Genomic DNA, 72,089 nt, shown 5'->3' with positions numbered 1-72,089 from the left:
ATCTCTATGAGGTACATCATTAGCTGAGGCCTGTTCATTCTGTAAAAGGAGCTGTACTTCTGCAGGGGTGGTTTAATTAGCCCCTATCTAAGAAGTCAATCAGTTCGTTGATAAACTGGTGTTTTATGCCTGCTATCCAAAGGCTCAACTTCTGTAGAGGCCCTTAGCCAAATTCTTTTTCTCCATTTCTTCATCTCTAGTCCAACTCCCTGATAGTTCTGGATTTTAGTAGCTTTATCAACTTAGAGTTACATTAACTACCTTTATTTCTTTGATATCTGCTACCATGGATTTTATCCCAAATTGATGGCCTCTGTCTTTGCAGCATGATTCTTAGTCTGTGCCTGCCATATCCTATGCCATCATCCAGTAGATTTTGGCATGATGTTAGGAAATGTTTGAAATTTATCCACAGACTCTTAAACATTCTCATTATGGAGATTATCTTTTAATGTACTTTGTGGTTCTGTTGTTGTGGTGCTAAGTAGGTAAACGGTATCTCTTTTTCTATATTCTCTTTGCACTCTGTGCCTATTCTGACATTGTACTTTTTTTATTCTGATTTTCTAAGTTAGCCATCTCCTCCATTAGACTGTAAAATCCTAGAGGTTAGGTGCTGTGTCGTGTATCTCTTACCTTCAGTCCATAACCTAATGCAGGCACAGAGAAGACAGTGTTTCTTGAATGAGTGAATGACAAAGCTAATGTTCTCACATCTTTAATAGACTTTCTTAATATTGTCAGATGATCAGCACTAGGATGAATCATAAACACCCACCACAAATGTCACATAAAGCTAAATTTACACCTAAGAGAAAGCTTGAATCAATGAATATGGCAATTTAAGGCAAAATATCATCAACTGAAAATGTTCCTCTTTTCTAACCTATTGCTATTAGCTGATGTTAGTTTAAAGAGAACCCTGTCAGGTAACATTGACAATGTTTGTTAGCATTTTTTAAATATTTGAAAATTATAATTAAAATTTAACCCACATCCATAAGACTATCAACATCTTAGCTATATATTGTTCCTGTGATTTTATTTTTGACACAAATGCAACCACAAAGACGAAGATAGAAATCTTTCTCAGCATCCAAAAAGGATCCTGTACCTTCTCAGTCAATAAAACCCATGTGAATCCATCCTGACAAAAATAATGGCTATTCTGACTTCTGTAACTATAAAATAATTTTGCTGTTCTTGAACTTATTCAATTAAGTCAATCAGTTTGAGCTCTTGTGTCCAGCTGTGTAGGGGTTGTTAAATGAGGAGTTGTGGATCATGGAGTACAAAGTTGCAGTTGTGTAGGATGAATAAGTCTAGAAACCAATATATGATATGAGGATTATAGTTATTAATATTGTATTGTATACTGGAAATGTGCTAACAGAGTAGATTGTAAGTACTCTTATCACACCAAAAAAAATGGTAGCGGGAGGAGGAGTATCCATGTGAGGAGATGGATATGTTAATTTGCTTGACTTTATTAATGATTTCACTATGTATATATGCATTAAAACATCATGTTACACATCACAAATACATTCGGTAGAGCTAAAAGGGAAAAAAGTTCTTAATATGATGTAATCCAATTTATCAATCACTTCAAACCTTTGCTTTATGGCTAATGCTTCTTATTTTAATAAATCTTTTCCTACCTTGTGTTTGTGAATTTTTTTTCTAGAAGCTGTGTTTATCATTTATATATATTATCCATCTGGAATTTCTTTTTATATATATGGCATGAAGTAAGGTTGAAGGTTCATGTTGTATTATATGGCTATTAATGAGCCCAGAAACATTAATTTAAAATTAAAAAAAAAAATTTCTATTGTATTGCCATGGCACATTTATTGAAGTCAAGTGGCTACATGTATGTGTGATTGTTTCTGAATTTTCTATTCTCTTTCATGAATCAAGTTGGTCAAATTTTGTGCTAGCAAAACACTTCTTAATTATTGCAATATCATAATACATCATAAAATCTGGTATGAAGTCCCTTAGTTTTTCCAGAGTGTTCTAGAATCACATTGTCAACTTCTAAGAATGATGGACTTTTTAATAGGATTGCATTATATCTATAGATCAATTAGTGATAAATCAGTGTTTAAAAGTATTAAGTCTTCCCATCCATGAATATATTATTTTCTGAATTTATTTAGATCTTTAAATAATCTTAGCAATATTTGTTAATTTTCCAATATGGAAATCCCGCACATCTTTCAAAAATTTATTTTCAGTTATTTGAGGTATTTGGTGGCATTGTGACTATGATCTCTTTATCTTAATTTTCAATTCATTATTGCTAGAATATAAAAAAATTAATTTTATATTTACTTTTTATCTGGTGAAATTGTTAATTATACTTATTAATTTTAATAATTTTTAGGGCCCTTTAAAATTTTTATGTACTTAATGATATGTGCAAATTAAAATTCGACTTCTCTATTTCAAATATATCTACCATTGGTTGATTATTGTTTGGCTAGGAAGGTAAATATGATATTGCATAGAAATGGTGATAATTTACAAGATTGTATGGGGAAAATGGGCTCAAAAAATCAGGGGGAAAGGTTTTATTATTTCACTGTGAAGTATGCTGTTTACTGGAATTTTTTTTTTTTTTTTTTTGCAAATGACTATATCATATTAATTTTTAAAATTCTTAATTTGCTGACTTGTTAACAACATGAATAGGTTTTGAATTTTATTATATGCTTTTCCACATCTTGTAATATGGTCATTTATTTTTTCTCTGTTCTGTCAATATTAACTAATTATCAAATGTGAAGCTAATCTTAGATTCCTAGAACAAACTCCACTTGAACGAAACATTTTATTTTATCATATTGTTGAATCTGATTTCTTTATATTTTGTTTAGGATTTTTACAAGTATGTTCATAAGATATCCTGTCTTTTAATTCTCTTTTGTATAATGTCCTTAATGGATTTTGAAATCAAGGTTAGCGAGCTGTTAAGAGTTTACATTTTCTCTGTATTCTGGGGGAGTTCATGTAAGATTGGTGTTATTTCCTCCTTATTGGTTTGGATCTGGAGTTCACTTTATGGGAAGCTTTATTTACTATTTATCAACCTATTTAGCCTCCTTCCTTCCTTCCTTCCTTCCTTCCTTCCTTCCTTCCATTCTTTCTTTCTCTTTCTCTCCCCACTCTCTCCCTCTCTCCCTCCCTCTCTTCCTTTCTTCCTTCCTTCCTTTTTCTTTTTTCCCTCCCTCCCTTTTTTCCCTCCCCCTCCCTCCCTCCCTCTTTCCTTCCTCTCCCCTTCCCTTCCCTCCCCCCCTCTCCCTCCCTCCCATCTCATTCCCTCCCCTCCCCTTCCCTTGCCTTCTTTTTTTGATGGAATCTTGCTCTGTCACCCAGGCTGGAGTGCAGTGGTGTGATCTCAGCTCACTGCAACCTCAGCCTGCCAGGTTTAAGTGATTCTCCTGTCAGCCTCCCAGGTAGTTGGATTAAAGGTGTGTGCCACTACACTTGGCTAATTTTTGTATTTTTGGTAGAGACAAGGTTTCACCATGTTGATGGGCTGATCTCTAACTCCTTATCTCAAGTGATCTGCCTCCCAAAGTGCCAGAATTATAGGTGTGAGCCACCATGCTTGGCCAATTTGTTTCTTTTTGTATTTACTTCAGTACATTGTGTTTTTCAAATACTTTATCCATTGAATCTGAATTTTCAAATCTATTGACATAAATTTGTTTTATTATTCTATTATGCTTAACATTTTGCTATTTGCTAGAGCTATATTAATGTCCTCTTCTTGATTTCCGATATGAGTAATTTTTGTTTTCTTTCATTTTCCTTGATCAAACTTACTAAATGTTTACTGGTTTTATTAATTGTTAAAATCAAATTTGAGTTATTCTTGTTTTGTGTATTTTGCTCTATTTCTGCTTTTATACACACGTATATGTACATATATTTGAAACTTTATAGTCCCCTCTAATGCCTGCTTTAGCTGTATCTCACAAGTTTTGATATGACCTACTCATTAACACTTAGTTTAACTTTTAAAATACCTTCGTTATTTCTTTTTTGATTAATGAATTATTAAAAAGTATTTCCTTCCTTCCTTCCTTCCCTCCCTCTCTCTTTCTTTTTTTTCTCCCTCCCTTCCTTCCTTCCCTCCCTCCTTCCTTCCTTCCTTCCTTCCTTCCTTCCTTCCTTCCTTCCTTCCTTCCTTCCAGGTCTCCTTATGTCACCCAGGCTGGAGTACAGTACAGCGTGTGATCACTTCTCACTGCAGCTTTGACCTTCTGGGCTCAGGTGATCATCCCACCTCAACCCCCTGAGTAACTGGGACTACAGATGGGCACTACTATGCCGAGGTAATTTCTTTCATTTTTCGCAGAGATGGAGCCTCACTATGTTGCTGCTTAGGCTGGTCTTCAACTCCTGGTCTCAAGCGATCCTCCCACCTTGGCATTCCAAAGTGGTGGGATTATAGATGTGAGCCACTGCACCCAGACAAGTATTTCTAATTACGTTTTTTAAAAACTTCTAGTTTTCTTTCATTGCAATCAGAAAGAATATTGTACAAATTCAGTTACCTGAAACTCGTTGAAACTTGCTTAATGGCCTTTGCTATGATCAATAATGGTAAATGTTCTGAGCATACTTGAATTAATATGTATTCTGCAATATTTACACTTAGTGTTTCATATATGTTCATTAGGTCAAGTTTGTTATGTTGTTCAAATATTCTATAAGTTTATTGATTTTTTTCTGCTTAATTTGTAGTTACTAAGAGAGATGTATCAAAATTGCCAATCATATGTGTGTGTTTCTCCTTGATTTGTTTTCAATTTGTTACAGATATCCTGAAGATGGGTTATTAGGGTCAAATATATTCAGAACTGCCATATCATATTTTAAACTCATTCTTTCATTATGATGAATTCTCTTCTATCTGTTATTTCTTGCCTTAATAGTGACTTTGTATATGTCTTTAAAAAAGACAGTTTTGCCTTTTTTAAAGTTGTACTATATTTATTTTCCATCTTTTTGCCTTCAATCTACCTTAAAGTATGTGTTTTAAAACACTATATTGTTTTTTCTACCTGCCATTCTTTGTCTTTTTTATAAATTCAGCTTTTTATTTTGAGATAATTGTAGATTCACAGTGGTGGTAGTAAATAAATACAGAGCATTCCCATGTATTCTTTGCCCAGTTTCCCCCAATGGTAACATCTTGTAGAATTACAACCAGCATATTGCTCTTATGACATCTTGATATAAAGTCACAATATGGAACATTCTCATCTTCACAAAGATCTTTATGTTGTACTTTAAAACAAATATGTATTTTTGGCTGGACACAGTAGTTCATGCCTGTAATCCCAGCACTTTGGGAGGCCGAGGCAGGTGGATCACCTGAGGTCAGGAGTTCCAGACCAGCCTGACCAACATAGAGAAACCTTGCCTCTACTAAAAATACAAAATTAGCCCAGCATGATATCACATGCCCGTAATCCCAGCTACTCAGGAGAATGAGACAAGAGAATCGCTTGAACCCAGGAGGTGGAGGTTGCGGTGGGCTGAGATGGCACCAGTGCACTCTAGCCTGGGCAACACGAGTGAAACTCTGTCTAAAAAAAAAAATGTATTTTTAGTTGACAAATTATAATTGTATAGATTTGTAGGATCTGTTGCACAGCATGGTCATTCTAGTTAATAATAATGTACAGTATATTTCAATTTATTAATATATATAAATTGTGTCTATTGATGGTAGACATGTGAGATTTTGATACCTTCATGTAATGTATAATGATCAAATTAGGATATTTAAAATATCCGTCACCTTGAATGTTTATCATTTCTTTGTGTTGGGAAGATTTTGAATATTCTATTCTAGCTATTTTGAAATTTGCAGTAGACAGTACATATACACTGTGGAATACTATGCAAGATCATTTCCTTGCAGGGACATGGATGGAGCTGAAAGCCATTATACTTAGCAAACTAACATAGGAACTGAAAACCAAATACCACATGTTCTCACTTATAAGTGGGAGCTGGATGATGGAGACACATGGAGGGGGAACAACACACAGTGGGGCCTGTTGGAGCATTGGGGGTGGGAGGAGGGAGAGCACCAGGAAGAATAGCTAATGGATGCTAGGCTTAATATCTAGGTGATGGGATGATCTCTGCAGCAAATCACCATGCCACACTTTTACCTATGTAAAAAACCTGCACATCCTGTGCAGGTACCCCAGAACTTAAAATGAAAGTTGGAAATAAAAAAAGAAATTTGCAGTATATTGTCAACTGTAGTCACCCGACTGTGCTAGCAAACACTAGAACTTACTCCTGTCTAACTGTATATTTGTACCCATTAACCAACATCACTTCATCCCCACCACCCTTCCTAGTCTCTAAGAACTATCATTCTACTCTCTACTACCATGGGATTAACTTTTTAAACTCCCACAAATGAGTGTAAACATGCAATATTTGTCTTTCTGTGCCTGGCTTATTTCACTTAATGTTATGACCTCCAGTTATGTTGCTGCAGATGACAGGATTTTATTCTTTTTTTTTTCCATTACATATATAATTTTTTGAGACAGAGTCTCACTCTGTCACCCAGGCTGGAAGGCAGTGGCACGATTTTGGCTCATGCAACCTCTGCTTCCTGGGTTCAAGCAATTTTCTGGCTGAGTAGCTGGGACTATAGGCACACACCACCACATCCAGCTAATTTTTGCATTTTTAGTAGAGACAGGGTTTTGCCTTCTTGGCCAGGCTCATTTCAAACTTCTGACCTCAAGTGATCTGCCTACCTTGGCCTCCCAAAGTGCTGGGGTTACAGGTGTGAGCCACCGTGCCCGGCTTTCATTCTTTTTTCATGGTTGAATAGTAGTATTTCATTGGGTATATATACCTCATTAAAAAGCATCCATTCATTCATTGATGGACACTTAATTTGATTCCATATCTCAGCTATCAGTGCTGCAATAAACATGAGGGTGCAGGTATTCCTTTGATATAGTGATTTTTTTTTCCTTTGAATAAGACCCAGTAGTAGGATCACTGGATCATATGGTATTTCTAGCTTTAGTTTTCTGCAAAGTCTCTATACTGTTTTCCATGATGGCTATACTACTTTACATCCCATCTACAGCATATGAGAACTCCCTTTCCTCTGCATCCTCGACAGCATTTCTTATTTTTTGTCTTTTTAATAATAGCCATTCTAACTACAGGAAGATTATATCTCACTGTGACTTTGACTTGCATTTCCCTGATGATTAGTGATGTTAAGCATTTTTTTCATATACTGTTGGTCTTTTGAATGCCCTGAAATAATTTATATCTATTGTTTTCACTATGAAGAAAAGTATGTGAGGTGACAGACATGTTAATTAGCCTGATTTAATAACTACAATGCATACATGTATCATGTTGCCCTTGTATAGACACCACATACTCTTCTTAATTCTGAGAAATCATTAATTTTTTCTCCATTTATGTAATTGTATCATTTCAAGAATGTGATGTAAAAGGAATTGTACAATATAAACCTCTTGAGAATGACATTTTTTTTTACTCTGCGTGATTCTCTGGAAATTCATTCAAATCACTGTGTGTATTCAGCAGTGTAATCCAACGGGTTGTAAATTTTTAAAATATTTTCAAAGAACCAGCTCTTTGTTTCATTAATGTTTTCTGCAATTTTCTGTTTTCAACTTCATTGGATTTCTGCTTTTATATTTATCATTCACATATTTATTCTTGCTTTGAGTTTATTTTTCTGTTCGGTTTCTAAGTTTGTGAGATAAGAGTTTAGATTTTTGATTTGTGATTTTTCCTCTTTTCTAACACAGTGTCATGTAACACTTAATGGTGGGGACAGGTGCTAAAAAATGCTTCCTTAGGATATTTTGTAGTTGTGCAAACGTCACAGAGTATACTTGCACAAGCCTAGATGATATCTCCTACACACCTAGGCTATGTGGCATAACTTATCGTTCCTAGGCTGCAAACCTATATGGCATGTTGCTGTACTGAATATTGTGGGCATTTGTGACACAATGACAAGTATTTGTCCATCTAAACATATTTAAAGATAGAAAAGGCAATGTAAAAATATTATATAAAATATTACAAAATGGCATAACTGAGTAGAACACTTACTAGGAATGAAGCTTGCAGGACTGGGACTTGTTTATGTGAATCAGTGAGTGTGTGATGAAGGAATGCGAAGTCCTAGGACATGCTCTACACTACTATAGACTTTATAAATACTGTATACTTAGGCTGTAATCATTTATTAAACATATTTTTCTTTCTTCAATAAAAACCTTAGCAGACTGTATTTTTTTTAACTATAAATGTTTTAACTTATTTAACTTTTTGACTATTGTAATAGCACTTAGCTTAAAACACAAATACATTGTACAACTGTAGACAAGTGTTTTCTCTTTTATATCTTATTCTTTAAGCTTTTTTCTATTTTCGACTTAAAAAAAATTTTTTTATAAAAACTAAGATATAAATGCATATATTAGCCTAGGCCTACAAAGGGTCAGAATCATCAATATCACTGTGTTCCGCCTCCATATCTTGTCCCACTGAAAGATCTTCAGAAGCAATAACACCCATGGAGCTGCCATCTCCTATGATAGCAATGCCTTATTTCTGGCAGAGCTGCCAGAGGCAGTTTTACAGTTAACTTACTTTTTTATGTATATAAGTAGACGAAGTACACTCTAAAATAATGAAAAAATACACAATGGAATATTATACAGCCATAAAAAGAATGAAATCCTGTCATCTGCAACACCCTGAGAACTAGAGGACATTATATTAAGAAAATAAGCCATGCTCAGGAAGATAAATTTTGCATATTCTCATTCATATGTGGGAGCTAAAATTGAAAGCAGCTGAACACACAAAGATAGAGAGTAGAATGATTGTGACTGGTGGGTGAGAAGGGTAGCAGAGATTGGGGCGGCAGGGAGTGGAGATGGTTAATGGGTGCAAAAATATAGTTAGAATTAACAGGATTTACTGTTTGGTAGTATAACAGGATAACTACAGCCAATAATAATTTATTTATTATATAATTTTAAATAATGAAAATAGTGGAATTGGAATGTTCCTAACACAAAGAAATAATAGATGCTTGAGGTGGTGAATACCTCAATTACCCTGATGTGACTATATCATGCATTGTATGCCTTTGTCAAAACATCATGTGTACTCTATAAATATATATACCTATTATGTAGCCATACTAAATAAAATAATAAAATTAATTTCAAAAAATAGGCAAAAGACTTGAATACACGTATCTCCAAAGAAGAAATACAAATGATCCACAAGTAAATTAAGAAAATGGTCTGCGTCATTAATCATTAGGTAAACGCAAATCAAAACCACAGTAAGGATGGTTAATCCACATTTAAGTTGTTATTATTGTGATATTAAGATAAAAGGTAAGCATGAAAGACTATTGGAACCCTTGCACAATGTCATGGGGAATATAAAATGGTGCAAAAAGTATAAAAAATAGCATAGAGGTTCCTCAAAACATTAAAAATAGACTACCATATGATTTGGCAATCCCGCTTCTGGACAAATATCCAAAAGAATTGAAATAAGAATCCAGAAGCAATATTTGCACTCCCATGATCCCTTTATTATATATTAGCCAAGATGTGAAAACAACTTGATGAAGAAATGGGTGAATAAAATATGGCATAAACAGAAAGAATTAGAGATGCAAATAAATCAACCACAAAGCTAGCAGAAAACAAGAAATAACCAAAATCAGAACTGAACAGAATCAAATTAAGATACACAAATCCATTGAAAAGATCAACGAATTCATAGTTGTTTTTTCTTGAAAAACAAAAAATAAGAAGATATGCTGCTAGTTAGACTAATAAAAAAGAAAAGAGATATGATTTTAAAAACCCAGTTAGAAATGACAAAGGGAATGTTACCACTGACCCCACAGAAATAGAAACGACTATGAACATCTATATGCACACAATCTAGAAAACCTAGAAGAGATGGATAAATTCCTGGACACATAAAACCTCCCAAGGCTGAACCAGAAAGAAACTGATTCCCTGAACAGACCAATAATGGGCTCTGAAATTAAATCAATAATAAATAACCTATCAATCAAAACAAGCCTAGGATCAGATGGAATCACAGCTGAATTCTACCAGGTGTACAAAGAAGGGATGGTACCATTCCTATTTAAACTATTCCAAAATATTGAGGAGGAGGGACTTTTCTCCAACTCACTCTATGAGGCCAGAATCATGTTGATACCAAAAACTGGGAAAGGCACAACCAAAATAGAAATTTTTAGGACAATAGTCTTGATGAAAATTGATGAAAAAATTTTCAACAAAATACTTGTAAATTGAATTCAGCAGTACATCAAAAAGCTAATTAGTAGGCTTCATTCACGAGATGCAAGGTTGGTTCAACATATGCAAATCTATAAATATGATTCATCACATAAACAGAGCTAAAGACAAAAAACACATGACTATCTCAATAGACAAAGAAAACACTTTCAATAAAATTCAACATCCCTTCAAGTTTAACACCCTCAATCAACTAGATATTGGAGAAACATACTTCAAAATAATAAGAGTCATCTATGACAAAAAAAAACCTCGCAGCCAACATCATACTGAATGGGAAAAAGCTGGAAACATTCCCCCTGAAAAGCAGCACAAAACAGCTGTAAGAGGATGTTCTCTCTTACAACTCCTATTCAGTATGGTTTTGGAAATCCTGACCATAGCAATCATACAATAGAAAGAAATAAAAGACATCCAAATAGGAAGAGAGGAAGTCAAATAATCCCTGCTTGCAGATAATATGATTTTATATATAGAAAACCCCATAGTTTTGTCCCCAGAGCTCTTTTAGTTGATAAACAACTTCAGCAAAGTTTCAGGATACAAAATCAATGTGCAAAAATCACTACCATTCTTATACACTAACAGCAGCAAAGTCAAAAGCCAAATCAAGAATGCAATTATATTTCACAATTGCCACAAAAAATAAAATACCCAGGAATATGGCTAACTAGGGAGATGAAAGTTCTCTACAAGGAGAACTACAAAACACTACTCAAACAAATCAAAGATGACACAAACAAATGGAAAAACATCCCAAGCTCATGAATAGGAAGGCTCAATATTGATAAAATGGTCATACCACCCAAAGCGATTTATAGACTCAATTCTATTCCTATCACACTACCATTGACACTCTTCACATAACTAGAAAAAAACTATTTAAAAATTCATATGGAACCAAAAAAGGGCCCAAACAGCCACAGCAATCCTAAGCAAAAATAACAAAGTTGGAGGCATCACATCACCTGAAGCCTGCTTGACCATGGTGAATTAACCTTTTTACATGCTGCTGAATTCAGTTTACAAGTATTTTGTTAAAAACTTTTGCATCAGTGTTAAATGGCAAACTATACTTTAGGGTTGCAATAACCAAAACATCATGGTACTGTTACAAAACAGACATACAGACCAAGAGAACAGAATAGAGAATCCAGAAATAAGGTCATGCATCTATGGCTATCTGATCTTCCACAAAGGTGACAAAAGCAAGCAATGGGGAAAGGACTCACTATTCATTAAAAGGTGCTGGGGTAACTGGCTAACCATATGCAAAAGATTGAAATTGAACCCCTTCTTTACACCACACTAAAAAATTTATCTTAGATTAAAAACTTAAATTACATTTAAGTAACTCCAAAAATGGATACTTTTGGAAATTACTTAAATGTAATTTCCAAAGTATCCATCTGCCTAAGGTCCAATATCCAGTATTTATAAGATACTTAAATTTATAAGAGAAAAACAAACAATGTGATTAAAAGTTGGGCAAAGGAAATGAACAGATACTTTTCAAAAGAAGACCAACATGCAGCCAACAAACATGAAAAAAAGCTCAATATCACTGATCACTAGAGAAATTCAAATCAACTCCACAATAAGATATTATCTCATACCAGTCAGAATGGCTATTAATAAAAAGTCAAAATATAACAGATGCAGGAACATGGATGAAGTTGTAGGCCGTTAGCCTTAGCAAACTAACAGAGGAAAAGAAAACCAAATACCACATGTTGTCACTGAGAAGTGGGAGCTAAATAAAGAGGACTCAGGAACACCAAGAAGAGAACAACAAACACTGAGGACTCCTTGAGGGTGTAGGCTGAGAGGTGGGAGAGGAGCAGAAAAAATAAGTATTTGATATGAGGCTTAGTACCTGGTTGATGAAATAATCTGTACAAAAAACCCCAGTGACATGAATTTACCTATATAACAAACCTGCGTTTATACCCCTGATTCTGAAACAAAATTATAAAAAGAAAATATGATATATACATATAATAGAATATTATTCAGTTTTATGTAAAAGTAAATTTTTCTATATATAGCAACATAGGTGAGCCTTGAGGACATTATGCTAAGTGAAATAAGCCAGTCATAGAAGGACAATTACTGCATGAATCCACTTATATGCGGTATCTAAAGCAGTCATACTCAGAAGCAGAGAACAGAATGTTGGCTCCCTCAGGGCTGGGAGCAGGGGTAACTGGGGAGTTGCTATTCAGTACATGTAAAGTTTCAGTTATTCAAGATGAATAAATTTGAGCGATCTACCTGTGCAAGATTGTGCCTATAGTTAACTATACTGCATAATACACTGAAAAATTTTAAAGGGTAAATCTCAGGGTGCTCTTATCACTATTTAAATAAAGCAACAGAAAAGACATTTAAAAGTTTTAGAGTGTGTTTAGTTTCGGAAATTGATGATAATGTGTCTCAGTGTAGATTTATTTTCATTTTTCTTCTTTCTATTCACTTGGTTTTTGAATCTGTGTGTAAGTCTTTTGCCAAATTTGGAATGTTATCAGCCATTATTTGTTTGAATTGTTTATTTCTTCTCTCTTTCTCTTTTCCTTCTGAGATGCTGACAACACAAAGGTTGTAGTCCCTCTGGTGCCTAAAGCTATGCTCAACTCTTTTCATTGTTTTTCCCATTCGTTATTCAGATTGTTTAATTTCCATTGCTTCTCTTCCAGTTTGCTGCTTTTTTTCTTCTGTCCTCTCCATTCTGTTCTCAAGTCTATCTATTCAGTTTTGTGTTTTAGTTATTTCATTTTTTCAGCTCTTAAATTTCCATTTAGTTCTTTGTATATTCCCTTTCTTTGCTGTGCCTTCCTGTTGATTTGTTTAGACTTTGTATTTTTAAATTTGGTTCAAGAGTAATCATAATTGTTCATTAAAATATTTTAATGGCCGCCTTAAAATTGTATTCAGATAATTCTAACATTTCTGTCACCTAAGTGTATCCATCAGTTGCTTGTCTGTTTCTCATTGAGATTGAGATCTTTCAGGTTCTCAGTATAATGAGAGATTCTTAGTTGAAGCCTGGCCTCTTATTTAAGCCTTCTGTTTCAGTTACTTTTTCCCAAACAAGGGAAAGAATGGGGATGGGGTGTGGGCTGCCTCATTACTGACAGAAGAGGAAAGAATTCAATGGTTCCCTTTCAGTCTCTTTGACATAGACAGGAGTGTTTTCTTCTATACTTCTGGTTGAGGTGGGAGTTCTGGCTCTTCACTAGGCCAACACTGATACCTCCCTGACTGGAAGGAGTTTGATATCGTTTGGATGTTTATCCCCTCCAAATTGCATGTTGAAATGTGACCTCCAATGTTGGAGATGGGCCTAGTATGAGGTATTTGGGTCATGAGGGTGGATCCCTCATGAACTACTTGGTGCTGTCTTTTTGGTAATGAGGGCATTTTCTCTCTGTTAGTTCACACAGGAGCTGGTTGTTTAAGAGTCTGGTGCGTGCTACATCTCTCTCTTACTTGTCTTCATCCCATGTGACATGATGGCTCCACATCGCTTTCTGCCATGATTGCAAGCTTCATGAGACCTCACCGGAAGCAGATGCCAGCACCATGCTTCCTGTAAAATCTGCAAAGCCATGAGCTAATTAAACCTTTTTTATTTATGAATTATCCAGATTCAGGTATTTATTTATAGCAACACAAGAATGGACTAACCTGGAATTTCTTTTATTTCTCCTTGCATAGCCTTCAATGACACCCAAGTGAGAGTGGCCCTTGCTACCAATGAGCAGTGATGAATGTTCTACCTCCTCATTGACCTTTTCTAGTCCAGGATCCCCACGTAATATCTACTATAGGGAGAGAAGTGCCTCTTTACTGCCTGGTGGGAATGAAAATCCTGGCTCCCTACGTTGTCTTCTCTGGCTAGGGATTCTTGGCACACTGTGTTAGAGCATGAGCAAGATGCAAGTTTGGTCCCTCCACTTGGTATTAGCTAATATGAATGGGATGGGGCTACATTTTTCTTTCTGTGATATTTGGCTTTAGTAACACAGTTATTAAGTAAAAGTTTTGTGTTTTGCTAGCCTGCATCTTTTCTAGTCCTTTGGCCAGAGAGACCTGGATTTCATTAGGACTTTTGTGTGTGCACCTGTTGGCATTTCTAGGTTGCCAACTTTTTCAAATCCATGTCTGTAATATATGAGGTAACAAGAAAACCAGGGAATTCACCACTATGTCGTGGCTTATACTTCAAGGCCCCTAGCTGATCTCCCATATTCTTTCTACCTTTCAAAGTTATTTTATATTTGCTTAATACATAATGCCTAAAGTTCCTAAATGTACTACCACCATGGATATGGAGAAGTATGTCTACTGCATCTTTCCAGTCAGTCTTTGTCTTTTAATTGGAGAATTTAGTATTTAATATTTTATATTCTTTGCTATTTCTGCATAGTGCTAAGAAATCACCTTTCAAACCATTAATTTAATGCTAGCATCAAAAAAAAACCAGTTTTTTATTCATATTCATCTATCTGAAGTTTGGCTGGGGCTGGGTATTTTTGGTGAATTCAGCAGGAAGTGGCCAAAGGTGGAAGACTGTTCACACAGGTGGTCTATATGTGCATCATCCCCCTTGGATCAGCAGGCTATCTGAAGTATTTTCTTCTCATAGTGATGGCAGAAGACTCAGAGGGCAAGCATGACTATCAAAGTATATTTCAAGTCTGTTCTGTGTCTTGTCTGCTGTCATCTCATTAGCCTAAGCATGTTGCATGACAGAGCCCAAACACAAAAGATCTAAAGCTCACACTATGCTCCACAAGATCAAAGTATGTCACACAAATAAACTAAGATATCCAAATTCTAATTAAGTAATGATACCTAGCTAGAAGTTCATGATTACACTTTCTTTATTCATTCTTGATGCTTTATTTCACTGTTTTGCCAGTTTTTGAAAATTATTGGCCAGTATTTCTTCAAATATTGCTTCAGAATCTTTTCACCTCTCCACACTTTCTGGACTGCAATTAGAAGTGCATTAAGACTGTTATGCTCTTTTATGTATTTGCATCCTTTTGATTATAGCAATCTTACATGATTTCCAGTGAAATAATGTTTTTTCTACTATTACATTCTACTGAATTCTTAGGTTTAAATTACAATTTTTTCAGTGGTAAAATTTATAATTGACTTTTTTAGGACTTGCAAGCATTTTCCTTCCTTCCTTCCTTCCTCCCTCCCTCCCTCCCTCCCTCCCTCCCTCCCTCCCTTCCTTCCTTCCTTCCTTCCTTCCCTCCCTCCCTCCCTCCCTCCCTTCCTTCCTTCCTTCCTTCCTTCCTTCCTTCTTTCTTTCCCTCCCTCCCTCCCTTTCCTTCCCTCCCTTTCTTCCTCCCTCCCTTCCTGCCTCCCTCCATTTCCTTCCCTCCGTTTCTTTCCCTCCCTCCCTCCCACCCTCCTTCTTTCCTTCCTTTGCTTTCACTTTTGCCTTCACTCTTTTTCTTCGCAGAATTTTGCTCTGTCACCCAGGCTGGAACGCAGCAGTGTGATTACAGCTCACTGCAGCCTGGACCTCCTGAGATCAAGCAAACCTCCAATCTCAGCCTCCAGAGTAGCTGGAACCACAGGCACATACCACCACACCTGGCCAATTTTTTAAATTTTTTGTAGAGATGAGGTCTCCCCATGTTACCCAGGCTGATATCAATCTCCTGGGCTCAAGTGATCCACCAGCCTTGGCCTCCAAAAGTGCTGGGATTACAGATGTGAGACACAGCACTCAGCATTTTCCTCTATTTTCTGGAACATATTAATTGTAATTATCTTAAAGTACCTGTCTCTTTGCAATGTGAATCATCTGTGTATCTGTTTCTATTATCTACTGCACATGCTGTCTCGCTGTTTCTGTTTCTTTGTCCTTTTTGGTATGCTTGTTGTAAGCTTGTACTTTTATTGGGGTCCTAGACAAAGTACAAATATTTAGGGGCTGTAAATGATGTTATCTTTATCATAATTGTATAAATACGTATTTTGGATAGAATACACAACTTTTATCTGGGTGAGATTTGGCTTTAGAGTTTGTTAGAACTGCTGTATGTTCTGGGGTCTCAAACAAAACTGTGAAAGGGGCTGTTCCACTTCAAAGGGCCTTGAATTTCAACTTCTTTTATGTCTCTCTAGCACTGTATAGTGGCTGAAGTCACTGTGAAGCTCAACTCTTTAATATTCCAGCAACTGCTAATTTCTGCTAATTTTCTTGAAGTTTTATCCTACAATATGCAAATCTTGAATTGCAAACAACTCAAGGGCAAATTACATGCATATTTTATACTCAGTTACACGTTTCCTTTATTTTAAATATTTGCCCTTAAAGTCCTAGCTGCTTTGTCCACCCTAAACTGAAGCTTCTGTCTCCTTGGCTCAATGTGCTTGCTTCTTCTTATTAGGAAGAAGCAAGAGTTTTCTTCCATGCAAGAGTTGACAGATTCAGGAATAAAACCTTGGGAATATGGAGCTTAACTCATTTTGTGAATTGTAGCCCCTTGAGTCCTCTAGACATAGTTTATTTTCAAGGCCTTTTAAACAGTTATTTTATGTTATTGCCTAAGTTTTACATTTGTTTTCAACAGGGGGATTGGTCTGATTCAAGCTATTAAATATTTGCTATAACCAGAAGTCCAAAATATCAAAACGTTCTTTTGCTTTCATGTGACCCCTTTAAATACATCACTAGATTTCAGTCATTGCCAAAAAGAGTATGACATTTTTATGCTAGAGATTTATTTTTATTGACAGGACGATGGAAATTCTTGTCCATCCTTGTCACCTATGGCCCTTAACTTGATTTCGAAACAGCTAATTGGAGGAAAGAAAATAATGAGGAAAAAAGATTGCAATTATAATGTTCTGTGAACGCTGTAGCTTTTTTGTCATTAAAGATACATATTCTGTGCTGCTAAAATATCACCCATTTTCAACCATCAGCGAATAATTTCAAGATGATTCAGATGGAGACTTCACTGTTAAAGAAATGTATTGTTTTCCCTTACATTGTAAACTGCAAAGAGTAAAAAGAAATTAGTAACACTATAAGACAATTTAGAAGGATCTACCCACATTTGTTCAGCAACAATTGGTAAACTGTTGGAGACATAACTTCTCATGCTCACTCTGGACCTACTAGATTATAAACTTTGGGGATGGAGCCCAGTCCTCTGTGCTTTACAAGCCCTCCAAGTGATTCTGATGCATGCAAAAGATTAAGAACAACTTTGCTCATGTTGGTAGTCCAGAGACTATACTTCAAGAAACACTGCCCTAGAAAAACATTACCTGGCATGCAATAGGTATTAATAGAAATTAAATCGATTAGTTAAATAAATAGGATTGATAAGCAAAATTTATGCATACTGCTATTTAGACTCACTTGCAAGTTGGAAGCAAAGCTTCTAACTCTAAATAGCATTGGGATCACAGATGTTGGTTGGACGGGTTACATTTATTGAGTCTTATATAAGAACTTCACACTTATAAATGTTCTATATTCCTCAGTGTTAGGCAACTCCAAAAATGGTACTAAAGGGGAGTTACCCTTGCATTTCGTTGCCCTATAGCAGTGGGATTTAATGTGTGGTTTCCAAACTAGCAGCTCCAACATCACCTATGCACTGGTTAGAAATGTAAATTATTTGTCCTCAGCTAAACTCATGGAATCAGAAAGTTTAAGAACTTTCCAGAGGATTATGATGCACACAAAAGTTTAAGAGGCACTGCTCTGGGATATGTATTTTTTAAAATTGGCAGCGAATCACATATGAAATCTAATTAAAGTTGATATCCTAACTAGGCATCAAGGTACAAGAGATGAAAACCTCTAAAGTAACTTTCCAGATTAATACATGGAAATGTTCAAAGGAAATTCTTTAGCTCCACAAATTTTGAAACCTTTAGCTAAACTATACATATATAGACACATACCCTTCTCTGAATATTTATGTCAATAGCTATTTGTATTGGTGTGTTTGTGTCTGTATGAGTGTGTGTTTTTGCATGGGTATATATACACACATACATACATATATACATATCAAAGAAAGGGTTTTTTAAGAAAAATCCAGCAACTCTGGAAGAAGGGTGCTCTAATTCCTTCACACCAATCCTTGCTAAGTAGGCATTACTGAAACAACACAAGAAACTGAATATATGACTTCTGTGACTAAACATCACAGACTAACTCCCACTAATGAAATGGTTCTGGGAGGGCTATTTTGTGGTTATCTTGCAATAAGACTGCACCCCCAATATTGGTTAATACAAAGCATATATAGGATTTTCTCTTGGACCAGAGTTGGATATAGGGAAGAGTGATATTAAGCCTGTGGTCATTGTGGCTCCAGCCAAATAGGCCAACAAGAGGCTTCAGGAATAAGAGTTTCAACTCCTAGCCACAAAAACTAAGGTGCATCCCTGGATATCTAGGGGCGGCTGAAGTTAGGGTAAGCAACTGCCCACAATATGATGCTAAGGGTATAGGATCTACAGAAAGAAGGGTCAGCAAAGAAACTTCAGAGAGTCTCTGAGAGCATCCAAAGAAAACAATTTAGATCTAAATAGCTGCCAAGTGTACAGAACAGGAAACTAGCTTACGGAACTATCTTTTGAAATAAAAGGTTCCATTTTTCTTTTCTGCTCCACCCTCACCCTGTTCCAGCTATGTAGGAGTCAGAAACTATCTAGCAAGGTGGGGTGGTGAAGGAGTGAAAGCACTAGGTAATGAAATAAAAATTAAATCAACGCTGCTCCTCTATCCACAGCATCCTTCAGGAGATGCGGGCTTCTGCAGGCTGGGAGATGAGAGCATTTTAATGCTAAATTGAATTCAAAGTCTGCACTAAGGTTTGAACTGGACATTGTAATTTCTGAATTGGGACCAGTTAGTTTCTTAAAGTACCTCCAGGCTATTTTATTACCAAAAGAAAGGAATAAAAATATCATGGACTTGAAGTTTTCTTCCAGGGGCAGAAAAACTATCAGAACTGAAGAATGGCGAGAGACAAAAATAAAGTTGTGTTTTGATTATGTCAGGAGTCGTGCTTGTTCAACACACTGGTTACACACATATTGAGCCTTAAACAACTTGAGTCGAGTCCAGAATTTCTAAAAACATCAGAGCTGAACCAGTTCTGTGCATGTGAAGCCTGTCCTAATGGCAAGTCCACATGCAGACACGTGCCCAGATGCTTTAAGAAATGTTGACTGTGAATTTCACGTTTAAAACCATTTATAAAAATATGGGACAATTTTGTAGAGGCGAAGTGGTGGAATAAACACGGAGATTCCACTTTTGTTTCTGGTCCTTTCTTAAAAAACTAGGTCTGTCACTCACTGGCACTGATCTGGAGGAAAGCCAACATCCCTTAGGTCTTATTTTCTCCTTTGTGTAATGAAGGACCGGGCTAGGTAATTTTTAAATGTTGGCAGTTGTGATTTCATGACATCAGTATAAAAACAAATTAACATCTGAAATGTGCATTTTGTTCAAGCTCTGGCAACTTACTTGAAGTGTGATTTTTAGCAAGTTTCCTTATTTCTCTCTGTTACAACTGGCTTACCCATAAAATGCCTGGCTTGCATTTCTACAGGTGGCTGTGCACCTCAAAAAGAGTATGAGTGTTTTGATCATCAGAATGATGGCCTCTAAAAACGGCCATGCCCTCATCCCTGGAACATGTGAATATATTGCCTTACATGGAAAAAGGGGCTTTGCATGTGCAATTAAATTAAAAACCAGAGAGGAGTAGGTTTTGCAGGATTATTCAGGTAGGGCTAATCTAATCACCTGGCTCCTTAAAATATGATAGCCATCCCCAGGTGGCTTCAAAGACGGGGAAAAGGAGCCAAAAGCCAAGGAATGTGGATGGCCTCAAAGGCTAAAATTGGCAAGAAAAGGAATTTTTCCCCCAGAGCTTCCAGAAGGGAACACAGTTTTGCCAATGCCTTGATTTTTACCTATTGAGACCCATCCAGACTTTTAAGCTCCAGATAATAAATTTGTATTGCTTAAGCAAATACATTTGTGGAATTTATTATGGCAGCAACAAAAAACTAATGCAACTGTGAACATTGTTAAAAGTTCAAAACTCTATACAAACCCAGGCTCTGCTGTTAGTAAAGATAGATATTCTAAAATGATGTGAAATGAACATTGATTTTTTTTTTAATACTGGAATACTACCAAAATGTGCAAGAAACTCTAAAAGTTATCTAGAGAACATGCTTCTTTCACAGCTCATTCTTCTTTGATCTAGATGGTATATTCCTTTCTTAAATATTTCATGCACAGAAATTCGGCAAATACTTTTAGTCACCAATTCCAGAATATCAGAATTTTTATTAACGCAAAATTCATTTTATTTTAATAAGGACAGATTTTTAAATTAAATTAAATTAAATTAAATTTTAGACAGAGTTTCACTCTGTCACCAGGCTGGAGTGCAGTGGTTCGATCTCGGCTCACTGTAATCTCCACCTCCCAGGTTCAAGTGATTCTTCTGCCTCAGCCTCCCGAGTATTTGGGACCACAGATGCACACCACCATGCCCAGCTAACGTTTTGTACCTTTAGTAGGGACGGAATTTCACCATGTTGGCCTGACTCGGCCTCCCAGAGTGCTGGGATTACAGGCGTGAGACACTGTGCCCAAGCCAATATGGACATATTTTTAAAAAACATAATTAATTTATTCTTAGTTGGGCTAGCATGAAGAGTAACAAAGTCTTCTCTACACATTAATGTGGGAATCTATTCCCACATTCAATAAGTTTTGAGCTAATGCCAAAGTGTAGCCCCTTATTCTTGTTTTTTGATAACACCAGCAATTTATTTGGATATTGGGAGTATTTGAATTTTTCAGTGTTTGGTGATTATCAAGGTAGTGCCTCTTTTTTTATAAAAAACCCACACTTTTTGGGGAACATCACACACCGGGGCCTGTCAGAGGGTGGGAGGGTTAGGGGAGGGATAGCAGGGGATGGGGGGATTGGGGAGGGATAACATTAGGAGAAATACCTAACATAGATGATGGGGAGTTGGATGCAGCAAATCACCATGGCACATATATACCTATGTTCAAACCTGCACATTCTGCACATGTACCCCAGAACTTAAAGTATAATAATAATAAACACCTCTTTATACTGTGCTCTATGATACTGGGCTTGGGACTGTGAAAATTACATTTCTCCTTTGTGGGCTGGCTTGCTGTTAGGCTTCACCAACAAAGAAAGCCAGATAGAATTGTAAGACTGGGAATAACAAACTTGCTCCTTACTGTTTGTGTGACCACAGAAACTGCTCTTCATCCTGGCTGTCGTGGCTGGTTTCTGTTATCAGTGGCTGCTTACACGATGCCCTTCTTCCAGACTACAGAACTGGTCTCTTACTGCTCCTTCATACATATCAGCATGTCTTGCTTAGAGGTATGAGGTCCACCTTGATGGGGGTGCATTTCTGAGATTCTGAGACACTAGCTGCAGCCTGCCACACCCTGCTCTTCCAGGGCTGAATCTCAGCTCTGTGGGGTTCCCTTCTCTTCCATCTTCTTCTGTTTGTTCTCCCCACACTCGGGGTCATAGTTACTTGCTCTGTAATCTCCTTTTGCCTTTTTACTTATCTAACATCTGGTTAATTAAATTTGCTTTGTTAAAACTTTGGTCAGTTATTCTCTATTCTTGACTTGTACCTGAATAATATAGAAACGGATAATAAGAATGGTTCCAAAAAACAAACCCTCAAAGATAGGAATTCTAGATTGGTTTGTCTATGTCTTTGGGCTTCAATGCAGTTCTGTACTCCTTGATATAAGCAGGCAGGGCTGGAAGGCTAGTAAACCACAGCATTTAGTGAAATGATAATTAGTTCAATGATCATCCTGGTTGTTTGTGATTCAGGGACCTCTGAAGCAAGGCATTTGGGGGATGAAATGTTGGCTGCATTTGACTATAATGGCATGAAGGATGATAACAAGAATTCTGGTGTGGAATAACTGCTTCTGAGTGTTGTGGAGGGCTTAAAGAAATAAATCACAAGCACAGGCCACAATTAAGGAACCAAAAGACTTCTGTGGTCGCTCCCCAGAAGAATGTCTTATTCTTGTAGCCACAGGATTAAACTGAATAATCTAGACACAGGGATTAATTGTGAAAGTTGCAGAATTTCAGTTTACATCGGATTCACAGCTTTGTCAAGTATATCATGAAAGTTAGGACATTCATTGAATAGTACTGGGGCTATAAAATTAAGGTTAGGAATATGTGAGTGGACTGAGATAAGGCTAAAAATCTTGAATTTACAAGTTATTTGAAATTCTTTTTTTCTAATAGAAAAAACGTACCCTCTTGTGTCTGAAGAGTCTATATATCTCTTGGTTGATGACCTTTAATAACTTTGGAGAAGAGGGTGTCTTATAGGAGAATGTGTATTCTTCTTATGTCCCACCATATATATATATATATCCTTATTGCTATCAGGGTCATAAATTAGAATCTTAGAGTCACATCTTATAATCCTTTAGGAGAACAAGCACAAATTATAATCCAGAAGAAAATAGCTAATATGATAAACAGTTTCCAAGGTTTTGTTAATTTATACCAGCAGAAACTTGGGAAATATATATGAGAATGAATTTTAATAGTGTCTTTGACAGCTCCTTAAAGATAAAGCAAGGTCGAATATACTATAGAATGAATACTTCTGTCCCCCTCTCACAAATTCATGAAGTCGTGTGTTGAAAAACCTAATTTCTATGTGATAGTTTTTGGAGATACGGGATTTGGGAGTTAATGAGGTCTTAAGACTAGAATGTTTATGACTGGATTAGTGGTTTTATGAGAGGAGACATAAGAGAGCTAGATCTCCTTCCCTCTCTAGACTGTGTGAAACTACAGTGAAAAGGTAGCTGCCTACAAAGCAGGAAGCAGGCCCTCCCTCACTAGACATCTCATCTTGGAATTCCCAGCCTCCAGAACCATGATAAATAAATGGATCTTTTTTAAGCTACCCAGTCTATATGTTTTCATTATAGCAACCCAAACTGACTAAGACAGAATATAATCCTTGATTTGTCTAAGTATTTTGCTGTATGCACATTTATCACAAATACTAGACTTAACTTTCACTAATCTAGAAGAGCAGACAAGTTTTGTTGAATGACTGAAATTAGAACTTAATGGTTTCCCTCATTTAATGTGATTGAGATGGCCAACTTCCCTAAAATAGCATAAAGGAAAGAATTCAAACTTTCAGGTAGATGTAAATGTGGAAAGTAATTAGTATTTGAGGCTTGGATATTCACCATCCCCCCACGACATCCCTTAAGAATCCCCAGAAGACAACTGGCTTACTAAGGCATTGAGATAAACATTAGTAATGAGAGTACTAGTGTCCTTGATAAGCTCTGTGGTCACTTTCTTATCTAGGCTGCATATAAAGATGAGAATTAACTCCCTGATATCAAAGGAAATGATAGGATCTCAGAAGAACAAAAGACAAATGGCAGCACATAACTACTTTGGACAAGGTAGGAATATTTATCATAATGAGCTGTAAGTATGAGGTTGAAATAAGACTATTTGGACCCACAGGGAAATTTTGAGGTTTGTTAATTGATGAAAATACTCAGGAATAAATGGTTGGCCTAATAGATATTACTTGAGTGACATAAAACAAGCAAACAAACAAAAAGCAAAACCACTAATTCTAATGGGTTAATTGCTATCATTGAGAATAATGGAGACTCATCTAATTTTCCTACCAGAGTCAGTTCACAGACCTGTAGCGACTTGGTGGAGTCGCTCCTCCTTTAATGGAGGAATCTCTTCTTTCTAATGATGGGACCTGCCATGTTGCCACAAGTATATATGTAAACGTTCCTCCACCTTCCCCAAGGGATGTGGAGCACTTTAACAAAGGAAATATAGGGGTAATCCAAGATGGCCAAATAGGAACAGCTCTGGAGTGCAGTTCCCAGCAAGAACAATGCAGAGGGTGAGTGCTCACTGCATTTCCAAACAAGTTTTCACTGCCTACAGACCAGGAGATTCCCAGCCGAAGAGCAGCATGAGCTTTCAGAATGGCTGGTGCTGTGGGTAGGCGCACAGAAAATCACACAAATCTGGGTAGCTGTTTTAACTGGTACCTGGAAAGCCTAGGAGACAGGGCTGCCTATTCAACTGAAAGGGAAGGGGCTGAGACAGGGAGCCAGGTGATCTGGCTCAGTGGGTACCACTGCCACAAAACAAGCAATCCGAAATGCCCTGGATTGAGAGTTTTGCAGCAAGCGCAGCTGGACATGGGATGGTCCAGTTCAGTGGGGGAAAGGGCGCTTGCCACTACTGAGGCGGTTCACACAGCAGCTGGGCAGAGCCTACGGCAGCTCAGCAACACCTCTGCTGGCAAACTCTGACTAGACTACTCCTCACTGGGCAGGGCATCTCTGAAAAAAGGCAACAGCATATTAGGAACATATAAATAAAGCCGACCTTCCTAGGTCAGAGAACCTGGGAAAAGAGCAGTTATGAGTTCCACTGCAGCAGACTTAAATGTACCTGCCCAGCAGCTCTGCATGAAACAACAGAGCTCCCAGCACAGCACTTGAGCTCCTAGCAGCTCCCTGACCCCCATATACCCAAAGAGACACCTCATAAAGGAGAGCTCGGACCAACATCTGGCAGGTACCCTTCTGGGATGAAGATAACAGAAGAAGAAGAAACCGGCAGCAACCCTTACTATTCTGCAGCCCCTGCAGGTGATCCCCAGGCAAGCAGGGTCTGGAGTGGACCTCTAGCAATCCTGCAGCAGAGGGGCCTGACTATTAGAAGGAAAACTAAGAAGCAGAAAGAAATAGCTTCAACATCAATGAAAAGCATGTCCACTCAGAGACCCAACTACAGAGGCCACAGGTAGATAAAGCCACTAAGGTGGGAAGAAACGAGCACAAAAAGGATGAAAACACCAAAAACCAGAATACCTCTCCTCCAAGAGATCACAACTTCTCACCAGCTAGGGATCAAAGATCAATGGAGAATGAATCTGATGAATTGACAGAAACAGGCTTCAGAAGGTGGGTAATAACAAACTTCTCTGAGCTAAAAGAACATGTTATAACCCAATACAAATAAACTAAGAACCTAGCAAAAAGGTTAGATGAGATGCTAACTAGAATAAACAGCTTAGGAAGAATATAAACTACGTGATGGAGCTGAAAATCATAGCACGAGAACTTCGAAAAGCAAACACAAGTTTCAATAGCTGAATTGACCAAGCAGAAGAAAGGATATCAGAGATTGAAGATAAACTCAATGAAATAAAAGGAGAAGGCAAGATTAGGGGAAAAAGAGTGAAAAGAAATGAACAAAGCCTCCAAGAAATATGGGATTATATGAAAAGACCTAATCTATGTTTGATAGTTGTACCTGAATGTGACGGAGAGAATGAATCCAAGCTGGAAATCACTCTTCAGGATATTATTCAGGAGAACTTCCCCAACCTAGCAAGGCAGGCCACCATTCAAGTCCAGGAAATACAGAGTACACCACAAAGATATTCCTCAAGAAGAGCAACCCAAGACACATAATCGTCAGATTCACCAGGGTTGAAATGAAGGAAAAAATGCCAAGCGCAGCCAGAAAGAAAGGTCAGGTTACCCACAAAGGGAAGCCCATCAGACACAGTGGATCTCCCAGCAGAAATCCTACAAGCCAGAAGAGAGTGGGGGCCAATATTCAACATCCTTACAGAAAAGAACTTTCAACCTAGAATTTCATATCGAGCCAAACTAAGCTTCATCAGCAAAGGAGAAATAAAATCCTTTATAGACAAGCAATTGCTGAGAGATTTCATCACCACCAGGCCTGCCTTACAATAGCTCCTAAAAGAAGCACTAAGCAAGTAAAGGAACAACCAGTACCAGCCACTCCAAAAACATATCAAATGATAAAGACCATCGACATAACGAAGAAAATGTATCAACTAATGGGCAAAACATCCAGCTAGCATCAAAATGGCAGGATCAAATTCAAACATAACAATATTAACCTTAAATGTAAATGAGCTAAATGCCCCAATAAAAAGACACATACTGGCAAATTGGATAAAAAGTCAAGACTTATTGGTGTGCTGTATTCAGGAAACCCATCTCATGTGCAAGGACATACATAGTCTAAAAATAAAGTGATGGAAGAAGATTTACCAAGCAAATGGAGAGAAAAAAAAAAGGAGCTGCAATCCTAGTCTCTGATAAAATGGGCTTTAAACCAACAAAGATCATAAAAGACAAAGAAGGGCATTACATAATGGTAAAAGGATCAATGCATCAAGAAGAACTAATGATCCTAAATATATATGCACCCAATACAGGAGCACCCAGGTACGTAAAATAAGTCCTTAACGACTTACAAAGAGACTCCCACACAATAATAGTGGGAGACTTTAACACTCCACTGTCAATCTAGACAGATCAACAAGACAGAAAATTAACAAGGATATCCAGGACTTGAACTCAGATCTGGGCCAAGTGGATCTAATAGACATCTAAAGAAATCTCTACCCCAAATCCACAGAGTATACATTCTTCTCAGTACCCCATTGCACCTACTCTAATATTGACCACATAATCAGAAGCAAATGCAGAAGACCACAGGGCAAGCAAATTAGAACTCCAAATTAAGAAACTAACTCAGAACCACTCAACTTCATGGAAACTGAACAACCTGCTCCTGAATATTGACTGTATAACAATGAAATGAAGGCAGAAATATAGATGTTCTTTGAAACCAATGAGAAAGAAGACACAACATACCAGAATCTCTGGGACACATTTAAAGCAATGTCTGGAAGGAAATTTATAGCATTAAATGCCCACCAGAGAAGTGAGGAAAGATCTAAAATTGACACCCCGTCATCAAAAGTGAAAGAGCTAGAGAAGCAAGATCAAAAAAACTCAAAAGCTAGCAGAAGATAAGAAATAACTAAGATCAGAGCAGAACTGAAGGAGATAGAGACATAAAAACCCCTTCAAAAAATCAATAAATCCAGGAGTTCGTTTTTTGAAAAGATCAAAAAAACAGACTACTAGCCAGATTAATAAAAAAGAAAAGGGAGAAGAATCAAAGAGATGCAATAAAAAACGAAAAAGGGGATATCATCACCGATTCCACAGAAATACAAACTACCATCCGAGATTACTACAAACAATTCTATGCACATAAACCAGTAAACCTGGAAGAAATGGATAAATTTCTGGATACTTGCACCCTCCCAAGGCTAAACCAGGAAGAAGCTGAAACATTGAACAGACCAATAACAAGGGCTGAAGTGGAGGCAGCAGTTAATAGCCTACCAAACAAAAAAAGTCCAGGTCCAGACGGGTTCACAGCTGAATTCTACCAGACGTACAAAGAGGAGCTGGTACCCTGCAACTATTCCAAACAATGCACAAAGAGAGCATCCTTCCCAAATCATTTTATGAGACCAACATCATCCTGATGGCAAAACCTGGCAGAGACTCAACAAAAAAAGAAAACTTCAGGCCAATATCCATGATGAACATTGATGCAAAAATCCTCAATAAAATACTGGCAAACCAATTGCAACAGCACATCAAAAAGCTTATCCATTGCAATCAGGTAGGCTTCATTCCAGGGATGCAAGGCTGGTTCAACATACACAAGTCTATAAACGTAATTTGCCATATAAATGGAACCAAAGATAAAAACCACACGATAATCTCAATAGATACAGAGAAGGCCTTCGACAAAATTCAACAGCGCTTTATGCTAAAAACTCTCAATAAACTAGGTATTGAAGGAACATATCTCAAAACAATAAAAGCTATTTATGACAAACCCACAGCCAATATCATGCTGAATGGGCAAAAACTGGAAGCATTCACTTTGAAATCCGGCACTAGATAAGGATGCCCTCTCTCACCACTCCTATTCAATATAGTTTTGGAAGTTCTAGCCAGAGCAGTTAGGCAAGAAAAAAAATAAAAGGTATTCAATTAGGAAAGGAGGACATCAAATTGTCTCTATTTGCAGATGACATGATTGTATATTTAGAAGACCCTATCATCTCAGCTCAAAATCTCCTTAAACCCAGAATTTCATATCCAGCCAAACTAAGCTTCATAAGCAAAGGAAAAATAAAATCTTTTGTGAACAAGCAAGTACTCAGAGATTTCATCACTACCAGGCCTGCTTTACAAGAGCTTCTGAAAGAACTGCTACACATAGAAAGGAACAACCAGTATCAACCTTTCCAAAAATATACCAAAAATAAAGAGCATCAACATAATGAAGAATTTACATCAACAAATGGGCAAAACAGCCAGCTAACATCAAATGGCAGTATTAAACTCACATATATTATTATTAATCCTAAATTTATATTGACTAAATCCCCCAATCAGAAGACACAGCCAAAACCCATCGGTATGCTGCATTCAGACTCATCTCATATGCAAGGATACACAAAGACTCAAAACAAATGGATGGAGAAAGATTTACCAAACAAATGGAGAGCATAAATAAATAAAAAGCAGGAGTTGTGATTCTTGCCTCTGATAAAATAGACTTTAAAGCAACAAAGATCCAAAGATGCAAAGAAAGACATTACAAAAGAGTAAAAGGATCAACGCAACAAGAAGAGCTAACAATCCTAAATATATATGCACCCAATATAGGAACACCCAGATACATAAGACTTATAAAGAGACTTAGACTCCCACACAATAATAGTGGGAGACTTCAACATCGATATTAGACAGAGCAATGAGACAGAAAATTAACAAGGATATCCAGGACTTGAACTCAGATCCGGAACAAGTAAACTTAATAAACATTTATAGAACTCTCCACTTTACACAAAATATACTCTCTTATCAGCACCATATCACACTTACTTATAGGTTTAAATGAAATATTGGTTGGCTGCTTGTTTGTTACTTTCTTCCCTCATTTATTCCTGTCTCCATTATTAAGCACAATTATTGGTATAAAAGAGATTTTCAATACCCATTTTTAGACTGCATTCTAGCCTGGGCAATAAAGCATCACTTCCCTTCTCTCTCCCTCTTCCTCTTCCTCTTTCTTCCTCTCCTTCATTTTTTTTTCTTTCTCTCTTTCTTTCTTTTTCTTTCTTTTTTTTCTTTTAAAAAAAATCTCCTTAAACTGATAAGCAACTTCAGCAGTCTCAGGATACAAAATCAATGTGCAGAAATCACAAGCATTCCTGTACACCAATAACAGACTAACAGAGAGGCAAATCATGAGTGAAATCCCATTCACAATTGCTACAAAGAGAATAAAATACCTAGGAATGCAGCTAACAAAGGATGTAAAGGACTTCTTCAAGGAGAATTACAAACCACTGCTCAAGGAAATAAGGGAGGACACAAACAGATGGAGAAACATTCCATGCTCATGGTTAAGAAGACTTAATGTTGTGAAAATGGCCATATTGCCCAAAGGAATTTATAGATTTAACGCTAACCCCATCAAGCTACCAATGACCTTCTTCACATAACTGGAAAAAACCACTTTAAACTTCATATGGAACCAAAAGAGAGCCTGCATGGCCAAGACAATCCTAAGCAAAAAGAACAAAGCTGGAGGCATCATGCTACCTGATTTCAAACTATACTACAACGCTACAGTAATCAAAACAGCATGGTACTAGTACCAAAACAGAGATATAGACCAATGGAACAGAACAGAGACCTTGGAGGCAACATCATACATCTGCAACCATCTGATCTTTGAAAAACCTGATAAAAACAAGCAATGGGGAAAGGATCCCCTGTTCAATAAATGGTGCTGGGAAATCTGGCTAGCAGTGTGCAGAAAGCAGAAACTGGATCCATTCCTGACACCTTACACTAAAATTAACTCCAGATGGATTAAAGACTTAAACATAAGACCTAACACCATAAAAACCCTAGATGAAAACCTAGGCAGAACCATCCATGACATAGGCATAGGCAAGGAGTTCATGACTAAAACACCAAAAGCATTAGCAACAAAATCCAAAATAGACAAATGGGACCTAATTAAACTCCAGAGCTTCTGTACAGCAAAAGAAACAATCATTAGAGTGAACCAGCAACCAACAGAATGGGAAAAATTTTTTGCAATCTACCCATCTGACAAACAGCTAATATCCAGAATCTACAAAGAACTAAAACAGATTTACAAGAAAAAAACAAACAAACCCATCTAAAAATGGGCAAAGGATATGAACAGATACTTTTCAAAAGAAGACATATATGAGGCCAACAAACATATGAAAAAATGCTCATCATCGGTGATTATTAGAGAAATGCATATCAAAACTACATTGAGATACCGCCTCACACCAGTTAGAATGGTGATCATTAAAAAATCTGGAGACAACAGACGCTGGAGAGGATGTGGAGTAATAGGAACACTTTTACACTGCTGATGGGAGTGTAAACTAGTTCAACCATTGTGGAAGACAGTGTGGTGCTCCCTCAAGGACCTAGAATAGAAATTCCTAGAAATAGATTGACCCAGCAATCCCATTTCTAGGTATATACCCAAAGGATTATAAATTATTCTATTATAAGACACATGCACACATGTACGTTCATAGCGGCAATGCTTGCAATAGCAAATACCTGAAACCAACCCAAATGTTCATCAACAATAGACTAGACAAGGAAAATGTGGCACATACACACCACGGAATACTATGCAGCGATAAAAAATGATGAGTTCATGTCCTTTGTAGGGACATGGATGAATCTGGAAACATAATTCTCAGCAAACTGATACAAGAACAAAAAATCAAACACCGCATGTTCTCACTCATAGGCGGGTGTTGAACAATGAGAACACAGGGAAACAGGGAGGGGAGCATCACACATTGGGGTCTGTTGGGGGGGGCAAAGGAGGGACAGTGGGCAGGGGTGGGGAGTTCAGGGAGGGATAACGGGGAGAAATACCAGATGTAGGTGACAGGGAATGAAGGCAGCAAACCATATTGTCATGTGTGTACTTATGCAACAGTCCTGCATGATCTGCACATGTACCCCAGAACCTAAATTACAATTTTAAAAAAGAAAAAAAAAAACAAAGTAAATATAAAAACTTAGCATTCATCAGGCTCAATAGATACTATATTTGATCTGTGTGTTGGTGTGTTCTTGCACTGCTATAAGAAAATGCCAGAAACTGGGTAATTTATAAAGAAAAGAGGTATGATTGGCTCACAGGTACACAGGCTCTGTGAAGCATGGTAGGGGAGGCCTCAGGAAACTTACAATGATGGCAGGAGGTGACGGGGAAGCAGGTATGTCTTACACGGCCAGAAAAGGAGGAAGAGGACAGGGGGAGGTGCTACACACTTTTAAACAACAACCAGATCTCATGAAAACTCACTGTAATGAGAACAGCAAGGAGGAGATACGCCCCCATGACCCAATCACCTCCCATGAGGCCCCTCCTTCAACATTGGGAATTATATTTTGACATGCAGTGGGTGGGGCACATACCCAAACCATTTCAATCTGACAATAATTCCTAGGAATCCATAAAGTGACAGTGGTCTACAAGTTGATTAGAGGCCAATGGAGTTTAGGCAATAGATAGAGTTTTTGTTCAGGTTTGAATTACAGTAGGTTCAGTAATTTTATCCATACCCTGTGTATATTTGTATATTTCCTTAGTTCCTGAATGAGTAACTCTAATAAACAGAATTATAAATGTCAGAAGGCACATATTATCTCTCTGACCCATAGACTGACTTCTATTGTGAAAGGAAAGCCAAGTGGAGCCCCTGGAATTTCTCTTCTACCATAATACCAAAGGAAAAACCATTCCATGTCCTTACAGGATTGCAGTGCTTAGTGCTACCACCAAAATCTTGAAATATTTGTAAGTGCTAACACCTATTGTACCTCATTTAGTATTCCTATATAGCCTATGATAAAGGGATATGTATCTTTAAGAACAAAGGTGAGTATCATAAACAGGTCACAACTGTAATGGTAGCTGCTGCAGATATGGTAGGTAACTTGAGAAACAAATCAGCACAGCCGCTGGCAACTACAACACATCTCTTCAGCTACGACATGCTTCTGTTCTCTATTTCAGTTTGCAAGATCTATTCATCAGAGGCAGTTCAATTTTACCCCACAATTCATCTTCACAAACCTGCTTCCTGCCAACACCAAATCTTTTCCTGTCACACATAATATAGGCTGCAGGAATCTTGAATACCTTAAGAATGGCCACTATGTTGGTGGTATTGTGCTGATCAGATCAGATGTGCAGAAAATATCAATTACTTCAGTTGCTTTGGTAAGGCTCCTGCAAGCCAGATGGTGGGAGATGAACTTTATGAAATTTCAGTGACACACCATCTTTGGGCAATTTCTTAATGTCAGATTGTTTGAAGTTTGTTGAGATATCCCCTTCAAGGTGCAAGACAAATTGCTTCATCATGCACTTTTACTATTAAATGGGAGGCACAGTGCTTGGTGAGGCTGTTTGAATCTTGCAGGCGGTTTAGATACATTTGAGTGTGCTATTCTGACCCTTTTACTGAGAAATCCATTGGGCTACAGAGACGTCAGCTGTCCAGTACTCTCCCCTCCATGATTTGAGTTTCAGCTCCACAAAACTTGACTTCCAAGCTCCTTAGATACAACTCCAGCAATAGCTCCTCATCAGTGGTTCCAGTCTTAGCTGTGAAGGAGCGCCTCTGAGTTTTTGGGGTACCAGCACCAGACAAGCAACAGAAGGTCTTTTCTCAAAGACCTGAGTGCCCAGCTTTCTACAGATACTTCTAGCCTGTAAACTTAATAATCCAAATTCCTTCCCTTTGTCCACCCAGTTTCAGAGATAGTAACTGCTGCCTCTGCCTCTGCGATACCTCAAATTCTGATTTTTCTTTTTTTTCAGTTCTCTTACCAGGTTAACAATACATTCTATTACATTCCTTGCGTTAAAATAGGAGTCTTGTTTCCACCTTCTGGCTGGTACCTTACTGACACTTCAATGGAAATATGTTTGCAAACTTGACCTTGCTAATGGTTCCTGGCCATTTCTTACTGAGAACTGAAGGAGGAAAATGTTTCCAAAGAACAAAATGGGATGCTTTTCTATTCAGAGAATTAAAACAAATAAACAAACAACTAACAGTGATACTACATGTACAAAAGTCTCTCATTTAACCTCTTAGATTATGTAAGTACAATTCTCACAAATGCATAGTGCCTTAGCTAACTAATTTACATTTTCATTTGGTTCTATGTTTTGCTCTAAAGTTCCCTTAAACCATTCCTAAATTTAGAAATAGAAATATTTATTCTCTAGAATTTTGACACAGCTGGGTCTCCTTTCTCCCTTGCATCTGTGACTTCAAATTCTTTTAGCCAATAAACAATAATATTTTCATCATCTGCATTGCCCTTTTGTCGCTTCCAGGCTAGAAAAATAAAATGTGATAGTGAATGCATTGGTTTTATGATATAGACTATCACTCAGAATGTCTTACATTTTATTCAGTCTTAGGATATTTCAAATTTGGGGGTTGATGATGGTGACTGGCAGTTGGTCAAAAAAATTTAATTAGATCCAGAGGGGATTTTGGCATGTCTGTACGGTTTAATGTTAGAATTATTGTTTGCTTAGTGCTCTCGATATGGTGATTTATAAAATATGAGGATAAACTTGGTTTCCTAGTTTTCAGCTTCTCCTGTTTTTCCCATGGTTCTCTTGCCTGCTTCTCATAGAAAGGAGATGTTGCCGTCCACTGAAAGACATGAAGTCAGCAGAGACGTAGAATTTCCCAAGATCTTCCTTGCAGATGTGAGCCTCCGTGCTGAGGACACTTCTTTACAAAACTCTGGCAATAATTTTGGGAAAGCACCCAGAGAATGCAGGGTATATAATTACCACACTGGGGACACCTGCTTCATGGAGTTACCATTTTAAAGAGAAAGGTGTGTAATGAGAAACAAAGTTTCCTAAAAAAAAATAAATAAAAATAAAAATAAAAAAAAGAGCCGGGACTCCATGTTTGGGTCCCCTTGCACGAACACTCACTTCGTGGAAGCCATTTTTCTCTCTCCCGGATTTTTCTTCTGGAGTCTCCTTTCACACTCTCTCGTGGAAACCTGTCTTCCCCTCTTAAACTCCATCTCTATTCCCTTCCACCCAATGTGCAAGCTACTTTACTCCCCTGGATCCCTGGATTCCATCTTTCTGGATTATCTCACTCAGTGTGAGAGTTAGCTGTTTCTTTCTCTCTCCTTCTCCTGTTTCTCTCTCTCTCTAAATAAATCACTTTCTACAAAAAAAAAAAAGAAAAAAAAAGCCTCAGATATTCAGAAATGCTACTCTTTCCAGATTTGCTTTTAAAGGAAAAAGAAAATGATCTCATGAAAAATGAAAATATTACTTTCAAAAAAGAAAAAGTGAATTGTTACAGAGGAATCTCAATGGGGACAAAATCTAAGTAGTCTAGGAGAATCATTTCATGTACTTTTCACACACCCTTTATTTTTAATTAAATTTATTGGAAGTGCGTCAGTGTCTGAGAAGTTTGACTATTTCATCACAATGAAGGGCAAAAGGAGCTGAGTTTGAAGTTGGATTGGAGTTACTTACACTATGGGAATGTGTGCCTTCTCTTACACAAGACAGAATATACAGTGACCAGTGGCAAGGAGTGTTCTCCACAGCACTTAGGATAACAGGATTTGGTGGTTCAAAGTTTAAACCTTAAAGTCAGACAAACAAAGTTCAAAATTTTAGCACAAATTCTCCAAAACTGGCTCCTATTCAACAGTTTTCAAGTTCATAGTTTGTTAAGATGACTGTCCAGACTTTGGTAACGAGATGTTAGGCTAAGACCCATCTTGATCTAACACTAGGCAACTACTCTTACCTAGCAGCCCGTTTTTACTGCACAGATGAACTATAGTAACATGCTCCACACTAAAAAGAATGGTTAACTCAATTTTCTGCTTCTGGGATCCAAAAGAGAAAAAATTTCCTTGTTATAACTCTAGTTTATTTATCCAGACAGTAGCAATTATCATAGCACCTTTACTGTAAAATTTATATGTGAATTAATAGTGATCATTCTTGTAATTCATGATGCACTATGTGTGTCATATATGATTTATGGTAAAGGTTCAATAAACGTTAGCTGTTACTATTATTATTTTAAGAGAAAGATGAGTAAATAAACTCTTTTTGTTGTTGTCTCAACAACAACAGCCTGTCTCCCAAGCTGGAGTGCAATGGCACAGTCAAGGTTCACTTCAGCCTCGACCTTCTGGGCTCAGGCAATTCTCCCACCTCAGCCTCTCAAGTAGCTGCGACTACAGGTGTACACCATCACGCTCAGCTGATTTTTTTGTTTTATGTAGAGATGTGTTTTGCCATATTGCCCAGGCTGGTCTCAAACTCCTGGGCTTAAGCAATCCACCCAAAGTGCTGGGATTAAAGGCGTGTACCATTGCACTTGGCTCCTGATCCTATTTTGACATGAGCCACATAGAACACTGATGTTTCATTTTCCAGATTAATAATGGATTACTAATGGACACAAAATCTTTCCCAATGTATTAATCATATTTTTAATTTTTTAATCATTTGACTCAGCAATCCCATTAGAGGGTATATACGCAAAGGAATGTAAGTCTTCTATTTTAAAGATACATGCACACATATGTTCATTCTATTTATAATAGCAAAGACATGGAATCAACCTAAATGCCCATCAATGATGGACTAGATAAAGGAAATATGGTACATATACACCATGGAATACTACACAGCAATAAAAAGAAACAAGATCATGTCCTTTGCAGGGACATGGATGAAACTGAAAGCCATTATCCTGAGCAAACTAACACAGGAACAGAAAATCAAACACTACATGTTCTCACTTATATGTGGGAGCTGAACAATGAGAACACATGGACCTAGAGAGGGGAATAACACACACTGGGACCTGCCGCAGGAGTGTGGGGGGTGGCAGGGAAGAGTATTAGGAAAAAGAGCTAATGTATGCTGGGCTTAATACCTAGGTGATGGTTGATAGGTGCAGCAAACCACCATCACAGATATTTACCTATGTAACAAACCTGCACATCCTTCACATATATCCTGGAACTTAAAAAATTTTTTAAAAGAATATTTATCATGTAAAATTTCCTGATTTTGAAAATTATACCATGATAATGTAACAGGATGTCCTTCTTCTTGGGAAATATTGCATAATTTTGGATAAAAAGGCATAACATTTCCAATTTGCTCTCAAGCAGTTCTGGAGAAATACGTGTGTGTGTATGCACGCATGCACACAAGTAGAACAAAATTGCCAATATGTTACAAATTGAAGAATTTAGATTAAATGTATATAAATACTTCTTGCAATATTATTTTAAGCATCCTAAGTTTGAAATTACATCAAACTTTCTAATATTTAAAAAATATAAGTAAGTGAGCCTAGAGTCTGGCATTAAGTCCCAAACCTATTAACCTCCCACTGCCTTGGCTGTATGATGTCTTCTGCATTCTGCCTTCAGAGGGAGCAGTATCTTCCCTAGACACTAGACTCGGCCCTACTCCTGTTTTTTAAAAACTCCACACCTTTCTCTTTTCTACCTGGAATAACGTTCTCCCTTCCCTCTGATGGTCTAATCCGTATTTCCAAAGTAAAAGTCAGGCTCATATTATTTATATTAAAGGGGCCTCCCCAACATTTTAGTTTAGATCACAATGATTTCTCTTCCCCCAACATGTATTACACTTTCTATTTCATGTCTGCAAATAATAGCTCTAAAATATTTTGGAAGTGCCTTTATCTCCTTTCATTTAGAAGGTCTAATGCTTCACTACATAATGTAGTGGGGTTTTGTTGGCTTTTGAAATTTCCACTCTCAGCTACACAATTCATTATCTGTATCACCTTGTGGAGGTTGGCAAATCTCTCTGTACCTCAGTTCAGTCTGTACAACGGGAATAACAATAGAACTACATTCACAGTCTTACTGAAGGATGAACAAGGTTAATTTATGAGGTGATGTACAAAAAGCACTGAGAACAGTGCCCTTCATGTTGTAAGTGCAATCCATTTTTTTTTTTTTTTTGAGGCGGAGTTTTGCTGTTGTTACCCAGGCTGGAGTGCAATGGCGCGATCTCGGCTCACCGCAACCTCCGCCTCCTGGGTTCAGGCAATTCTCCTGCCTCAGCCTCCTGAGTAGCCGGGATTACAGGCACGCGCCACCATGCCCAGCTGATTTTTTGTATTTTTAGTAGAGACGGGGTTTCACCGTGTTGACCAGGATGGTCTTGATCTCTTGACCTCGTGATCCACCAGCCTCGGCCTCCCAAAGTGCTGGGATTACAGGCGTGAGCCACCGCGTGCAATCCATTTTTTAAAAAGAGCTATCATAAGGCTAACACAGGGAAGAGATATTTTACTACACCCTTGTTAATAGGTTGACTGACTTAGATAGTCTTTTTCGCCGTATTGTGAAATTTTAAAGTCCATATCATAACCCTTTTATATTAGTTTTTCATAGCAACTATTATTCTAGAGATAAAGATTTTCTTATGAAGGTAATGAAACAAGCCAGTCAACAACCAACCAACCAATAAAAGTAAGCCCTGCTCCTCACATGGCGTGTTACTGTAAGAAAAACAATAAACTGCTAAAACAAAATGAATAAAGAAATCCTTTATACACAGTAATTGACACTCGTTGCTACTTTTGACTATTTTCAAACATTTTAATGCTTGGGATTGAAATCATTTCAGCTAAAGAGTTTCTCTGAGTTGAGAAGCTTGGGCTGGTGTTTATCATTTGCTTGGCAGCAAGGGGACCTGGCCCAGCTTTAAAATGAGGGGGCTTATTTTTTTACTGAGTTAAGGCAATGTGGGAGGACACTGCCTCGAGTTTAGGGATCTCTGGGACTCTTGTGAAATTTGTGAAAGTTAAATCAATACATGGAACATTTATAACATGCTGCACTGAATTCTTCTGGGGTCAAATCTCTGTCTTTAAGTCCCTTAACATCTAATGTGTTTGAATTACAGTTATACAGGCTAATATGATATAATTTGTCGAAGAGGCAAAAAGATTTGTAGATTCACAGGAAACAACCATCAGAGTCACCTGAGGGACGGTGTTCAGCAAAAACTCGACAGATGTGGTGGTGTAGGAAGCATGACCTTGAAGTTTGGGTGGGATTTCAACTCTGAAGAAACGGGTGAGGAAATACTAACGAGTTGTGTTTGGATTCATGAATATGTTAGAACTGGCAAACAATGAGACACCATCCTCAGGCAATAGTCTGTTCAGTTTAATTAGAAAGACAGAAATTAATAGTAGTAGACTCAAATATTTAATTAGAATGCCTTTGGTACATACAGAGTACTCCTAACTAAATTGTAATACAAATATTCATCTCATAAACCATGAAAAAGTGATTAAAATCCCAAGTAGGTAAAAATCCTTATTTATCAACCTATATAACATAATAGACAGTTCTGTAGCATGGACTAGGAGTTTAGAACTCCACTGAGTACCATTGGTATTGATTCCCCAGATGGTAGGTGAATGGGCTATTCTTTTTTTTCCACAAAATAATGCCTTTGGCCTATGCTCAATAAATCATATACTCTGAGATTCTGCAAGGGTGGTAGGACTCAGCCAGCTGGTCCTCTTGTGACAATGACCCACATTCACATAATGGTCACCGTAGTAGGAAGTCTGGAGCACAGCAACAATGTGAAACTGGCCAGCCCATGAGGTCATGGGGCTGCCCACCAGATGGCCTCTGAGCTCCAGTCTCCAGCTGAAGCTGAATGAAATAATTAATGGCCACCGACATTAACATCACACTTTCAAATCTCTGGCAAGATAATGATGACCTTTTTCTCCGTTACATTTTTCATTGTTATTTTCTCCGAAAAGATAATACCTCTGAAGGCCAAAAGGCCAGAACAGGAGGTCAGGTTGGCAAGGATAAATGTGGAATTGATTAGAAATGGGCTCTTCCTTTTGGATTAGAAATGACAATTTAGCATGATGGCTGGTACACATTAAGTAAAAGGAGCCTATATTAAAATTATTATAATCATTTACTTGCTATTTCCCTCTTCTAACTATGCAGTTCTATTACCTTTCTTATTTTGTACCATGTTCTTCTTACATTTCCACATTGGTTTTGAAATCCAAAACATTGATTTTGAAATCTAAACGGATTATGTCACACCTCTGCTTAAACCCCTGCAAGGTCTTCCCACAATTCTTAGACTAAAGACTCTATAGCTGGAGTTACGAGCATGATCTCATGTCTCTCTTCTTCTGCAGCCTTATCTCTCATCATATTTCTTGTAAGTCTCTTTGCTCCACTTCTACAAAAAGAGATTTCTTTAAACTGCTGGTAACTTCCCTCATAGGCCTTCACACAGGCAGTTCTTGATGCTTGGAGTGCTTAGCTCCTCTCTTCTTTACCTGATAGCCTACTCATCCTGCAGATCTCAGCTGAAGTATATTTTCTCAGGAAAGTTCTCCTTGACCTTCCTGATAAGCTGTCATAAACTCTCATATCACCAGATGCCTTTCTTTCTCAGCATTTATTACAGCTGTGTCGATTTATTTCCGTGATGATTTACTAATGTCCACTTTTCCCGCTAGATTATATGCTCCATGAGGACCAGACAAATGTCATCTTTTTCAGTATTGCATCCCAGACCTTGGTACCATGTTTTGTACACAGTGGTTTTCATAAATAATGTTCTGTTCATTAAACAAATATTTATTGATCACCACAGAACTAGATTCATGACAATTGCTTAAAATGAAAAAAGAGGATAATAGTCATAGAACTATAAAATTGAATCAATATAATATAAAAAGGAAACGTATAAAGGATAAAAATTACTAAAACAAGCTCAGTCTTCCACAGTGGTAAGTTTTCTTATATGACTCATTTTGTGTGTGTCCCTATTGTCATAAGCTTCTGGTTTCCTGGGGACAACACACTCATGCATAAATCCAGGACTACCTTTGAGACACCACATCAGTAGTAAAGACTTGTGTAGAGCTCTGGGTAAATCAGCTCATTGAAAAAAAATGTTATACATATTTAATATAATTATACATACATATAGTTTTGAAAGTTTACTTAAAAGTATCTGTTTGGCCGGGCATGGTGGCTAACGCCTGTAATCCCAGCACTTCGGGAGGCTAAGGTGGGCAGATCATGAGGTCAAGAGTTTGAGACCAGCCTGGCCAAGATGGTGGAACCCCATCTCTACTAAAAAAAAAAAAAAAAATTAGCCAGGCATGGTGGCATGTGCCTGTAGTCCCAGCTACTCAGGAGGCTGAGGCAGAAGAATCGCCTGAATCCAGGATGCGGAGTTTGCAGTAAGCCAAGATGGTGCCACTGCACTCCAGCCTGGGAGACAGAGTGAGACCCCATCTCAAAAAAAAAAAATAGTATCTATTTAAATTATGTGTCATGGAGTAACAATAGCTGGTAAAGAATAGCTAGATCATATTATCTGCATAGAAGTGATAGCACCATAAGACAGGGTGAGAAAACTACAAAAAAAAAAAAAAAAAAAAAAAAAAAAAAAAAAAAAAAAAAAAAAAAAAAAAAAATAAAAAAAAAAAAAAAAAACGAAATAAAATAATTGAACCAAGACACCAAATGTTGGCTGAAAGAGAATTTTACAGGCTAAGCTTATTTATGTCACTTTAGAAGTGTCTAGAACAGCATTTTTTAGAATGAAAAATAATTTTCAAATAGAAAACTAACTTTTAAGAAAAGGCTTGTTTTCACTTACACTTGAAAGCATCAGTTTGAGCGTTTGCATCCATAATTTACTGAACTGTGGAACAAATATACTATATGACATCAGCCTGAGGCATTTGATTGTAAATATTTCATGGCTTTATAAATGTACCATGATTAAGTATGTTTTAGTAGTCAACTGAATAATGTTTTACAGCATCAAAATGAAAAACTTTCTCTTTTTTGTCTTTATCTGGGTGCTTTGAAAATATATCACAAAGTGCATTTTATTTCTGACGTATTAGGACAAAAACCAAAATTCTGGTAATTCCAAAGAGAGAAGGAAAAGAGTCCTCAGTCTTGGTCCACAATTTCTCTTTCTCTCTCTCTCTCTCTCTCTCTCTTTCTCTCTCTTTAAGGAGAAAATGCTTTGAAAATTCTAATTACAAATTTTCAGCTAGATGACAAATGTGTTCTTATATCTGTGGTATATATAATAATATCCCAAAGATGTCTACATCCAAACCCCTAGATATGTAAATATATTATTTTACATGGCAAACAGATTTTGTAGATGTGATTAAATTAAGGATATTGAGATGGGATATGATCATGGAATTAGGGATCATAATTAGAGGGAGAGGTTGGAAGACGATATGCTACAGGCTTGAAAATAGAGGAGGTCACATGCTAATGAATGCAGGCAAATTCTAGAAAGTGGAAAAGGAAAGTAAAAGGATTGCTCTCTAGTATCTTGAGAAGGAATGCAGCCCTGCCAACACTTCAATTTTAGTTCAGTAAAATCCATTTCAGACTTCTGATCTCCAGGTCTATTAGTTATTGTTTGCTTTCTTTTAAACCACTAAGTCTATGATAATTAGCGACAACCATAATAGGAAACTATTATACTATAAAATGACATATATTTGGTACTCAGAGTGTAAATTAAATACATTAATAATGAGCAAAAGAAATTAAATGTTAAATGAGCCTCAAACCAATCAATGAAACAAATAAAACTGAAACATTTTTGAACCCATTATCTTAAAATGTCTTTAGTAGTCAAGCATACCTAATGAGACCATCCCTTGGATCTTCTGAAAACTCAAAACCATAGACAAGTTTGCTTTGAGCCCGTAATTCCATGTCCTGTAGAAGTCCCAAACTTTCTAGCCCTCAAATAATATAGCACTTAATGGGAGTGGTAAGGCAAGTTCAGGAATGGCTATAATACATCAGAGAAATTGTATGGGCACACATTTTTAGAGTGGGGTGGGGGAGTTGGGGTGGGAAGAGAGGGAGAGAAAGAGAGAGAGAGACAGAGAGAGAGAGAGAGAGGGAGAGAGAGAGAATGAATAACCAATCGAGAGAACAAGGGTTTTCTTGTTAAAACAACAGCAGTTTAGTGAATACCTTTATAGGCAAAGGAAATAGTGTGAATGAGTGAAAATGTGATGTTAGAAAATAATGAGGCAGAAACAGAGAAACTTTGCAGTTGTGAGGGAAGAATGTAATTGGTAGTTTGATAGGAATAGCATTGTAGCATTGAATCTGTAGATTGCTTTGGGCAATATGGCCATTTTAATAATATTATTCTCCCTATCCATGAGCATGGGATGTTTTTCTACTTGTTCGTATTGTCTTTGATTTCCTTCAGCAGTATTTTATAGTTCTTATTGCAGAGATCTTTCACCTCCCTGGTTAGCTGTATTTCTGGGTATTTTAGTTTTTTGTGGCTATTGTGAATGGGATTATGTTTATGATTTGGCTATCAGCTTGGACATTATTGGTGTATAGAAAGGCTACTGAATTCTGTACATTGACTTTGCATCCTGAAACTTGGCTGAAGTTGTTTATCAGCTCTAGCAGCCGCTGAGCAGAGACTATGGAGTTTTTTAGGTACAGAATCACATCATCTGCAAGGAGAGATAGTCTAACTCCCTTTCCTACATTTTCGAATGCTTTTTATTTCTTTCTCATGTCTGATTGCTCTGGTTAGGTCTTCTAGTACTATGTTAAATAGAAGTGGTGATAGTGGGCATCCTTGTCTTGTTTTAGTTTTCAAGGGCAGGGCAATGCTACCACCTTATGCCCATTCAACGTGATGTTGGGTTTGTCATGGATGACTCTTAAAATTTTGATGCCTAGTTTGTTGAAGATTTTTAACATGAAGAGATGTTGAATTTTATTAAAAGCCTTTTCTGCATCTATTGACATGATCATGTGATTTTTGTCTTTAGTTCTGTTTATGTGACAAATTGCATTTATTGAATTGCATATATTGAACCAAACTTGTATCCCAGGAATAAAGCCTACTTGATTGTTGTGGATTAGCTTCGTGATGTGCTTCTGGAATCAGTTTGCTAATATTTTGTTGAAGATTTTTGAATCTAAGTTCATCAAGAATATTGAGCTGTCATTTTCTTTTCATGGTGTCTCTGTCAGGTTTTGGTATCAGAATGATGCTGGCCTTATTGAATAAGTTAGGCAGGAGTCCCTCCTTCTCAATTTTTTTGTAATAGTTTTAGTAAAATTGGTACCACCTCTTTTTTACACATCTTATAGAATTTTTCTGTGAATCTGCCTGCTCAAGGGCTTTTTCTGTTTGGTAAGATTTTTATTAGATTAAATTTCAGAACTCAATATTGATCAGCTCAAGCTTTCAATTTCTTGCTGATTAAACCTTTGTAAGTTGTATGTTTCCAGGAATTTATCCATTTTTTTATGTTTCCCAGTTTGTGTGCATAGAAGTATTTGCAATTGTCTTTGAGGGGTGTTTGTTTGTTTTTTGTATTCCTATAGGATCAGTGTTAACGGCCCCCTTGTCATTTCTGATTGTCTTTATTCGGATCTTCTCCCTCTTTTTTTTTTTTATTAGTCTAGCTAGTGCTCTATCAATATTATATATTCTTTCAGATAAAAAACTTTTGTTTGCATTGATCTTTTGAATGTTTTTTATGTCTTGATTTCATTCAGTTCAGTTCTGATTTTGGTTATTTCTTGTCTTCCTCTAGCTTTGGGGTTGCTTTGCTCTTGTTTTTCTAGTTCCTCTAGGGGTAATTATAGGTTGTTAATTTGAGACCTTTCTATCTTTTCGATATGGGCATTTAGTGCTATAAGTTTTTCCCTTAACATTGCTTTTGCTGTGTCCCAGACATTCTAGTATATTATGTCTTTGTTTTTATTAGTTTCAAATAATTTCTTGATTTCTATCTTAATTTCATTGTTTACTCAAAAATCATTCAAAATAGGTTGTTTAATTTCCATGCAATTGTATGGTTTTTGGGAGATTTTCATAGTATTGATTTATATTGTTATTGCGCTGTGGTCTGTGACTGTACTTGGTTCCATTTTGTTTTTTTGTTGTTGTTGTTGCTGTTGCTTCAGTTTATTAAGAATTGATTTATGGTTGAACATGTGGTCAACTTTAGAGTATGTGTCATGTGCTGATGAGAAGAATGTTTATTCTGTTGCTGTTGGGTGGATGTAGATGTCTGTAAAGTGTTCTGTAGATGTCTGTAAAGTGTGTTTGGTCAAGTGTTGAGTTTACATCCTGTATATGTTTCTTTAGTTTTTTTCCTTGATGATCTGTCCAATACTGTCAGTGGAATGTTGAAGTCTCCCCATTATTATTGTATGGTTATCCAAGTTTCTTTTTAAGTCCCTAAAAACTTGTTGTATGAATCTGGGTGCTCCAGTGTCAGGTGCATAAATATATAGGATAGTTAAGTTTTCTTGATGAAATCAACCCTTTAACATTATGTAATTCCCATCTTTGTCCTTTTTGATCATTGTTGATTTAAAGTCTGTTTTGTGTGAAATTAGAATAGCAATCAAACCTTTTTGTTGTTCTTGTTGTTTTTCATTTGCTTGGTAGATTTTTCTCTATCTCTTTACTGTGAACCTATTGCTGTCATTTTAAGTGATGTGGGTCCCTTGAAAACAGTGTTGGGTCTAGCTTCTTTATCTAACTTGCCACTCTATGCCTTTTAAGTGGGCATTTAGCCCATTTACATTCAAGGTTAATATTGATATATGCAGATTTGATCCTGTTACCATGTTTTTAGCTGGCTATTATGTAGACTTCATTGTGCAGTTGCCTAATAGTGTCAATGTTCTATTTGCTTAAGTGTGTTATTGTGGTGGCTGGTAATGGTCTCTCATTTCCATGTTTGGCACTCATTTAAGGACCTCTTTAAGGTAGGGCTGGTAATGAATTCCCTTAATATTTGCTTATCTGAAATGGATTTTACTTATTCTTTGCTTATGAAGCTTAGTTTGGCTGGATATAAAATTCCTGATTGGAATGTATTTTGTCTATGAATGCTTGGCTGGGCATGGGGGCTCATGCCTATAATCCCAGCATTTTGGGAGGCCGAGGAAAGTGAATGACTTAAGGTCCAGAGTTTGAGACCAGCCTGGCCAACATGATGAAACCCTGTCTTTACCAAAAATACAAAAAAATTTAACCTGGCCTGGTGGCACACTCCTGTAATCCCAGCTACTTGGGAAGCTGCAGCATGAGAATTGCTTGAACCTCAGGGAGAGAGGTTGCAGTGGGCCATGCCATTGCATTCCATCCTGGGCAACAGAGTGAGACTCCATCTCAGAAAAAAATTTAAAAAAAAGAATGCTGAATATAGGCCTCCAATGTCCTCGGGCTTGTAGGCCTTCTGCTGAAAGGTACATTATTAGCTTGATGGACTTCCTTTTGTAGGTGGCCTGCCTCTATATATATATATATATATATATATATATATATATGTTTTCTTTGGAGAATCAGATGACTATGTGTCTTGGGGATGGTCTTTTTGTATACTATTTTACTCCCTCTTTTTTCAGGGATGCCAATGAGCTGTAGGTTTGGTCTCTTTACATAATCCCATATTTCTTGGAGGTTTTGTTCATTCTACTTATTATTTTTCTTTACTTTTGTCTGACTGAGTTGATTTGAGGAACTGGTCTTTGAGCTCTGAGGTTCTTTCCTTAGCTAGGTCTGTTCTGCTGATAATATTTCCAGTTGTACACCAACATTCTTTTAGTGAGTTTTTCAGTTCTATCAATTAGTTTCACTCTTTCTTAAAATGGCTATTTTGTCTTTTTTCTCTTGTATCATTTTAGTATATTCCTTGGACTCCTTGATTGGGTTTTTCTCCTGAATCTCAGTGATCTTCATTGCCATCTAGATCCTCAATTCTAAGTCTGTCATTTCAACCATTTCAGCCTGGTGAACAACCATTTGCAGGAAAGAAGACACTCTAGCTTTTTGAGTTGCCAGTTCTTGTGCTGGTTCTTTCTCATCTGTGTGGGCTGATGGTTCTTTAATTTTTAAAGTTGCTGTCTTTTGGATGGGACTTGCTGCTTTTATATTCTCTGTGGTCCTTGAGGGTTTGATTGCAGTATTAGTTGGGTTCAGTCAACTGGCTTCATTTCTGTATGCACTTTGGGGCCCAGGCTCTGTTCAACACTCTTTGGCTTCACGCTCTAACCCTTGGGGTGCTGGGACCAAGCTTGTTCTCTGGCCCTCGAGGTTAAGCACCAGCTGCACTGGAATGTCTGAGGTATTCCTGTCCACTGACAACAAACTCTGATGGGGGAGTGGCAGCAAAAACATTTCACTAGGGCAGTGGCCATAAGATCCACACTTGCACGTGTGTGCCAGTAGCAGCTGGGTAGTGGTGTGGCTGAGTCTGTGTGAGTACCTGTGCCAGCAGTAGGGCAGGGGTGTGGCAGGGGTAATGGGGCAACAGCACTTTGGGGTTCGTGTGCTTGCCCTGGTGGCAGTGGGACAGTGGAGTCTCTGTGTGTGTGTGCACTGGCAGGGGTGAGGCTACGGTGGCAAGGTCTGCACATGGAAGGACACTGGCAAATTGGTGGGGGTAGGCTGTGATGATGCACAACAGCAAACAGGTGGGGATAGGCTATGGGCAAGTTGCAATGGAAAGGCAGTTGGGGGAAGCTGTGAGCAGGTGAATGGCAGTAGGAACCCATCTGCTAAAGCTCTCTGGTAGTTAGGCGGAATCTGCCAGTGAAGGAGCTACGGTGGCAGCTGCCAGGAAGTGTCCCCAGTAGAATTCAAGGTTGTACAAGTGGGCATGACCAAGGAGGGGCCCAAGAATAGGCTGGCAGACAGTGAGGTCCTCAGATTAGACTGGCCGCATCCCATGTGCAAGACAGCACTGCTCTGTCCAGGTCTGACAGCCAATAAAGGCCAAAGACACTTAGAAGAGCATGGTGAGCTTTAGGGGATGGAAGCCTCTGGCTGTGCTCCGCTGTAGCCATTCCTACACAAAATGTTTTGGGCTCCACTCAGGGTGGTGTACTGTCCCTGTCATTTCTTCAAGCACCTCTCCCTGCTAGCTCAATTATCCATGGGGTTGTGGAGCCTCTTTCACCTAGGATTCTGGAGTTCCATAGTGAGAATGGGCCACTGCTTGCCTATTTAATGCACCCTTTCCCCAGGAACCACGGAGGGCTAGGAGTGGGTCCTAGTACTTGGCAGCTGTGTGTAGGGTTCCCAGCTTCCCCACTCCCTTTTAGCCCAGGCTCTGTGTCCACCCTCCATCCACTCCCAATGTCTTCCTTCCAAAGATCTGCTCAGAGTGTGCCAATCTTCTTGATGGGCTGGTCTCTCAGTGGGAGTTGCTCTTCTTGGCTGCATCTCATCAGCCATCTTGGCTCCTGAGGCTCATGTTTAATGTTTACATATATTATTTGCAGCTTCAACTTGTCTTGAAGAAAGTAAAGTTTAAGTAGTTACATAGTATATTTTGAAATGTCTTACATGACTACATAAATATTTATAGTATTTCCTCCCCACACAATGTAATGACAGAATTATTTGCTTATAAGACTTTGATAGTTCTTTTTGGCTGATTTTTGTTGTTGTTGTTGACCTATAATTACCTATTCTCTCCTTGTTAAAAATAAGGCTTTTATGTAACATGGAGCCCTTCCGTTAAAGACTTCATTTCCCTTTCTCTTTCGTACTTTGGTGTCAACAGGAGATCAAGCGAACTGTTACCCAGATGTACTTGAATGATCAATGAAAGAAAAAAATCATATATTTTCTTCATTGAATGGTAGTGTGGGAGGAAAGAAAAGTCACGTGACTTTAAGTCATGAGGGCTGGAATGACATTTATCAACTTTTAGCCAGTTATGGGTCACTTGCCTAGGCTAGCTTCAATTTATCAAATTATAAAATTGGGATAATAGTATCTGCTCTTCATCCCTCTCCGTTTGTGAGTGGTCAACTGGTATAGTCAGGCATTTCACGTGTTTTAAGGATTGCTGATGTTGGCCAACAATAGGTATTTAAGCCAGAAAGGATTTTTAGAAATTCAGTGCTGTCTTTTCACAAGTCAGAATAAAAAAACAAACAAACAAACAAACAAAACAAAACAAAACAAAACAAAAAACAGAAACTGAATGTACCCAAACTAAACTAAAAATCTCTGAGGTCCAGGGAGTTGAATGACTTGTCCGAAGTCCCATGGTCCTTAGAAGCTGGGTCAGATAAAAAGCCTTTTGATCTCTGACTTTGGGCTTGGGCATTTTCAGTTACACCAGCCTCAGCCCATATTTTGAGGCTCAATACAAACCTTTGTTCTTTCTCCTCTTATTGGGAAACAAACAAAAGCAAAAACTATACCTCTGAGTCATTCATTGAGTCAGTTGAGTTCAAATTTGTCTCCAGAGTCTGGCTGCTTTGTGACCTTTCCTGTTTTCCATTTTTTTAGGCACAAGAAGGAAGGCAGTCCTCCCCAGATCTGCTGGTTAGCATCATTGAGAAGTCTCCTATTTGTAGTCCTGTCAATGTCAATTGAATCCAGGAAAGCCTATATTTAGGATAATAAGTGGTCTGAAGATTATGAAACAAGATGGATATCAGCTTCATAAAACTCAGGCAAAAAGCAATATCTTTTCTACAACTTGCTATGCCTTCCATTTTAGAAATCTTTATACTTGGTGGCTACTGAAAAATATTGTAATTAGTAAAAATAAAGGCAAAAATGAAAATAACAATTGGAAATATCTTCCAAGAGCCATAATTTTTGCTAATGTTCTGAACTTCTTTATTGATTTAATGACAAGGGAGGATATACTTACTACTTTCTCTAGTTACAAGTTTATTTTCTCTTTTTTAAAGAAAGTGAAAGATTCTGAGTATGTGCTTAAATGTCAACACGTTTAAAAATCACCTAGCTTGTTTACGCATTGGAAATTTGGTCAGCTAAAATGCATGGCTGCAGCTAAATCCTCAAAGTTAGGGATTATTAGAAAGACATAATTTTTGTGAAATGCAAACTTCTGGAAAATAAGTCAATTATATAACTTTCCAGAAGTCTATCCCACTTCCTCTATTCACTTTTGCTCATAAATACAAAAAGTTTATAACAAATGTAGGGATTTGGTATTTAAAGATATTCTCATCTCTCATGATTTGGTACCACTCAAACTTGGCCTTTTCTTTCACTTCTCTAGTTCACAAGCATGATACATTAATCAAATTAACAAGCCATTATTTCTGACACACATACTTTCACTTTTCTTAAAGAAATATTGAGAACCTACTATGTGTGAAGTCCAATTTTAGGCTTTTAGCTGAGAAATAACACCATTTGATTTATCTTTGTTAAATTTTACTCCAGATTAACAAAAATATATTGATGGTCTGTTGTGATCCAGGCAACATAACAAGCAGTGAGAGCAAGATGGTAATTTACGGCCCCCGCCTCTAAAGAGCTTACAGCCTAATTGAGGATTTGGCATGCTAAATATTATGATGGCTGCAAGCCGTGATGGGTTGGAAGACAGACTAAGAAGAGAGAGTTTCCTAGAGGACATAGCCCTGGGATGACTCAAAGAATAATGGGCTTAAAAAATGATTAATGGTATTGACAGTTGAAACAGCTCAAAGAGGGTAAAGAACCAATCAAACTTCAGTATCTCTTGGTGAAATGCAAAACTTTGCAGAGTTTCTCCTTTCCCAGATGCCTTTAACGTTCAATCTTGAGTTCTCATGTGCATAATCTTCATGCACCATTCTTTATTAAAATACTTGATCAAAATGCTGCCTACTGTAAGAAGCATTTACTTATTTCCAAAGAAAAAACTCACTTGTTTCTAATTGTGCATCTAATTCTCTCTAAATAGACTGGAGGACTTTTCCAGTGGCATCTCTACAATCTTTCCATTGTATTTTGTAATGTGCACATAGCCCCAAAATTTTTAATCACCAATTCAGTTTTACCCATGCAAACACAAACACCATTTTAGTAAGTTCAGCCTTGCAGACACTCTTCTACAGTTATTAGGTTGCCATAAGTTCTATTTGTTACACACCTTTATTACTGACAACTTTCGGAGTAACTAATGTTACAACTTCTCTTTCCTTATACTTGAATGCCTATTATTTTGTACCTATAGTCTTAAATCTGATAGAGAGCTCCAAATTCATCTATAATTTTCAATCTTGTTTGAATGTTAAAATAAACATGAGACCACTGAGCCGGATATGGTGGCTCATTCCTGTAATCCTAGCACTTTGGGAGGCCAAGGTGGGAGGATTGCCTGAACTCAGGAGTTCGAGACTAGCTTGGGTAACGTGGCAAAACCCCCTCTCTACTAAAAATACAAAACCTTAGCCAGGTGTGGTGGCATGCATCTGTAGTCCCAGCTACTGGAGAGTCTGAGGCATGAGAATTGCTTGAATCTGGGAAATGGAGATTGAAGTGAGCCTTGAGCCAAGATTGTACCACTTCACTCCAGCCTGGGTGACTGAGCAAGATTCTGTCTCAAAAACAAAAAAAAAAACCAAACAAAACAAAACAAAACAAAATGAGACCACTGAAATATAGTAGAAAAACAAACATCTTTTAAATACATAGTATTGGCTCAATTAGATATCCATACAGAAAAAAAGTATCTTTGATCCCTTCTTCATACCCTATGCAAAAATTGATCTTTTCTTCATAACCTGTGCAAACATTAAACATAAATCCTAAATATGAAAAATAAATTTAAATCTTCTAGATGAAAACATAGGAGAATAACAAAAATGTTGAAGTAGGCAAAATTTCTTAAACATAACACCAGCATAAATCATAGAATAAAAGATTTATGATTTGGACATTGAGGTGGGCATAGAGATGTGAAACCCAGATACCCCTTTAAGGAAAAAGTTGTTGCCCAGCTGCTGGGAGGGCTGTAAGTAGACAGTAACCAGCCATCATCTCACTTTAGGGATTGCCTTGGGGGCAGTGAGTGAGTTTGTTCAAGGCTGTGTTTTTCCAGAGACATCTATGACAAGAAACTGATTGAGACAGAGGTATAAATTTCTGCCATTTTCACCCAAGGTGGGACAATTCTAAGAGGTTATATGTGCTCCAGAGCTTTCTTTGCATAGCTGAGACTAATGGGCCTGCATTATTGCCCAAATTCTTCCTTTCTCATTTCTTTCTGTGAGTGTTGATTCAGAGGGTGGTCTCTATAATCATTAGCAACACCAGACTCTGTAAAAAAAAAAAAACAAAACCTCTTGTCTGGAGAACCCAAACTGTGTTAGAAGTCATTCAAATTAAGAACTTATATTCTTCAATATATTAAGAGAGTAAAAAGGCAAGCTACTGCCTGGGAGAAGATATTTGCAACTCATGTGGCTGGGTGCAGTGGCTCACACCTGTAAACCCAGCACTTTCAGAGGCCAAGTTGGGAGAAGAACTTGAGGCCAGGAGGTAGAGACAAGCCTGGGCAACATGGCAAGATACCATCTCTAAAAAAGAAAAATAAAATAAATTTAAAAATTATCCTGACATGGTGGTGTGCATCTGTAATTCTAGCTACTCAGGAGGCTGAGGCAGGAGGGTCCCTTGAGCTCAGAAGTTTGAGACTTCAGTGGGCTATGATCACGCCACTCTACTCCAGTGTGGGCAGCAAAGTGAGACCTTCTCTCTAAAATTAAAATATTTGTATATATCTGCAACACATATATCTGAAAGCTGTTTTACATCTAGAATAAAGAACTTTTACAAATCTACAGGAAGATGACCATTGTTTTAAAAATAAAGGAAGGAATTAATCAGATACTTTTCAATGGAATATCTAGATGGTCTGTAAGCAATTATTCAGTCATCAGTGAGATTACAAAATTAAAAAAAAAAACTCTAAACCTATGTAATACCCCTATACACTCATTAGAAGGTCTAAGGTTATAATAATTGACAGTGGCTAAGTATTGATAAGGACATGGAACAACTGGACAACTCATATCTTGCTGATGGAAGTGAAATCTGTTCAACTATTTTGAAAAATGTTTTGGTAATACCTACTGAATGTAAATATACAGCTACCCTATGCCTCAGTCATTCTACTTTTGGGTATAAACCCAGGAGAAGAGTGTGTTTATTTTCAAAATGACTTGAACAAGAATATTTATAGTAGTACTATTTATAATAATAAAAATTTTAGTAATAAATCAAATATCCATCAACCATAACACAAATATTAAAATTGTGATACATTCATGTAATTGAATAATAGGCAGCAATAATAAATGAATGGGCTACACAAAACATTATGGTTAGACTGTACATCCTTAATATTATGTGAAAGAAGCCAGACACAAATATCTCCCTGTTTGACTTCAGGGATCATAGGTTCTTCAAACATGAGCGAGTTGTAGGAAATCATCATGGTGGTTTGCTTGGTGGAGAAAGGATTGACTGGGAAGGAAACACTGAGGTAATCTTCTGAAGTGGTGGAATTGTTTTAATGTGTTTTGATCCAGGAGGTATTTACATAGGTTTACTCATGGTAAAAATTCATTGAACAATACACTTAATATATGTTCACACTATTGCATGTATGTTATACCCTAGCAAAAAAAAAAATCTATTAAATTCTTTCTCTTTTCTCTGTCTCTTTCTCCAGACTGTACTGCCCAAAGAGTGATTTAATTTGACCTAGATTCTATTTTACTTTGGAAAGCACCTCTGGTGATTCTAATCTGCATCAAACGTTAAGAGCCACAGATCTGATGAAATTTTCTCCCATTATCTATCACAAGTATAGAAAGTCTTAGGTGAATGTCAGCCTTGAGAGTCAAGGGTGTTACCCAAGGGAACATACAACAAATCCAGTGAGTGCCCAAGCTGGCTTGGGAACCACACACATCTCATGATTTCTATTGCACGTCAACCATGACTGTCTTGTATGGTCATTTCTCTCATGTTATCAAGTAAGGACATTCTATTTCAGTGCTTTACATATCCCAATCCAAATCCTCACTTCAGATGACAGCAAAGTACATCTTCCTGAACCTCTTCTCTTGGTTTTATTAAGTTCACCTCGATGTGCTTAAATTTTAAGAGGGACAGAATTTGTTTCTAAGCAGAATTAAACTACATTTCACAACACAGAATTTTTCACTGGTCCAGATTCGATAAGCAGCTGGCTGCAATCCCAGAGACATCTACTTTGGAAAATCTTTAAAGGACAAACATCTAATGGATTGTCTCTCTCTTGGGGTTTTGTAAGAATTGAAGAGGATCACATACATAAAACTTTTACAACATGATGTGTTAAATAAATAGTAATGATCATGTGAGAATAATTGTAACACTAATAATGTTTATAATTCTTTAAAAATATAACCACAATAGTTATCAATTTCGGTAAATTTACCATTAGCACAATATTCTTCTCTATTACTGTTTGTATGTCAGTTTCATCAGTTGACCCAAAGGGTGTGCTTTAGAGCATTATTTCTCCTCCAAAACAGAATCCTGTCCACAGTCATGTATCATATTTAGTTGTCATGACTTTTTAGCACCTTCTAACCTGAAGCATGTCTACAGCTAGTTTTTGTTGCTGCTGTTGTTTATAACATTAGCATTTTGAAATAATAGAATTGCTCTCTTCCTTTGTTGATAAACTATTACTCACCATGTGTTTGTCTGATGTTTTTCCATGGTTTGATTAGGTTATGCATTCTGTGCCAGAACACTACATAGGTGAAGTTAGGTTTTTCTTGAGGTATCACATCTAGAAGCACATGATGTCCACAGTGCTTTCATTGATAATGTACATTGGGATTACTCCACCATAGTATTGTCTGGTATTTTTGCTATATAATTATTACTACTTTTCTTCATCACAAGTAATAAAAACTTGGTTGGGAGACCCCTTAAGATGATGCAAATACTCTTGTTCTAATCAGAATTTTCTCATAAGTTTACTATCCCTTGACAATTTTTGCCTAATCTAATCTTTAGTATGAAGGTTTCAAAATGATGACTTTCTGACTCTCATATTCTTTGCACATTTATTCACAGGTACTTGGCATTCTATTTTAAGCAAAAGCTTTCCCTTCTCCCTTACTTATTTATCTAGTTAGTCATATGTATAAGTCTGTTCTCATACTGCTATAAAGATACTCCCTGAGACTGGCTAATATATAAACAAAAGAGGTTTAATCAACTCAGAGTTCTCCATGGCTGGGGAGGCCTCAGGAAACTTACAATCATGGCAGAAAACCAAGGGAAAGCAAGGCGTTTCTTACATGGTGGCAGGATAGAGAGAGAAGGGGGAAACATCAGACACTTACTAAGCAACCATATCTCATGAGAACTTACTCAATAGCATGAGAACATCAAGGGGGAAATTAGCTCCTCCCATGATCCAATCACCTCACACCACATCCCTCCCTTGACACATGGGGATTGCAATTAGAGATGAGATTTGGGTGGGGACACAGAGCCAAGCCATGTTGCCATATCACCATACAAGCTCACAAGTTACCATTTTTCCAATGCACACTTCTTTTGATGATCAAGTTGTCACTTCAAACTGGCTCCTTAATCATTGTAACATGCCCTCATATATTTTTTCTCAGTATTTTCTTAATTTTTCTCCCCCAAACATGCTCCTGGCTCACTTTTAATCTACTCTTCCCTCAAATCAGCTGTTTGAGTTCTTTGCCCATTTAGAGATGTCATGATCTTTTGAAGCTGACACCACAAAAGGCAACAATCATGTCCATCCATAAAAATGAATATTTGTGAGGCAAATAGCAGATGTGTTAACACCCTCATAACATGAACCCTCTGTGTTAACCAAGTTGGCCTCTTGGTATGCCATATATATCACATCCGATCCTGCCTCTCTACCATTGATCATGCTGTTCTCACCATCTGTGACCCCTTCTCCACACAGGCAGGGATCCTATGTGAGTATTTCTTGTTCTTTAATGCCATTCATCCTAACCAAACTCTTTCCCCTGACTGATGTGGAAGGCTATGTAGACCTCTTTATATGACTGCTTGCTTTGAACTGTACTGGTTGGCATCATATTTTGTCTGTACCTTTTTGAGTAAAACTAACAGACATTTCTCAGACTAGCTTAGCAAATGAAGAAGACATCCTGGAAGATCCAAAGGGTATCTTCTTGAACCCAAGGGTTGGTCTTTCATAAACCTAATGAACTTCAGCCAGGATCTGGAAGTCTTGGAAACCCAAGCTGCTACTCTATCCATCTCAATTTCCCTCTTGATCCTTCTCTCTATTTTCCTATGAGCATTTTGTTTATACTATATTTATGGAGAGGTTTTGTGAGCTACTCCATTGTACATATTTCAGTTAGGACTCTTCCATTTCTTGCAAATTTTTTCAGTTTACATGATCAAGCTCCCAAGGCATGCATTTCTTGCATATCCTTTCAATTCCAATGGTTAAAGCTCCCAGAAATTACAGTTTTGAAGAGAGAGATCCTATTGGTTCAGTTTGATTCAGCTGTACTCTTGAGCCCATCAGCTTTGGCCTAATAAGTGTGCCTTTGTGGGTGGTATTAGAGAGATTCTAGGCTTTAGAAATGGAGTGGAAGGTAGCATGGGTTGTGTGGACAATCAACAAAGAAGTCTACCTTAGTATTTGATAAAATACTGCGTATTAGTCTGTTTTCATGCTGCTTACAAAAGAAAGAGGTTTAATGGACTCACAGTTTCATATGGTTGGGAGGCCTCACAATCATGGTAGAAGGCAAAAGACGTGTCACATGGTGGCAGATAAAAGAAGATAATGAGAGCCAAGTGAAAGGGGTTTCCCTTTATGAAACCATTCCATCTCAGGAGGCTTACTACCACAAGAACAACATGGGAGAAACTGCCCCCATGATTCAGTTATCTCCCACTGGGTCCCTACCACAACATGAGGAAATTATGGAAGCTACAACTCAAGATGAGATCTGGGTGGGGACACAGCCAAACCATATCATTCTATCCCCACCCATCCCGAATCTCATGTCCTCACATTAAAAAAAACAATCATGACCTCCCAACAGTTCCCCCAAAGTCTTGACTCATTTATCTCTGTGCATTAAGTCAAAAGTCCACAGTCCAAAGTCTCAACTGAGACAAGGCAAGTTCCTTTACCCTATGAGCCTGTAAAATCAAAAGGACTTTAGTTACTTCCTAGGTAAAATGAGTGTACAATATTAGGTAAATACAGACATTCCAAATGGGAGAAATTGGCCAAAACAACCATGCAAGTCTGAAATCCAGCAGAGTAGTCAAATCTTAAAGCTCCAAAATGATCTCCTATGACTCTATGTCTCACATGTGTAATTGTGTAAAGTACAGTAATTGTGTCTTCTAATTGTGTAAAGTATAGTAACTATAATTTATAGTCACACTGATGCAAGAGGTGGTTTCCTGTGGTCTTGGGCAGCTCTGCCCCTGTGGCTTTGCAGGCTATAGCCACCCTCCTGGCTGCATTCATGGGTTGGCATTGAGTGTCTGTGGCTTTTTCAGGTGCATAGTGCAAGCTGTCAGTGGATCTGCCATTCTGAGGTCTAGAAGACAATGGCACTCTTCTCACAACTCCACTAGGTGATGCCCCAGAAGGGACACTGTGTGATGGCTCCTACCCCACATTTCCCTTCTGCACTGCCCTAGCAGAGGTTCTCCATGAGGTTCCCACCTTGGCAGCAAACTTCTCATTGGGCATTCAGGCATTTCCATAAATCCTCTGAAACCTATGTGGAGCTTCCTGAACCTCAATTCTTGACTTCCATGCAGTTGCAGGCTTAACACCACATGGAAGCTGTCAAGGCTGGGGGCTTCCACTCTCTGAAGCAAAAACCCAAGCTGTGCCTTGGCCCCTTTTAGTCGTGGCTGGAACAGTTGAGACACAGGGCCACAAGTCCCCACAGCAGAAGGACACTGGGCCTGGCTCACTAAACCATTTTTTCCTCCTAAGCCTCGGGGCCTGTGATGGGAGGGGTTGCCTCAAAGGCCTCTGACATGTCCTGGCGACACTTTCCCATTGACTTGATAATTAACATTTGGCTCCTTGTTACTTATGAAAATTTCTACCCAAGGCTTGATTTTCTCCTCAGAAAATGGGGTTTTGTTTTCCATCACATTGTTAAGCTGTAAATTTTCTGAATTTTTATGATGTTTCCCTTTCAAAACTGAATGCCTTTAACAGCACCCAAGTCAACTCTTGAATGCTTTGCCGCTTAGAGATTTCTTGCACCTGATACCCTAAATCATCTCTCTAAGGTTCAAAGTTCCACAAATCTCTAGGGCAGGGGCAAAATGTCACCAATCTCCTTGCTAAAACATAACAAGAGTTACCTTTGCTCCAGTTCTCAACAAGTTCCTCATTTCCACCTGAGACCACCTTAGCTTGGATTTTATTGCCCATATCAGTGTCAGCATTTTGTTCAAAGCCATTCAACAAGTCTCTAGGGAGTTCCAAACTTTCCCACATTTTCCTATCTTCTTCTGAGCCCTCCAAACTGTTTCAACCTCTGCCTGCTACCCAGTTCCAAAGTTGCTTCCATATTTTTGGGTATCTTTTCAGCAGTGTCCCACTCTACTGGTACCAATTTGCTGTATTAGTCCATTTTTATGTTGCTGATAAAGACTTACCCTGAGGACTGGGTAATTTACAAAAGAAAGAGGTTTAATGGACTCACAGTTCCATGTGACTAGAGAGGTCTCACAATCATGGCAGAAGGCAAAAGCCATGTCTCTCATGGCAGCAGACAAAAGAAGCAAAAGAAGAAAATGAGAGCCAAGTGAAAGGGGTTTCCCTTTATAAAACCATAATATCTCAGGATATTTATTCACTACCATGAGAACATTATGGGGGGGAACCACCCCAATGATTCAATTATCTCCCAATGGGTCCCTCCCATAATAGGAGAGAATTATAGGAGCTACAATTCAAGATGAGATTTGAATGGAGACACAGCCAAACCATGACACCCTGCTTGAATCAGTCTTCTAATTGTGTAAAGTTCAATAACGAATATTGGCTTTGTGACAGAGTCATAAATTGTCCCATGGAATGGGCATTCTCTTTTATTTTTTCCTTACCCTTACACTTGATAATCGCATTTCTTAGATTTATTTTTCTACCAACAGATTGGGTCCAGGAGCAGAAATAAGGTAGAAGACACCTTGGTATCCTGGTAAGTAAGAGGATATGTGGTCAGGTGTGCTAATTTCTACAGCATGGTGACATTGCTGAGAATGACGAAAAGAGCCCCAGCCCGGATAATCTAATTTGATGACAATAAACTGGGATAGAATGAGCAGGTGCTGGACTAATTACTTCACCTTGAATGAGGGAACAAAATACTCACAAACTTAACACAGGAAAGAGAGACCATGTCACCTCTGTGGTCAAATAGTAAAGTGTCATAGTAAAGTTTTCCAAATGGTTCTCAGGTAAGAGAGAACCAACTGGTGGGTGTGCATGCCATGGCCTCAGCATCTTCAGAAAGGTTCATCATAGCAGATTGAGCTGCTGGAATGAGGCTTTGGCCATAAGCTCTCCTTTCTAGGTCAATTTCTATTTTCCCAGTGAGGCCTCACTCCCTGTTACAGAAGAATACTGTTCGTGCATAAAACCTCACCCTGGCAAAGAATTAAGAAAGTCAGTTACGTCTTAGTATGAATGATGGCTGGAACCAGGGTTATTTGCCATTTTAAATTTGTATGTAGATTATGAGGTCTTGTTTTGTCTGGATTTGAATTCCCCATGGTTCCTGGCATAGTCTTGGTAATACTGCAAGATTTTCCAGTGATTTACTTCTTTGTCCTTATTGTTCCCATTTGGCTCATGTTTCTACTACTTGTCTAACAAACTGTGAGTGGGAGTTGGAGTCAGGAGAACAAGGGCAGTCAAAGTCAAAATAAATATGAAATAATATTCTTTCTTTATTAAGATAATTTCAAGTTTCAATAGTAAAGCTAAATTAGACCTAGCTGTGTAGTTGTGGTGGCCACTGGCTACTGTCTGGGTAGGTTTGGCTTGTATCCCCATGCATTGGAGGTGAGGATTTTTAACTTTAACTTGCATCAGTGATGAGATGGCTTCTCAAAAATATAGAAACAAGATAGAACAATATAAAAATTTACCCTTGGTTATCATTTAACAGACTATAGAAAGCTGTTGTGAGGTAACACATATATGCCCTACTGGAGAAGGATAAAACAAATACTAAATAACGTAGGCTGGGCGCGGTGGCTCATGCCTGTAATCCCAGCACTTTGGGAGGCTGAGGCAGGTGGATTACAAGGTCAGGAGTTCAAGACCAGCCTGGCCAACATGGCGAAACCCCATCTCTACTAGAAATACAAAAAGTAGCCAGGCCTGGTGGTCTTTGCCTGTAATCCCAGCTACTTCGGAGGCTGAGGCAGGAGAATCACTTGAACCTGGGAGACAGAGGTTGCAGTGGAGCTGAGATCCTGCCATTGCACTTTAGCCTGGGCAACAGGAGCAAAACTCCAACTCAAAAAAAGAAAAAGCAAACAATACTTGAGTTGGTAATTTAATATCAATTTCTTATGCACTTACTGCATGTAAAATGCTATAACATATAACAGAGAGCCCATGTCAAATTAAAGGTGGCACTTCATTAATACATGTACATTAGGTGTACAATCTTTCCCCAAGATTACTGGGACTTCTGAGAGGATAGTAAATTGCTACTTTTTCTCAGAAAGGAAAAAATAAACAATTCAACAAACAAGGATTTTAGAAAACAAAACCAATTTAATTTCCCTCCACACTTTGAGCAAATTTATCAAATATTAAAAGCATTTTCTTCTTCTTAAGATCTCTTTTTCTCCTCCTTATGCTGCTCTTTTTCTTCTGTTCCCAGCACTCTAGTTCTCTCAACCCCAGTATAAATTTGAACAAAAAGCAAAGTGTTCTGAGAACCAACATCTGCAGAAAGGAAAAAAAATCCAAATTCTGAAGAGCTCTGGAATTTCTCCTTCTAATAGCACCTAACTAGTCACTTAGTTATACTAATGGTCATAGACACTTTCTGAGACATTTGATTTCAGCTACACCAAGCTTAGGCAGAAAAGCAAGTGATGAATGAGCACTGTGTAAGAAGGGATTGATTAAATAATTGCAAATCATTTTTCTATACTCGCAGAGGCCACTTTCAAAGCATAATCTATATTCCCTCAGATTCTCTTTTATAATGTTTGTGTATCCATCTCCCATTACTGGGTGGGTTCCTTCCCTCTCAACAGCAGGCCGAGAGTGGAATGTAATGTGAAATGGGACCTTTACTTGCTTCTTTCCTTTATTTTTGGTATCGTCTAACTCTCTTGTAAGTCTTCCTGGGAGAAGTATCATCATACATTACTTGTACATAAATCCTCAATACAGGCCCCAGTCCTAGGGAGCCTAACATAAGACACTTGGTACCAGAAGTGAACCTAGAAAGCATTTTCGAAGGTGGGATTTTGGAGTTGGACTACTCACAGGCATGACGACAATAAGGACCTCATTACTAGCGCCACATGGAGTCTTAATAGCTTCTGCAGGCTGCAGCAGCGTAACTGCTACAACTTCCACCTACAGTGAAGTGAGGCTGCACTAGCTTATGTAGTATATCTGACATTTGGAAATGAATATAAGGAAATGGTAGTTGTAAGGACTCTGGGATTGTTTGGTTGTCATTAGGCAACACTGAAAGAGAAAATTACAAGCTCAAGTCAATCATTTATCAAGTTAAATGGCTTGAATATCTTTGGTGGCGTTTAAATGGACCCTCATCTTCGGTAGCTGAAGAACTAATTGTGCTGAAGATCTGGACTGGGGCTTAATTTTAAGAGACTTTTAGGGAAGGTGAATTTTCATTCTCAGCAATCTGCAATAGCAAAGTCAGGGCCCTCATAAATAAGGGCCCTGACAACGAAACTTGAGATAGAAATACATGACTAGATGTACTTTACAATTTTGAACCCCTATATTTCATTGAATGCTATGGGCCTGCCTACAGAATGCACCAAATCCCTCTCAGGAGAGGATAGAGTTCTCTTCTTGCTTGTTTAATATGCTTTGAAAGTCTTGTCGTCTACAGACGTACTCCCAATTTCCCTCCAGGCCATCAGATCAATTGCCAGGTTCAGTTGTCAACATAATTCAAATGGGAAAATGCCATCCTTTCTAAAGGAGCATGAGAGTTATTCAGCAATACAGCTTTAGAACCTGGCTTACATGTACTAGCAGATAAGGTGTGGTTTTGATGTAGCTCTTGAGGGTACTGAACTTGTGCGTGTGTGTGTGTGTACATGAACACACACATGCAAATATAAAGCTAAATAAAAGAGAGTTTATCAATATGGGTATACTCCCTGGTGGCTCAGAATTTAATTCTTGGCAAGGGCCTCTGGAGCTAATTCTGAAACACTGCTAGATTCACTCAAAATTTAAAAAGGTGGGGGAGCCAGACTACCCTGAGAGAGTATTACAGATGAACATACATAAAACCAGAGAATCTACCTGCTGACTGTGTTTCTATAACAGTCCTAGAAGAAACTCGGTGTAACAAGATGAAATGAAAAAATCTCAACAAGCGGTAAACAACATTTAAGACATGGCAGAAGAAAAGATCAATGAATTTGAAGCCATAGCAATAGAAACTATCCAAACTGAATATATAGAGAAAAAAAGACTGAATACCAAAGAAAACATCGGTGGCTATGGGAAATTATCAAGTTGCCTTGATGCAAGGCAGGTTCTTCGCTTTGCCTGGAAGGAATTCAAGAGCAAGCTGGTGGCAGAAGGAAACAGCTTTATTGAGGCAGTGGCAATGTTATAGCTCTGTGACTGCTCCTGTGGAGCGGAGAGACCCCATGCTCAAGGTGTTGAGAGTAGCAGCCTAGGGAGTAGTTTTGCAGTCATGTTTATAACCATTTTAATGACATGCTAATTAAGAGATGGGTTTTTCAGGAATAGGAAATGGGCAGTAACTTCCAGTTGCTGCCATGGCAATGGTAAACCATAATGGCATTGGTGGGCACTCATATGGAGAGGGGTTTTCTATGCCTCTATGCTGTTTCAGATAGTCCTCAATTTGCTCCAGAGTCAAGTCCCACCTGCCTACTAACTCAGGCTGATTCCCCTATAATAGGCTCTCAGGAAGTCAGACAGGACAGAGTTAAGAATCACAAAACAGCTCAAGTAGGAAAAATACAAAGTAAGTCATATCAAACTACATCACAATTAGATTTTTGATAATCAGTGAAAAAGGATTTCAGAAGCATCCTGGGGACAAGAGAAAGCAGGCTAAATTAAGTGGATACAAGATAGGACTTACATTACTGGTAAAACACTAGGCAAGCAAGAAACTCTTAAGGGAAAAATATCCTATAGAATACAGACTGGGTTGAGTATCTTTGGTGACATTTAAATGAACCCTCATCTTCTGTAGCTGAAAGACTAATTATGCTGAAGATCAGGACCAGGGCTTAATTTTAAGAGAATTATAGGAGAGGTGAATTTTTACTTTTAGCAATTTGCAATAGCAAAGTCAGAGCCCCGAGAAAGGCCCAGCAAAAATCTCTCTCAATCGTGAAGGCAAAGTAATAACTGTTGTACAGGAAAGAGTAGCTAAGAAAATTTGTTACCAGTAGACCCACAGTAAAAAAAACAATTAAAAGAGTTCTTCTACAAGAAGGAAATAATACTACATGGAAATTTAGATTTACACCAAGGAAAGAGCAATAGAAATGGTTACTATGGGACTAAATATTAAAAACAAATTTTATCTTCTTTAAAAAAATTTTTGAACAGATTACTGATTGCTTGGACTAAAAATAATTCTGTGTAATTTACAACATCTATAGAAGTAAAACCTATGTTACAAATAATTGAAAAACTGGCGGGTAATGAACTTGCACCTTGAAAGTTCTCAAAATATACATGAAATAGACTAATATCATGTGAAAGTTTAAAAATATGTANTCAAAATAGAATGTCAGTAAATTAATGAAGTTAGAACCAAGATATCATTGTGCTTCCTAAGAAAGGGAGATTGAGCAAATTAGAGCAGCAGTTATAAAAATAAATAAAACAAGCATAGCTTAAAAGCCATTAGTGCAGTTAAAAAATACAGAGTAAAAATCAACAATTTACACAAATTTAAGGCAGGGAAAAAGTAAATGAATAATAGGTAAAATAAGCAGTTAAACAAGTAGCAATATGGTAAATCCAATCATACTGATAGCTGTATTACATATGAAAGTTCTAAATATTTGAATTGTAAGGTAGATTTTGTTACACTTGATAACTAAAACAAGAACTGTGTATTCTCTTTAAGAGATACATTTTAAATATAAGGACATTGATAGGTTTTAATTAAAAAGCTTAAAAACAGTGAAACATACAAACACAGTACCTTTCTTGTGGGCTATGCCTATATTATTATAAGATAAAGTCTCTTCAAATCAAGGGATATTCTCAGGAATAAGAAGGGATATTGTAATTGATATATATTAATATATTCTCTCTATATATTCAGTGTATATATATATATATATATATACATACATTCAGTATGTATATATATATACATGTTATATACGTGTATATATAACATTCAAGAAAACAATGAACCAAATTAACCTAAGTGATATTGAGAGAACATTCAATGCTAAACAGCAGAATATATATTATTTTAATGTGCACAAATAACTTTCACCCAGATAGACCATTTTCTCAGCTATATGATAAATCTCATAATACATTTAAAAGGGTTGAGATTATACAAAGCATGGTCTCTGACTACTACATGCACTCCATGAGTATGAACTGCCAATATAGATCTATAATAATTACAGATCTAGAAAAGAAAAAAATACTTGCTGATTGTGATACTGTACTATCTTTTTCATCCATACACTATTTGGCCTTAGTGGTAGACCTATATTTTAAATGTAAAAATGAGTTCGTGCTTAGTTTTTAAACTTGAAAAATAAGTTTATTACATTCTAATAAAAATAAGTATTTCAATTTAATTAACAAGTATGATTCACATAGATATTCCTGTAATTCATGCTATCTGTATGAAATATTCAAATAAGCACACTAAAATGTTACATCTGTGCATGGACAAAGTCCTTCTAATTAAATCAATGTGTTGATACTGTCTAAATGGGTAATGTGTTTATGTATAATGCTAGATATTATACACATGCCTTAAATGAACATCTCCACACCCCAAGAAAACCCGTTTCACTCTAAAAGTGAAATGTAGCCATCTCAGGTTATGTTTAACAAAATGAAAATTGACATTGCTTCAGTTTTTAAATTCAACTTTAATTTAAATTAAGTAAAATTAAAAATTCTGTCCCTCAGTGACACTAACCACATTTCAAGTGCTCAGTAGCCACATGTGGCTAGGGGTTACCCCATTAGATAGTGCAAGAGAGGTCCTGACTCCCCGAGAAGGGAATATTCACACAAGGAGACACATGAGTCTCAAAAAACTTAAAACTGCTGCTGCTTCCTGGTCAGTTTGGTCTCCTCATGACACTGGATGAGGAGGGAATGAAGGGAGATGTCATACTATTTAGAGAAACTGACCCTTCTCACTACGAGGAGATAGAGCTGCTGCTTCATCAAGCGGGTGGGGAGGGTCAAATATGTTACTCAGGTGATGCATGAGGCATCTCTTGCTACTTCCTGTAACGGGTTTAAATCAGTAATTACACTAGACATGATCAGAAAGATGGATGGTAACCCAGGGTTCAGATGCCTCAGTAATTAAAGTCTGTATGATGCCATCCTGCAACTCACTTGAACCAACAGAAGTCAAACGATAGAAAATTTCAGTTAGATAGGAGGAAGATGTTCAGGAGATCTAGTGTACAACATGGGGACTGTAGTTAATAATATACTGCATTCCTGAAAAGTGCTAAGAGAGTGATGTAAAGTGTTCTTATCACAAAAATGATAACTATGGGAGGTAATGGATTTGTTAATTAGCTAGATTTAACCATTCCACGAGGTACATGCACTTCAAAACACTATGTTGTAAACTATCAATACATACAATTCTATATGTTAATTTTAAAAAATAAATATAAGAAGAGTGACCAAAACAAAACGCCAAGAAGATTTTTAAAAGTACAGCCAAAGGTAAGTGGAATGTGGTAGAATGGGTCAGTTATTTTTTGGAGAGAGGTGTATGAAGACCAGTTACATCCTGGAGATTACAGCAATGGGGGCTTATAGCTCATCTTGCTAAACTTCCTCTTGAAATTTTCACTCAGAAATAGTGCCCAGTGATCGTTTAGAAAATGTTTCACAGCATGCAATAAACATAATGGGAGAAGTAAGTGGATTTCAGTGGCACCAGTGGTAGACTAGAGGGGATGCTGTTTCTGTCTTGCTCCTCCTCCCTCAGAGCCATTTTACTGTTTCTGTAAGCCCACGCTCAGGTTTTATGTGCTTTGCTTCGCTGTGGCTCATCTTTGTGACTTTCTCGAGAAGGCTGACCTTGGGCTACTAGAGCCTCCTGACTTGCAGGCTCATATTAGAGATTCCTGGAAGCTTTTATCTGACTGGCATCTCTTAGTCACTGACTGAAAGGTCAATGAAATCTCAACTTCTTTGCCTGAAAATGGGGCAAATCTTGAGTTGTAAACCTATTTCAGAGTACCCAATGAGGTCAAGCAGGTGTTTTTGTTTGTTTTGTTGCTGTTGTTTTGTTTTTTGTTTTGCCAATTATTACATCTTTTCCTGGTTTTTCCTGGGAGCATGTTCTTAATAAATCACTTGCACACAAATTCTCATCTCAGGGTCTGTTTCTGGAGAATCCAATGTAGGACACATATACACAACCACTATTTTCATTTTTTCACGCCTCTTTGATTAACATTGTCTGTGATATGTGCATATTACACTTAAAAAAACCCTAATTTAGTTAAAAATAACTGGAAGTCCTCCTTTGGAGGTATCCTTTTGGTCCTCATTTTGAATAAGTCACCATTAGAGAACTGGTGCAGATAGAAAAGTCAGGATGAATTTATTTTTCTCTGAAGAAACAGCAGCTTAAAATTGTGTGTGTGTGTGTGTGTGTGTGTGTGTGTGTGTGTGTGTGTGTGCATACATATAAGGGTAGAGACTTAGAGGGAGAAGCAGAGGAGAGAGAGAATGAGCTAGAGAGAAGGACAATCAGCAGTCAGGGATGTAAAGACAGCATCTCTCCTTTCAATGCATTTCAACATACATTTATTCACCCTCTAACATACGTGTGGGATAATGATGAATAAGTCACTCTCTATCTTCTGAGAGCTCATGGTTTAATGGAGAAAAGATATGTAACCTTTGGTAATTCTAAGTCTGGCGTTTGGTAACTGTAATCCAGGGTGCTCTGTGAAAAGTGTTCTAACGAAGATAAAAATTCCCTGGTACCCAGAATGATGGAGAAATAGTAGTCAATGTGTGCTTCCTGGAGGATCCTTGAGAATATGGAATTTAATATGACCTTGAATTCCAAAGCAGTGTTTTCCTCCAAGAGTGAGGCTAAAAAGGCCTCAAAAGCTGTGGTTCTATACTTACCACATGTCAAGTAAAAATTTTTATGGAGTTCTTATTTGCAACTGATATTTCATAATAGCTGGTGTGAAGATTTATCAAGATTGTTGAGTCATTTCCTGAGTTTGTGGTGTGACTGTAAAATAATGACATAGATTTATTTAAAAACATAGGCCATGATTTGTGTAAAACTAGATATTTCCTGTGCACAAAAATTCTTAATCTCTTGGATTATTCCTGTCTTCTCTGTAAAATGGGGTTTATAATACCTTTCTTGCAAATATTGGAGCTGTGCTTTATTTAAAGTCCCTAGCATGATCCCTGTATAAAAGATTCTCAGTAATTATCTTCTGTGATTCCATTATGAGGTACACCATTCCCAGGGTTAATGAACAGTAAGTTATTTTTTAGAGAATTATCAAGAAATAAAGCCAATTTATTTATATCAGTGATGTGCCAAGTCATACTATAGCCTGAGGCAAAAGAAAAAGCCAGTAATAGGGATTCCGTTTCCATTTAAAATTTTTATGTATTATTCAACATTGATTGTTTTTGCATTAATGTTGATTTAAACGTATTAGATTAAGACATGATTTCTTTTGATTATTGGCTTTTTGGAAGTTTCGTAAATGTGATCCTAAGACAAGTGACTCACTCACCTCACCTTAGTTCTAGGGTCAAGCACATTCTCATTATCTTATTGATGTTTCTGCTCTTATATTGGATGTTGTGCTGTGCTGCCTAGATTTCCTTAGCTAGGGGTTAGAGTGACCAGTCCCACGGAGGCCAAGAGCTACTGGCAGCTCGCACTGGTGCTGAGTTCCTTCCAGAGATTGCCCTTAACTAATGGTAGCTGCCTTGTCTAGATCACGCTGCCCTTCTCAGGGGTACCACATACAATGGCTGGTAGGTGTGGGACAACAAGGTAAAGCTCCCTTTTCCCAAGTTCAGAAGACTCTCAAGGGTTATCAAAAGTCGCTGGAGGATTGTTTGAGGCTTTTGTCCTGGCTGCCTCCCAGCATAACTTCTCCCTTTGCTCAATTTTACTTCTTCCACTTCCCCAGAAGAGTTGATTCCAAGAGCATTCTCCAATACGTTTCCTGGTACCCAAATATCCATCCCAGAATCTGACTCCCAGGAACAAAACTTGTGACAGTTGTGACCAGGAGTGGTCAGAAAGAGGTCTTAAGATGGGATTTCAGAGCTGAAGCACCCACATGCAGGCTGCAGTGAGGACCCAATCCCATCACTGCTGTTATATGCAGCATAGATAGGCCCTGGCACAAGATAGCAATACAACATTATACGTTTTACCATCAGGAAACTGAGATGGAATTCCTGTGAAAAGAAGTGCACTAGGAGGTGCAATATACCTGATACTTGATACAGACTGGAAAATAGAAATTAGAAGTACAATGTTACCAGATGCAATAGATACTCTGAAGAAGATAATAAAAGGCTGGGCGTGGTTCATCAGTAATTAAAAATTGAAATGAAAGCTAGAGGGCCTCCTTGAAAGCGTTTATAGAGATTCATATATCCTACAGCTAGAGGGAAAAAAAAGAGAAGGACAGTCGTAGGACTTATTCCGAAGAGTAATGGAGCTTCAGAGAGGGTGAGGGGTTCTCAAGTCTGGAAGGATCAAGCCAGGGTCAGGATCCTAACTGGGAAGAAATAGGACTTCGAGGAATAGGATTAGGTTGATGAGCAAAAAAAATGTTGATTCACTAGATTTCCTCGAATTCTCTATGCCTACAGAAGTGTACTGCTTTTCCCTATTACTCCACACCTCCACCCACTACATTGAAGATTATGCAAAAGCCTCTGCCTTGCTTGATGTGGTTTGATTGTATCCCTACACAAATCTCATCTTGAATTGTAACTCCCACAATTCGCACATGTCATGGGAAGAATCTACTGGGAGGTGACAGAGTTGTGGGGGCAGGTCTTTCCTGCACTGTTCTCATGATAGTGAATGAGTCTCATGAGATCTGATGGTTTTAAAAAAGGGAGTTTCCCTGCACAAGCTCTTCTTTTGTATGCCGCCATGTTGGATGTGTCTTTCACTTTCGACCACTATTGAGGCCTCCTCAGCCATGGGGAACTGTAAGTCCACTAAACCTCTTTCTTTCGTATATTGCCCAGTCTTGGGTATATCTTTGTCCGCGGTGTGAAAACAGACTAATGCAGTGCTGGATAGCTCTTCCGTTCTTGGCCATCAGATCAACAGCCAGGGTTAATGCACAACATGATGTACCCAGCAGTTTCTGGGGCTGTTAAGGGAGAAAGAGACTATAAAAAGAACTGCAAGGCCTAGCAAACATACACAGAGTTTGGGAGAGTGTATTTGGAACTAGACTCTGAGGGTGCGAAATAAAGTGTGGTAGAATATAGGACTTGACTTGGGAGAGTTTCCTGATATGAAGCTTCTGTCTTGGGATTTGAAGCAAGCAAGGCCTCTCACTGAGTGAAGAAGAAATGCCAGAATTTTTATGGAAGAAGATAGATAAAGGAATCAAAAGACACAGAGAAGTGGACTTAGAATTACATACTATGTAAGTCTTGAAAAGCCACCAGATGAATGTTTTTCCATGGGAAAACTTGAAAGATCATCCATGTATCAAAGCAATAAGGAGTGTGCTGCTGAACAGGGAACTAATGTCACTGACAAGCTCAGAGGTCACTATCCTCTCCCGTCCTGAGTTACTATATAGTCTGAAGAGATGCAAGACACCTGGGCATTCCCACAGAGCATCACAGTAATGAATTTATTGATGACATCATGAAAATCAGACCAGATAAGAAGTGACAAGTTCACTAGAGGACTTGGTAAAAGACATGCACTTTAGAGACTGGGACAGAGAAACCAAGACTATTTGGAAACTTGCTACATCAGTCAATTATTTAGGGATCCAATGAGCCATGCCAGGAAATCACCTTCAAAGTAAAGGACAGTATTGCATCTCACAATGTCGGAAGAAGCAGCACATGAAGAAGGAAGCACAATATCTGGTAGACCCTTTTGGCTTTTGGAGGCAGCAGTTGCATTTTGGGAACACTGCACTGACAAGCATATTGGGGCACATGAAAGGCATCAGGAAAACGCTCTGTAGTAGAACCAGGGTCTGGTGCAAGCAGCCCTGCTGCTTGTTCTCTATGAAGTGAAAGGCCCTGTGTATTAGAAATGACTGTGTTAGGAAAAGATGCAGGAGGAATTTCTAGCAAGGCTAAGTAGGAGACTCACAATGTGATAGTGTAGTGTTTTGGAGCATGACCAGGTAATCTGCAGTAATGTATTAAGTGTTTAAAAACAGCCCTTGGCAGCAACTGAACCCTAATAGATATAGGATATCTGATAATGAGACATTAAAGTCCACTCAGGCAGAAGTGTTCACCATGAGCTGGGTTCAGGTACACCCGCCAAGCCACAAGGACATGAAGGCCCAGCAATAATGCACACTGAGATGGAAGTGGTACATCCCGAGCTGGGCATGAGCAGAGGTAGGGGGCACAGGTAAATTGCAGGCAGCCTAGACTCCTGTATTATTCACCACTATTGCCCCAGTACCTTTCTATCAGTCCCTGCTTGTGGCTGCATGAGAGGCCCCCATATTCTCTGATAGAGAAGCATGAAATCCAAGCTTAGTTACTGTGTACAATCAAGCAGACTAAATGACTTGGCCAAATGATATCAGTCAGCCTCTGTAATTGGCCACCCCAGGGCTATCAACATAAACTTGTGAACCAAGTAGCCATGGTAGCAGGCATGGAAGCAATGTTTGGGGCCAACAGCTTGAGCTCCAATTTACAATGCCTGCTCTAACTTATCTAGATGCTGAATGTCAAACTGTCCAGATAGAGACAATACTGAGTAGGCCACCATTCTTTGAGAAGAACTAACTACCTACCTGGTGCCAAGTGTGTTCATTTATCCTCTTTCCTTCTGTAAAGGGTAGTAAGTCTGCTTGATGTTGAGAGTGGAGACCTCCTCCCCATCTCCCTCCTCACAGGCCTCCACCTCCCCTCTCTGGATGAGAAGGAGGGTAAAGAGAGCTAAAATAACAAAGAACTGGAATCTGGGGTCAAGCGGCTTCCTGATGTTACTGACCAGGCCATAATGAGGTCCAAGGACTGGGAAGATAACTCCTTTTTCGGTTTCCAGTGTCTAAGCTAATAAGCCTTGAAAGTGTTGCAAAGAATGTTATTACTGACCAGAGCCCAGAACTGGATCACACCCTCCATATGTACACGACCCAGACCCCCTCTTGGAAATACCTCTGCCACCTAATAATTTACTGCCTTTGTCTTGTCTCTGTAAGCCCCCTCTCCTGCCTATTCCTGTGCACGCTGCATATAAACTAGCAAATCAATGAAGCCAAAGATCATGAGGTCAATTGTCCGGCCAATGGACAGTGACACAGTTTCCCCTCTGTTTCCCCTTATAGTTGTAAACCTATAAAAAGGAAAGAAGCTGCTCGTCGGGGAGCTCAGTCATTAAGGCATTAGCCTGCCACAGCTCATGGCTGAATAAAAAGCTACTTCCTTCTCAGTTCGGTGTTCGAGAGGTTTTGTCCGCTGTCACTCCTGCTACAATGTGAATAGGTATTTTTTTTCACATGTAAGAAATACGTTTAATTTGGGGGCCCACGGACTCTCCCTTAGCCAGTACTACTACAATAAATGTGACAAAATGTATGATTCACCACTGGGGATTCCATGTGAGACTGCATTAGAGGAAGGGTCCTACTTCTCAGCAGAGGAAGCGCAGCAGCGCACAGGTGACCACGCTATCCATTGCTTCAATCACAAATGCACCACCAGAAGTTGCTGGCCTGCCAAAGTGATGAAACAGCTTGTTGACGGTATAGCTGAACCCCCAGCTTGGAGTAGACACCTCGTGAAGGTAGGCACCATCTTCTAAGATGATACATGTCTTCTAAATCATTGCTTTTTATCTTGCACAATGTCTCTAACAGCTACGGTATATGGGTCTGGTAAGTAAGA

The sequence above is a fragment of the Cebus imitator genome, unplaced genomic scaffold (genome assembly GCF_001604975.1).
Source record: "Cebus imitator isolate Cc_AM_T3 unplaced genomic scaffold, Cebus_imitator-1.0 Scaffold259, whole genome shotgun sequence".
Lineage (NCBI taxonomy): Eukaryota > Metazoa > Chordata > Mammalia > Primates > Cebidae > Cebus > Cebus imitator.
This window is presented reverse-complemented; position numbering follows the sequence as displayed.